The sequence below is a fragment of the Danio rerio genome, chromosome 9 (assembly GCF_052040795.2).
Source record: "Danio rerio strain M-AB ecotype USA chromosome 9, GRCz13ab, whole genome shotgun sequence".
Lineage (NCBI taxonomy): Eukaryota > Metazoa > Chordata > Actinopteri > Cypriniformes > Danionidae > Danio > Danio rerio.
Genome location: NC_141029.1, coordinates 34,641,577 through 34,713,665, shown reverse-complemented (window position 1 = coordinate 34,713,665; position 72,089 = coordinate 34,641,577). Strand labels below are relative to the sequence as shown.

The 72,089-nt window shown below is 35.8% G+C and overlaps 4 protein-coding genes across 8 annotated transcripts in view; all 4 read left to right on the top strand.

Moving 5' to 3' along the window:
• hpxa (hemopexin a) overlaps positions 1 to 2,389 on the top strand; it is a 6,706-nt gene extending 4,317 nt beyond the window's left edge. Inside the window, exons 8-10 of the mRNA NM_001328534.1 lie at positions 1,362 to 1,486; positions 1,590 to 1,737; positions 1,829 to 2,389. Coding sequence (NP_001315463.1) covers positions 1,362 to 1,486; positions 1,590 to 1,737; positions 1,829 to 2,058 — 503 coding nt within the window. The 3' untranslated portion in view covers positions 2,059 to 2,389. The remainder of the gene's footprint in view (positions 1 to 1,361; positions 1,487 to 1,589; positions 1,738 to 1,828) is intronic.
• A 443-nt stretch (positions 2,390 to 2,832) lies between these two features.
• mxe (myxovirus (influenza virus) resistance E) lies at positions 2,833 to 19,414 on the top strand. Of its 2 annotated transcripts, XM_087266028.1 has the most exons (12): positions 2,833 to 3,548; positions 5,460 to 5,688; positions 5,773 to 5,910; positions 6,012 to 6,166; positions 6,261 to 6,399; positions 6,594 to 6,792; positions 7,671 to 7,749; positions 7,915 to 8,037; positions 9,150 to 9,291; positions 10,144 to 10,302; positions 10,500 to 10,792; positions 18,223 to 19,414. In XM_087266028.1, the coding sequence occupies exons 1-12, from the start codon at positions 3,465 to 3,467 to the stop codon at positions 18,454 to 18,456; spliced, it is 1,974 nt and encodes a 657-aa protein (XP_087122154.1). In that variant the 5' UTR covers positions 2,833 to 3,464; the 3' UTR covers positions 18,457 to 19,414. The 2 variants fall into 2 exon arrangements, with proteins under 2 accessions (XP_087122154.1, NP_878287.1); NM_182867.1 differs by lacking the exon at positions 2,833 to 3,548 and having other exon boundaries at positions 5,472 to 5,688; positions 18,223 to 18,456.
• Positions 19,415 to 24,331: 4,917 nt separating this feature from the next.
• Positions 24,332 to 37,734, top strand: mxc (myxovirus (influenza virus) resistance C). 4 transcript variants are annotated; one of them, XM_087266052.1, is made up of 12 exons: positions 24,332 to 24,923; positions 30,140 to 30,368; positions 31,449 to 31,586; positions 31,691 to 31,845; positions 31,939 to 32,077; positions 32,178 to 32,376; positions 33,022 to 33,100; positions 33,246 to 33,371; positions 33,657 to 33,798; positions 34,667 to 34,813; positions 34,915 to 35,210; positions 36,854 to 37,734. In XM_087266052.1, the coding sequence occupies exons 2-12, from the start codon at positions 30,152 to 30,154 to the stop codon at positions 37,094 to 37,096; spliced, it is 1,881 nt and encodes a 626-aa protein (XP_087122178.1). In that variant the 5' UTR covers positions 24,332 to 24,923; positions 30,140 to 30,151; the 3' UTR covers positions 37,097 to 37,734. The 4 variants fall into 4 exon arrangements, with proteins under 4 accessions (XP_087122178.1, XP_087122176.1, XP_087122177.1 ...); XM_087266050.1 differs by lacking the exon at positions 24,332 to 24,923 and adding an exon at positions 26,530 to 26,644; XM_087266051.1 differs by lacking the exon at positions 24,332 to 24,923 and adding an exon at positions 27,583 to 28,190.
• Positions 37,735 to 38,373: 639 nt separating this feature from the next.
• On the top strand, positions 38,374 to 45,510 carry gatd3 (glutamine amidotransferase class 1 domain containing 3). The gene is made up of 7 exons (NM_001017662.2): positions 38,374 to 38,535; positions 38,802 to 38,854; positions 40,756 to 40,869; positions 41,006 to 41,125; positions 41,989 to 42,081; positions 42,574 to 42,730; positions 44,944 to 45,510. The coding sequence occupies exons 1-7, from the start codon at positions 38,434 to 38,436 to the stop codon at positions 45,070 to 45,072; spliced, it is 768 nt and encodes a 255-aa protein (NP_001017662.1). The 5' UTR covers positions 38,374 to 38,433; the 3' UTR covers positions 45,073 to 45,510.
• The last annotated feature ends 26,579 nt before the right edge of the window (positions 45,511 to 72,089 follow it).

Below are 72,089 nucleotides of genomic sequence, written 5' to 3'. Positions count from 1 at the left end.
AATAAAGCAAGGCAAGTTACAGATGAATGGTGGTTTCATTTCATTCTTTTTTAACTGTCTAACCACTATGACACTTATCCTGAGGTTATTTTTTGTTCTGTTTTTTAATTTAATCTGAACCTAACAATGCACAAAAGTAAGTTAAAATAAATGTAATAGTATGCCAGAAGCACAAACCATATGAAGTTTTTAAACTAATTCTGAGAGGAGCATGTGTTATGATTGATCACGACTGGCCTTGCATCATTAGTCATTGCTAGTCCAATCAAATATCATTGTTAGATCAATCAAGTTAATTCTAGCCTTCAATAAATAAGTCCATTCCTCCTACCTTCCTTATCTTCATTTTTGAGTAAAGCCCCCATCTCCCCCTTTCCTCTTTTACCAGGGGAAGCTCTCGAGACCTACCGGATCTCGAAACCCCTGTCATGCTACATGACCAGGCGGGAGCCCTGAGCTCAAGTATCTTCGAGCTCAGGGTTCTCTCCCGGGACAGCATGCCAAATCTACAAATTATATCAAGCAGTAGCTAAGTGTGAACTTACAGTATGAAATAGCGTATTTATGACTATAGTAAAGGCTAAACTTACAATGAGTTCCATTTTAACTGCCAAAACTTCCTTTTTTATGTTTTTGTCAGATTGTTCAGAACTCTTTACAATAGGAGACACAGTAATGTTACAGTAGTTATTGTGTTTACTAACATAAACAAACAATGTTCCGTAATTGTAAAGCTTTTAGTTATTATTGCTCAACATTTAGTAATGCATCATTAAAAAAATCCAATACTCTACGTGCTAACATCAGTGCACTGAGTTAACATGAACTATCAACAAACAACTGTATTTTCATTGACTAATATTAACAAAGATGAATATATACTGTATAAAATCAACTCTATTGTTTTTTTGTGTTAGTAAATAATTTAATTAACATCAACTACATGTCCTACATTGTAGAGTGTCAACAATATTCAACGAGATTGCAAACAGAGCATTACGGGGATGGGGATTTGTTACATTATTACGTCAGTAGGTGATGACAGGAGACTGTTTTTAAAACCATCATTCATTTATCATTCAAGTTATTCTTTCTAAAAACACAGAACTTGAGTGTGAGGTTAAGATCAGTAATATCTAACTATGACAATTGATAGTATTCAGACTGAGGCGAGGTTATTAATTATGGGACAAAGTTTTTATGAGGGAGTAGATTTGTTTGCTTAACTATTTAGTTAAATACCTGCAGGAGAAAACATACACACAAACATATTCCACTGTGGTGACCCTGATAAATCAGAGACTACACCAAGAGGAAAATTAGTGAATGAATGAAATCCTTGCTCTTTTTTTTTTCTCTAGGTCACCACTTCCTCAGCATAACTGGTGATAAGTTTCATTCTGACACAATCGAGAGTGAATTCAAGGAACTGCACAGTGAAGTGGATTCAGTCTTCTCCTATGATGGCCATTTCTACATGATCAAGGTTCATTTGTGTTGCAATTGGCTTTATAATATTAGGTGTCCTTCTGTTGTACACTGTAAAGTGAAAGTGTGTACAATAATATTCTCATATATTATGTGCGCAGGACAATGATGTGTTTGTGTACAAAGTTGGAAAGCCACACACACACCTGGAGGGGTACCCTAAACCCTTGAAGGATGTGCTGGGAATTGAGGGCCCCGTAGATGCTGCCTTTGTGTGCGAAGATCATCATGTTGTTCACATCATCAAAGGTATAAACACTGCTATGCTTGCTCTGTAAAAAAACTTATTGCAAGAGTTTGTTGTTCAGTGGCAGAAAGCTCACTGTCTCTTCTTCTATAGGTCAGTCAATCTATGATGTTGACTTGAAAGCCACCCCACGTAAGCTTGTGAAGGAAGGAACCATTACACAGTTCAAAAGGATTGATGCAGCAATGTGCGGACCCAAGGGTGTGACGGTTGTCATCGGTAACCATTTCTACAATTATGACAGTGTCCAAGTTATGCTGATGGCCAAAATCATGCCTGAACAGCAGAAGGTGTCTCAGCAGCTGTTTGGCTGTGACCACTAGAGGGCTGCAGGCTGAGAAAGGAAGGAAACTGCTGTGCAGTGATACAGTCTGTACAGACTTGCATTTCCAAGCAGTAACATATCCATATTCCTCTAACTCTTGTCACTTTGATCTCAAAAGTTTATTCCTACCTCTGGTGCTCTGCTCAAATCATCTAGCTCTTTGCAAACATGTGAATATGAATACAATTCTGACTTTTGCTGCCATTGCATGGCGTGCAGACTAATGTACATGTGTGTTACCACAGAGCCTGTTGTTTGAAGCTTTATCTAAGGACTTGCTTATTTCACCTTTGTCTGCTTGCTGTGTGGTTAATAAATAGTCTTATCTATTACATGTGTCTGTTTTTAATGCAGTGTATTGTGATATTAGCTATATAATAAGCTTATATGTTTAGGGGGAACATTTAAAAAAAAAAAACTGGATAATGAAAAGTCTATATACTATCCAGCAAGCATTTTTTTTGCTTTTATAAGATGTCTAATAGACGTTTAAACATAGTCGTATTGGCTGAAACAAAGCTAAACTTGGGCTGTCAGTTAAAATCTAATAGACGTCTAAGAATAGGCCAAAACAAGACTAGTCATCAAATAAACAGAAATGAATGACTACACATATAATGTCTGTCTAATCCGTCTATTTGATGACTAGTCTAGTTTTGGGCTATTCTTAGATGTCTAATAGATTTTTACTGACAGCCCAAATGTAGCATTGTTTTAGCCAAGCTGTCTATGTTTAGATGTCTATTAGACGTCTATTAGACACAAAATATCCTACTGTCACTGTATGAAACAAGCTTCTTAAGGCATCCAAAGCTTACACATTTACTCTGAACAGCCTAAATTACATAATTCAGCTTTTTAGGCTGATGTTTAATCACATTTAACAAGATTTCTTTGCTTTCATTCTTATGAAAAACGTTGTTTTCATTCTAGGCATAATGACAGTTATAACGAAGAACCATTTTTTAATGCCCGATATACAATACGATACAGAGTCAATGACTGACTTAAAGTTGTTGTCATTTTTTTGCTTTAAAATGTCTACGATTTGTTCAAGACAAACTGTTCAAAATATGTTGCATTTCTGAAATTTCTGCCATGTGGGACGTTTCAAATAAAATGAAACTTATGAGTAAAGCGAAACTTACGACTGTGAAAACGATCTCTAATTGTTTAACAAACTACTAACAGGTATAGTCCTACGAGACCATTAAATGAATAATGGAAACAAAAAAATAAAAAGAACAGGACATTTTGTGCAGCCTCGCAATATAATCTGGATGCAGCCTTTATGATGCAAGCTGAGATTGCAACACACACAATGTGCGACACAATGAATGCACTCAAATGGAGCTGATGTCACTGTGAGGTGTTGGGTTAGGAGTGAGGTTAGCCTCGGGTAAAATGAAACCGAAACCTAAGCGTAGTTACTTGAGTTCGGGCTCTCATAGTGAAAACATTAAGCATCACACAGAGCTGCTGAACAGAGTGAGTACCTTCTTCATTTCCAAATTTTATTCTCTCTCTCTCTCTCTCTTTCTCTCTCTCGTTGTATTAGCTACATGTGAGGGCTGTTTACACCTGGTTACATATATCATAACCATATAATGTGGCAATAAGATCGTAATATGATCTGTGGTGTATATTTACATCTTGACCATATTCATTTAAACACACGAAAACAACATTAAGATTATACCAGACACTATAAAAAAGCTCATTCCCAGCCAACAGACTTTTCTGACAGGGTGTTCAAATGTCATCGAGTGACATATGTGAAAGTATATTGTGGGACTGCTACTGTTTACAGGAGTTATTATTAGGGATTATACATAACAGTATAATAACAGAACGCCATTTTGAATGTATTAAAACATGTGCTTGTTGTAAAAATTTATAATAATGACAAAAAAACTTGTGCATCTCCTGACTTCCGTGTTGTAGATGTTTTTTGTAGGCAACCCCTTGTTTTAGAATGTAGTCCTGAAAACTCTCAGTTTCAAGGGCTATGTAGCCCTTCCCTTTAGCCCTACGCCTTTAAGCTAAATAGAATTGGGAAGGGCTAAGAGGTAGAATTGGGATTGGGCCTTAGTGTAGGGTTGAGCTGATAGATGATGCCAACCTCTGGCCCACCCCCGTCACAAACCCGCTCGCGAAAAATACACACTTAGGCCCCCATTTACACTAATACGTCTTAGTATTAAAATGGCATTTAAAATGGCATTTTAGAATGAAAATCATCCACATCCACACCCTGTTTTACCTAGCATTTCTAAACAGCTCTCTGTCCGCTGAAAACACACATCAGGTAAGCACACACTCACAGACACTCACAGATGGCGTCTTATTATAGTTGTTAAACATGATATTTAATTCATCTCTATCTAACGACTCTTCTGTCTTTTGAATCTATCGGGTAACGTGTCACTGTCACAGCATCAGTACACTGCTTCAGTCTTCCACTTTCACACTACTTAGTAATTTTAGTGAAAACCTCAGATACTGTTGGTTGTGCACCTTTTTTACCGACCAACCTCCTGCGAAAAAAGTGATTGACAGGTGGTAATTTGTGTGCAACTTATCTTTATTTATTTATGATTTGTTTATGGGTAAAACAAAGATCATGCGGGTCAGGTAGTTGAAACGATAGGCTACAAATAATATATTTATGAATTCATTAATTATTTATAAATAATTAAATCACCTCCGCCTATGACGATGAAGCCATCATCCATCGAGATGTTTCACAATAGACATCGTACAATGCCAAATTGGTCGACATCGCCCAACCCTACTTTAGTGTGTTCATTTCACTCACTTTCTTTTTGGTCATTCCCTGATTTATAAGGGCTTGCCACAGAGGAATAATCCACCTGTCTGTCATCTTTTTATGTGATGGATGGCCTTCCAGTCGCAACCCAGTACTAGAGTACAGCTTGCGAACCATCAGTCAGTTCTGATTTGCCCTCTACGCAGACTAACCAAGGTGTGGAAGGCCCCCTGCAAAACAAATATGTCCATTAACAGTCTAGATTAGGCCTGCAAGCTCAAAAACCTAAGCATAATATACCAAGGAAGAATGAAATGCAAACAAAACATATAAAAAGCTTAATGTGATCCATTTTGTTTTTATTCCTGTTTATTAAGTCTCTGACTGTTTCAGCTTGGCTGCTTTACTTTTAATCTCCTCTTTCAGCATGGCTGAATTCTCTCTTTCTATTTCTTCTGCTGACTTTCTCTTTATGTTTGCCTCTGCGCCAATAGTATCTGACTGCAGACTTTTATATCAAGCTTATGACATGCAATCTCAGACATGCAATCTCAGAAACAATGCTCTCAACGAAACTAAACAAAATATTCAGATAATGTAAAACTCTTGCTCTGGGTCATATTTTTCAGAATTGGTTCGACATGTCTCCATCTGGTTCAACTAAGGGTGAAAGTAGTGGTCTAAACCAGCACTATGAAGAGAAGGTCCGTCCATGCATTGACCTAGTAGACTCTCTGAGGGCATTAGGTGTTGAAAAGGACCTGAACCTGCCTGCTATTGCTGTCATCGGTGACCAGAGCTCAGGAAAGAGTTCAGTGCTGGAAGCCCTGTCTGGAGTGGCGCTCCCTAGGGGAACAGGTTATAAAACACAATTTTCCAATTCATTACTTCTTAGTTTCAATTTAAAGGTGGTGTGTGGCTGACCCCCTATATTCAACACAGGTATTGTGACACGCTGTCCTCTTGTACTGAAACTGAAGAAAATTACAAAGGACAAAAGCTGGCATGGATTGCTGACATATAATGATAAAATAAGGGAACTTAAGGACCCAGCAAAAATTGAGAAAGCTGTCTTAAATGGTATTACTTCAAAAGTCTTTTGACATATAGTTTAAGAACTTTAATGCCCTGTGATTCTTTAATGCTTTAATCTGTGGGATGATTGTGTCTTGTATTGGTAGCTCAGACTGCATTGGCTGGAATAGGCGAAGGGATCAGCCATGAAATGATCACTCTGGAGATCCAGTCATGTGATGTTCCTGACCTCACTCTCATTGACCTGCCAGGTATTGCTAGAGTCGCCACTGGCAACCAGCCAGAAGACATTGAGAAACAAGTAAGACACAAGTTTGTCAAGCAATTTCTGTAGAAATGTTAGACTTATTCATCAGTACAGTACTGCTTCAAGTCATTTTTGTTTTCTGTTACAGATAAAAAGTCTCATTGAGAAGTTCATCAAAAGACAAGAGACCATCAGCTTGGTTGTGGTTCCTGCAAACATTGACATCGCCACCACCGAGGCTCTGAAGATGGCATCCACAGTTGATCCAACTGGACAAAGGACTTTAGGTATGTTATGCTACTTGTAGGCTAATGTAACTTACTGTACCATAGCGGCAGCACCACATCAGCAGATTAAGTTGAAGCATTACCAAGTTGATTTTTTATTGCCACACTAACAACAGAATAAGTGTAGTATTGTCAAATATATTGTTCCTGTTTTCTTTAAATAAGAGTAAATCAAACACATTTTCACTCTGCAGGTATTCTGACTAAACCAGATTTAGTGGACAGAGGAATGGAGGACACGGTGGTCCGAACAGTCAATAATGAAGTGATACCCCTGAAGAAGGGCTACATGATAGTCAAGTGTCGAGGTCAGCAAGACATCAATGACAAGCTTGGTCTGGTTGAAGCTCTGGAAAAAGAAAGAAGATTTTTTGATGAAAATGTTCATTTCAGGCAAGATATTAATTAGGTTTTAACAATTTGCTCAGTTTTTTTATTTTATTTAAGTGAAGCAAATTATTCAGCTCTTTTTAGTAAACACAGACACTATAGGCTTTATGCAGCAATGATGAACACTCCTCCACTTGCCATATGTGGACATATTTAGTGGTTTCAGGAAATTAAAATGCTGTTGTTGATGTTTTGAACTTTAGATTTGTAGTTCACAATTTATATTTATCATTGTTAAATTGTTAATTTGATCTGTCATGTATTTGTTTATGTGTTTTCTTAAATGGCCAGTGTCAATTTAATATAAAGTTGAAGTCAGAATTATTAGCCCCCCTGTTTATTTTTTCCCCAATCTCTATTTAATGGAGAGAAGATTTTTTCAACACATTTCTAAACATAATAGTTTTAATAACTCATTTTTAATCACTGATTTATTTGATCTTTTCCATGATGACAGTACATAATATTTTACTAGTAATATATATTTACATTTACATAATTTACATAATATTTTTTCAAGACACTTCTATACAGCTTAAAGTGACATTTAATGGCTTAACTAGGTTAATTAGGTTGACTATGCAGGAAAGAGTAATTAGGCAAGTTATTGTATAATGATAGTTTGTTCTGTAGACTAAAATAGCTAAAATGAAACAAATAAGACTTTATCCAGAAGAAAAAATATTATCAGACAAACTATGAAAATTTCCTTGCCCTGTTAAACATATATTTTTAAAAAGAAAAAAAAAAACAATTCAAAGGAGGGCTAATTATAAACTTAGCTGTATATAAATAAATATAAATATATATATATAAATTTTATTTTATTATTATTATTTTTTTATGTATTTTTTTTTTCAAATTGTATTATTTCTCTTTAGGTCACTTCTTGAAGACAGAAAAGCTACAATACCCCTGCTTGCAGAAAGACTCACAAAAGAATTGGTTGAACACATTGCTGTGCGTACACAAATTCATACAGCAGAAACACTGACACAGCACCTACCGTATGACCTACACAAAATATGAACTGTAAAATATAAAATGTTAGAATAAAAAAGCTCTTTTGCAGTCTTGTTTGCATTTGTTTTGCATGTCACCATTTAATTTTTTTTTTACATTTAGAAAAATCTGCCACAGCTGCAGAATCAGCTTGAGATGAAATTAGAGAAGACGTCTGCTGATCTTAGAGGACTGGGAGATGGTGTTCCTCTTGATAAAAACGAGAAGAGCAATTTTCTGATAATGGTAAGAAAATACTTTTTTTAATTAATGGATCTAACACTGGACATTAATGATAATTTTTAACACTGATGATGATTAATTTGTTTCTAATTATTGTTATAACATTGTATATTGACACACTTGTTGCTGTGTATTTTTTATTTTTATAAAATTAGATGCCCTGGATAAAGTCTGGGGTACATAAAGAGTACAATAAAGAAGTCATATCCATGAGTTACAGTGCATCTGGAAAGTATTCATAGCGCTTCACTTTTTTCCCAAATTTTTTATGTTACAGCCTTATTCCTAAATGGATTAAATTAATTTATTTCCTCAATATTCTACACACAATACCCCATAATGACAATGTGAAAAGATATTTTTTTTAATTGTTGCAAACTTATTCAAAAAGAAAACTCTGAAAAAAAAAATCACATGTACGTAAGTAATAACAGCCTTTGCCATGAAGCTCTAAATTGAGCTTAGGTACATTTTGTTTTCACTGATCATTCTTGAGTTGTTTCAGCAGCTTAATTGGAGTTCACCTGTGGTAAATTCAGTTGATTGGACAATTTAAAAGGCATACAACTGTCTATATAAGGTCCCAGAATTGATACTGCATGTCAAAGCACAAACAAAGCATAAAGACAAAGGAATTGTCTGTCCTGGATAGGATTGTCTCAAGGCACAAGGTGGGGGAAGGTTGCAGAAAAATTTCTGCTGCTCTGAAAGTTCCACTGAGCACAGTGGCATCCATTATCCATAAGTGAAAGATGTTTGGAACCACCAGGACTCTTCCTAGCTGGCCATCTAAGCTGAGTGATTGGGCCAGAAGGGCCTTAGTCGGAGACGGTGATTAAAAACCCGATGGTCACTCTGTCTGAGCTCCAGCGTTCTTCTATGGAGAGAGGAGAACCTTACAGAAGGACAACCATCTGTGCAGCAATCCACCAATGTGCCTGTATGGTAGAGTGGCCAGACGAAAGCTAAGAAAAAGTGAAGGGCTATGAATACTTTCCGGATGCACTGTATATACATTACCTTCTGTTTTCTTTAAATGAGCAGTTTTTCAATTATTTTTAATTTCACCAAACTGATTTTTTATGTGTAAATTTATGAGCTTTTGATTTCTACAGAAAATTCGCCAGTTTAATGATGTTCTTGAAAGAGTTCAGATGGCAGAAGAGGATGTTGAAAAACCAAACACAAGGGTCTTCTCCAAAATCAGAAGTGAATTTGTCAAATGGAAACGCATCCTGGATTCCAAAGCCATTAAGAGTGAGTTTTTAATTGAACTTTTACATTACCAACATTTTATTTGTTTATTTATTTATTTGAATCGGACATCACAATTACACTGGACAACCAAATGCATTTGTTGAAGTGTTTTAGCAAACTTGCTAATTCTCAACACCTGTCCACAGGAGGCTTGAATAATGGAATAATAATAATACAAAATGGAAATATAACAAAAACATATACACAACATTATATTTCTTTACATACAATTACTGAAGCAAAAGCAAAGGCGACATGATCCAACGAACTAACAGTAGACTGTTTGTGCAAACACTGCTGCTTTGTTTTTAACCACTTTTTAAGAGCACTACTAAAAATATTTAGATTAATTTCTGATTTTAAGCTAACAGGTAAATCATTCCACAGTTTGGCTCCCTTTTACAGAGAAGACATATTGACCAAATGAGTCTTACACTTTGGCACTAGACAGTCACCATAAGCAGTTGCCCGTGTGACTCTGTAAGAGGTTTGATGCCGACTGATTAGATCAGAAAACAGGATTGGAACATGATTATTTAAACATTTGAAAACCAATTTAAGATAATTATATATCAAAACTAAAAAGGTTATGTTAACATAAAACTTCACAATACAGTATTAACTCTCATTTAAAAGCTCTCTGCAGTGTTTCTGCTAATCTTGGGGCTTGTGTCTGTGAAGGAATAGTATTACTGATGGTTGTATTTTGTAAATCAGCTCTTTGTTATTTTTTAACTTTGCCTTTTCTCCTTCTAAACAATGTATTTTTTCCACAGCCACCAACTATTTTGTGGCAGCGAAGAGTCCAATATGCTAATGGTATTTTTTCTCATTTCTCTCTGTTCCCTTAAGCGGAGGAAACCCTCAGAGATGAGGTACAGGAGTATGTAAAGACACGCAGGGGAAAGGAGCTTCCTGGATTTGTGAACTACAGAACCTTCGAGAACATTGTCAAGAAACATATTGCGGAGCTTCATGAACCTGCTTTAAAGCTGCTCAAAGATGTTACAGGTAAAGAACAGTGTTTGATGGTTTACAGGCATTTAAATTTATCCCTTACATTTTACATTTTTTGCTACTGAACAAAGTAAATCAGCAGATTATTTGAAAAAAGTTATACATAAAAGAGCACATAAAGCCAGTTATGCATACATGATGTGTTTTGCCACCTCTGATTGACTTTGTTTTATTGTCTCTTTTCTTTACAGACATTGTTCACTCCAGTGTTGACCATATTGTTAATGCTCATTTTAGCTCCTTCTCGCCACTGATGAGGGCTGCAAAAGACCCAACTGAAGATTTCCTCCATGAGCAGTTTCAGAGGGCTGAGGAAAAAATACATTCTCAGTTTAGGATGGAGAAGATTGTCTACTCTCAAGACGATCTTTACAGTGACCAGCTAACCACTGCAAAAAATACTTTAAGAGGTTATGGTCTGCAGTCACCCAATGTCAGTGCAGATGTACGGGAGATGGCATACCATCTCACCTCCTATTTAACGGTTTGTATACCTTTTAATTAAGTTATCCTTGTTTGAGCATGGGCCGGTGTTAGATTCTGACGGTATGATAACCTTGGATAATAGTATCAAAGTTTCATGGTATCACGGTATTGTGATCAGTGCTCCAAAATCAGTTCTTTTTAAATGTCTGGATAAAAAAAATTAAAAATTCCCTCATTGAGCACAATTCAATATATTCTATTTTAAGAAACATTTAAAATATTTTGGACCAGTAGCTTTTGATGTGGAATTTTATTTTCTGCTGGATGTACTGTTGCCCTAAAAACTAAATAAAAAAGTGATAAAAAACATAAAAAACTGAAATATACCTCAGGAACGGTATAACAGAAAACTTTGGCGTTTTTTTTTTTAAACCTTGACTTTTCCAAACCACGGTAAACCTTGAAACTGGTTATCATCCCCTGTCTGTCCTTGTTCTTTATAGAGTATAGTTTGTAGTTTTGCTTAAAATTACTTCTAAATTCAAAATATTCAATTTTCTGCAAACTGGCCTGTTTCCCGTTTCCCTCTAAACAGCTTACTACTGCAGCTTGCCTTTACAGTAGAGTTAATTATTCCTTCAACGTAAAGGTGCAGTAGGTGGTTTTCTTCAGATACATTTTTGTTGTGCTGGTTTAAAGTCTTTTCACAGTCCAATAGTACTGATTACAGTAAATGATCTGAATGTGTTTATATGTATTTTTATATTCTGGGTAAAGCCTGGTTTATACTTCTGCGTCAAGTGACCGGCGTAACCCATGGAGCATGCACACGCGTAGCTGTGCATTTATACTTCTGCGCGCTGTCTCTGTTGGTCTGCATTAACACTTCCGAAACGCTAGTTGGCAGTGAGGTGTAAATGTTCCTCTGTGTCGAGTTTCTTCTGTGCTGTTTTGCTTTTCCTGAACACTTCCGGGATGTACAAGTTTTTTTATTATTATTATTATTATTATTATTATTATTATTATTTTTAGATCTTATAAGAACATACAGAAATAAAACAAATGACCGAACAAAGAAACATCTTTTTCATCTAGGAAGTCCAAATAGCAGCATCCACACACACAAAAACAAAAAACAAATAAATATATATCAAAATAATAAAATTGAAATAAATAAATAAATAAGCAAAATACAATTCACTATAATACAAAGGGGTTAACGTCTCATCAGCTTTAAAGAATTGAGAAAGACAATTAAATCTTTGTGGAAAAGCAAAAAAGTGTGTGTGTGTGTGTGTGTGTGTGGGGGGGGGGGTGTTATTAAAAAATCTGCATTTATGAATGAAATAGTTTGCCATAGTCACAATATTGTTAACCAAAATTTCCAGCTCAGAATTCTGACAAAAAGATAAATATTTACAGTTTTAATATCAAAATCAGGTATTACATATTTTAATCTTAACCAAACAGTAATGTCATCCCATAACTTTTTTTAAAAATTTGCATAAATAAAACAAATGTTCCAATTACTCTATGTCTGCTTCACAAAAGGTACAAATGTTACAATCCAAATTAAGTCTGAGGAACTCATCACAAGAATAAATATCGTTAAAAATTTTAAACTGAACTTCTTTTGCCTTTGGTACAAGGGAAAAGAGAGAAGTCTTGTTCAAAACACCTTGTCTTCCGGAAAATCTAAAACAAGGGGTCTTTTCTTAACTTTAAAAAGGAAAAGCTGTGTATTTACTAACCTTCTTAAGGTCTTATTATTACAGCTCTACCTAGTAAAATTAATACCAGCAATAATAAGATTGCCTAATCTTGGTATCACAGAAGAATAACCCAATTCCGCTTTGATTAGCTGAACCAAACCACCAGGACAAAATACAATTTCTGAGTATGAATAATTTTTCACAAAAATCATCATAATTGAGGAAATTTCCAACCCCATCCAAAATTTGTATAATAGACCAAACACCTTTGTCCATCAACTCTTGAAAAAACACAGATTTCCTCTTAATAAGTATATACTTATTATTCCACAAAGAACAGCTATGTGGCGAAAAAATTATGTTTGTATATTAACTTCCAATACAGCAATACCTGACTATGAAAAGATGACAATTTACACTTTAACTTTGATGGCTCAAAATCGCATCTTAAAAGAAAGTCTATGCCGCCAAAGAAATAAAAAATTTTAGAAGAAAACCTAAAACCGAAAGAATGTTTATGTCGAAGGAAGGTTTGAAGCCGCTTCAGCTTAAGGGTACCATTCATAACATCAAAATCAATAACATTCAATCCACCCTCATTGATTGGTTTCACTACATCTGATTTTCTTAGATAATGATGCTTATTTTTCCATAGAAATTTATATTGCATTTGATTCAGATTTTTAACGTACCTATCACAAATACTTAAAGAAAAAGCTGGGTAAATCATCCTGAAAAGTGCTTCTGACTTTTGTAAAACAATTCTACCAAAATTAGATAGATTCCTTTGAACCCACAAATTTAATAATTCTGACTTTTATCAAATTATCCATCAAATTAGTTTTTTCCCTAACTTTAGGGTCTTTAGAAATAACAACACCCAAGTATTTTACCTCATTTTTAACTGGAATATTGAACAGTTGTGTTTCGGTATGGTTATGGAGTGCCATCAGCTCACATTTTTTTTTAATTCAATTGCAGACCAGAAGCATTTGAAAAATGAGACACCAGATTAATGGCAACTGGAATCTGTTCTGCATTACTGAGAAACAGGGTGGTATCGTCTGATAGTTGACTTATTATTAATTGACTCCCTAAAACATTCAAAGGTCTGATAGCTCTGCAATTTTTAACATACAATGCTAATAATTCAGCTACTAAAATAAATAAATACGGGCTTGTCGGATCCCCTTGTCTAATGCCTCTATTAATGTTAAACCTCTTTGAAGTCCCAAATGGTAATGATACTGAACTATTTATGTCTTTATATAACATTTCTATTACTTAAACAAATTTATGACCTAAACCAAAAAATTTCAATGTATGTAAAATAAAATTATGTTCTACAGTATCTAATGCCTTGTAGAAGTCAAGAAATAAAACAAAAACATCCTCTTTAATTAAATGTAATCAATTAGATCTAAGACAAGTCTAATGTTGTTGTGAATTAGCCTTCCTTTAATAAAACCAGACTGAGTTTCACTTATAACTTGATTCAATCTAAATTTCAATCTATTAGCTATAGCAGATGTAAGAATTAAGAATTATAATCCACATTGAGTAGAGTAATCGGCCTCAAATTCTCAATAATTCTTATATCTTTGTTTGCCTTTGGAATAAGAATAATTAAGCCCTGTTTCATAGCAAGTAAAGTATTAGAATTAAAACACTCTTTTAATACTGCAAATAACAAATGTTTTATATCCTCCCCAAAAAAATTTGTAAAAGTTAGTAGTCAAACCATCCTGACCAGGAGACTTACCCAAACACATCTTTTTGATAGCTGCTTCAAGTTCCTCTAGCTACAAATCCTCATCACACATTTCTTTAAATTCAATATCTATCTGTGGGATATAATCTTTAACCTTTTTAATTAAATAGCATTATTTTCAGAATATGATAAAGAGTAAATATTACTATAAAATGAATATATTTCCTTATATCAGTTTAGAATCCGTAATTATTGCATCCTTAATAACTAAAGTATGAATTGCATTACTTTGCTGTCTCCTCTTTTCTAATTGACAAAAGTAAGCTGTGTTCTTCTCTCCTTCTTCCATCCATTTTGCCCGACACCTTACAAAAGCTCCTTGTGCTTTCATTACATACATGCTGTCTAATTTAGCTTGAATAGTGATTAACTTTTCCACATCTTTAACCTTATCATGCGTGTTACAGCAAGCATTAATTTCCTGAATTATTCTTAATTCTTTTTGCAATATATCGCTTCTCTTTTGTTTACAAAACCGAATTGAAACTTCCCTTGTTTTAAATTTAAAGTACTCCCATTTAATCCCACTGGAATTTAAAGAGAAATCATTCTCAACCTCACTAATTAGGTTTCTAATTTGACTACAATAAACTTTATCCTTTAAAAGTTCTGCATTGAACTTCCAATAGTCTTTCTTAGTAGTATTTTTTCTTACTGGTGTCAAAGTTAATGAAATCAAACAGTGATCTGTCAATGGTGCAGCAGAACTTAAAACCTGGTTCGCAAGCTCCAGATATTCCTCAGTTATGAGCCAAAAATCTATTCGTGACCTAAAGGACCCATTAGGTTTAATCCAAGAGAACTGATTGGTATTAGGATTCTTGACTCTCCATACATCTATAAGAGAGTTAACTTGGCAAAATTCCTGAATAATACTATTAAGACGATGACTTGTAAAACTAGAGGGAGATCTATCCATCCATTCATCAGGTGCCAAGTTAAAATCACCTCCAATTAGTACCAAATTTGTATTAAATTTTGATTTAAATTGTAAAACAACCTCTGTTAGATCGGATAATAAAGACTTGTTTTGCCCAGCACAATTATAGCCATACACATTCACTATAATAACAAAAATACCTTCACTGTTAATCACAGCAGTAAGCCAATGACCATAATCATCAGACTGAAAAGTCACAACCTTCCCAGGACAATTGTTGAGGCAAATGGCGACACCTGCTGATCGATTAGACCCATGACTGAACAAGATTGTGTCTCCCCACTATATTTTCCAAAAAGCTTCATCTTCAACAGTAGAATGAGTCTCTTGAAGAAACAAAAACTGTGATTTCTGCCCCTAGCAAACAAAAATATTTTCCCCCTAGCAAAAAAAAATATATATTTTTGCTAGAAAAATATTTCTAGCAAACAAAAATATAGCTTTCCATTTTACTTTGTCCTTTAGACCCCTTGCATTCAGTAAACAAAAAGATAAACTAGATTTTAGTGAAAACATGTTCCACTGAAACTCACAGTGAACAAAGTAAAAATGTCACTGAACAGTCAGTATAGAATCGGAAGAAGAAAAAAAACTTGCAACGCAAAAAGAGTCTCTGAATAATAAGCTTTTCCCTTATTCAAACCTTTCATCATTCGGGAAAAATTTGCTTTCCCTCAATGAAAGCCAATGGACCCCGAAAGTACGCCACTTTCCCTTCTGCTCGAGCTTGTTTAATGCGTGGCCAGAGCACTTGCCTCGCCTCTCTGTCCTCTAATTAAATCCTGCTTCGTTGCACACTGATGATCCCTTGGACAGTATCCAGATTTGATCTCTGTAGATTCTCTTTGAAAACTGCATGATAATTTGACGTGTGCGATTATCTTCTCTCCTGCCATTTCGATGGACAGAGTCAACCGCTTCTTCCATTTCCAAGGGCACGCCAGGTGCAATCTTGGAGAGCAAGGTGATCACTACTTCTCTAGTATTCTCGTTCTGTTTCTCTTGAAGTCCTTTTATGTGTAAATTCCAGCGCCTTTTGTAGCGATCCAATTCTCCTACCCTAGATTTCAACTCTTTGTTTTATTTTTGGAGATCAGAAAGCTCCAGTTCCAATTCAATGTTCTCTTCCAATTTTTTCGTGACTTCTTCCAACTTTTCTTCCTGCTTGTCAAATCTTTTGCCGAGGGAGTAAATAGCCTCGAGAATATGTGCATTAGAGTTATCTTCTTCGCTGTCAGAACGTACTGTACTGTATACGAAATGTGCACTTTACTGGGCGTAACAGGTAGATTCACGTCACCACAAACCTCCAGGAGACGCTTATTAGTTTCAGCACCTACTTCCATCACCTCCGCATAATCATGATCAAATTTGTCGCTGATTACAGCTATATCCTCCAGTTTTTTTCCTCTACCCGCCATTTATGGATGATGAAAAAACAATTCGCTACCAATTAATTGGGAAAACTTTAAAGAACACTAAGAAACACTTTGAGACTCCGCCAGCTGTTACAAAATGCTGCTACCTAGTACGCCATCTTGGTCTCCACACTTGTAATCAATCGCTCCATCAGCTCGCACCATTCACGCGGCTCTCGGTCCCGCCCAGACTCGTCAGTGCTACCAATCCGACCAATCACAGAGCTTGCGCTACGCGTTGTTGCGACGTGTAGTTACATTTTTTGAGAGGTGCACGTCAGTGACGGCGATGGCCACGGCGAAGGGCTATGCGTCAGCGCCGTAGCATACGCCGACGTTTGACGCAGAAGTATAAATCAGCCTTAAATCAGCCTTTAGGCATAAAACAAAAAAATGTTCATCCAATTAAATATTGTCGGGCCGACATCTCCCATAATTCCGATAAGTAGCTCAAATTGTCTGTCAACAAATGCAAATTTGGGCTTTTGCGCATTCATGCAGATCCGCCTGTGCATACCTGCATGAGCGCCGCGCCTGCACGCCTAGTATTTTATCTTTATGCAGAGCTGATGCAGATGTTGTTCTTATAAATGGGTTAATGGTATATGCACAGACGTGTTGTTCAGCCACTGAAATCTCCTAGCGAAGATTAATGTGATTGTTTTCAGTTTCATAAGGTCCTTTTAAAGCATTTATAATGCAGATTTATATTTAGTTTAACAACAAAACATAAGTGAATAGCACTATTCTGCACAGCCGAAAAAGCTAGGCAGTTGCTTTTATATTCAAATTGGCTCATTTATGAACAATGACAGCCTGTGACGTGCTCCCGATATTGTTTACCATGCTACTCTGAATATTCGCTCTGAAATAGCATGCAAGTATGGCTTAGTAATAAGTGACATTTTTGCAGCCAACCACTACATACACTTCTAACTTGCGAATGACATGAACTAGTGAAGGGGTCACCAACCTTTATGAAACTGAGAGCTACTTCTTGGGTATTGATTAATGTGGAGGGCTACCAGTTTGATAAGCACTTCTCAAATAACAAATTTTCTCAATTTACTTTTAATTATACTTTATGTTTTTGGTAATAATTAATAATATTCATCCATGTGAAGACACTGATCATGTTAATGATCTCACAAAAGTTATCAACAATGATTTAACAGGGTAGGAAATACCCTGTATTTAATATATCAATGTGCAACACTTTATTTTTTATATATCTATGCAAATATTTACATTTTTAAATGATTACTTCTATATTAGATGAAGCTTACTGGTAAGTGGCGCTATGGTGAGCTATTTTTTAGAACAGACCTGTGGGCAACACATGAGATCCTCGCGGGCACCATGTTGGAGACCCCTGAACTAGTGGGTTGTATGGTGTTGTGTCGCGGTGTGTGCGTTTGCTATTTCAGGAGGCGTGGCTTTGAAACAGTGCCTCCCCTGCCGTCCAAAGCTAATATGCTAACCGATTACTGTTTTGGCAGATCACCTACTGCACCTTTAATTTGAGATTGAAGAAGAAAAAAAAAATCACATCAAAGATTATTTAAAGAATAAAGAATTTTGGTTAATCTCTTGCACTGTATAAACAAAGACATAATGACTTTAAATGTTATTGGTATGTGTTTGCAGATTGCATGTGAACGTCTGGCTAACCAGATTCCACTGATAGTCCAGTATCACATGCTGAACCAGTACATCTCTCAGCTTCAGAATGCAATGCTTGGCCTTATTGGAAAGAACAGTCCAGGAATGCTGCTCTGTGAAGATTCTGGTGTTGCCCGTAAAAGAAAAGATCTGAAAGAGCGACTGGAGCGCCTCAAGAGTGCAGGAAGAGTCCTGTCTAAGTTTGTGCATTCTGCATAAGGTCACTGGTTTAAGTCCTGGCTGGGTGTGTGACACTCGAAAACACTACAAATTGCTGTAAATCCCAAATGTTAAAACATTGTATCCCTTTTGTTCTACTGCATGTTACTGGTCTTATTGTGAGTGGTTTATTTACTGTTACTATATTGTTGTTTTAAAAAATGCATTTTACCTAATAATTCTTAATTAAATTGTCAGAATATAAACTGTTGATAAACCAAATAATTTGTCTTATTAGATCCTGATGAATCGCTATGAATGAATATTAAATAAACTTAAACACAGCATGTATATTATAAATACTGTTAAACCCGAAAAGTTAAGGTAACTCAAACTGTTTGAGGAAACTGCAACAAACCATTTAAGTTCAAAAACTAATCGTACTGAGTACTGTGAACTTAATCCACTTGAGTAAATGAAGCAATTTGAGCACAGTAAAACCCAATAAATGAAGAGAACTCAAACCAATTGAGTATTGTAAAACCCAATAAGTTAAGGCAACTAAAACCATTTGAGGAAACCAATGGCAGCAAACCATTTGAGTTAAACTAATCTATTTGAGTACTGTGAACTTACTCCATTTAAGTTGAAATAATGAGGTATTTAATTAACTCATTACCTTCAGCACTGAGATCAAAACTATATATATTGCACATTTATGTTTTACAGTGTACCCTTTGTCCAACACATTATTACAAGCAATAAATAAGATAAATAACTCCCATGGCTTGGGACAATATACTGAAGTCTTTTAACATGAAAAGACAGGTCTTTGCAAGAGGCTGAACGTTGATCAGAGCTTTGTTTATGAGCAAGTTCACAAAAACGAAAGTAAAACCACATTTTTACAAACACACATTCATTTGCTAACTTTCTGGGAATTTCCCTTAGACACACTGTACCATGCATATACTAAACACAACCCTCTGAACAAATAAAACAAAGTATTTCCAAAATACTTTATTCTGTATTATTTGTAAGCTGTTTTCTTTACGGGGACAAACAATAAAGGAATTTAAAAAATTTCTTTGGTCCCCGCAATGAAGGGGAATAAACAAACGAAACAAAAGAAAAAACTTTATTTCACATACACAAAAAATATACAAGGAATACTAATAATAATTGGATACTTTACATTACAGTATTATTTCGGGGGATTTGAACTTCACAATTTACAGTACATGTAAAAAGATACTTGTTACAGGCAGTCTCAATTAGGAAGTCAGACTTCCTCCATGCGATCACACAAATATAATCAGACTTATTTTATATCCTGCAGATTGCAGAATTCAGATTAAGCACAAACATTCACTTTTTTGGTTGAACATTACAGCATATGTATCCTCTCTCTGTCAAAACACATCATTTTCTGATATTGACTGTGATTCCTTTACAGTTTCCAAAAAAACCAAGGGCACAAATGGGCAGAGCAAACTGACACGTACTGTGAATAATGTGTAATGTGCAATGACATGATGAAATCTGCAGCACTTTTATGTGAACAACTGATTCAAAAAAGAAGGCCTATAAAGCCTTAAGTGAAAGGAAAACCATTCTTTTATTTAGTTTGAGATTAGATGAAAGTAGTCAGAGAGTAATGTGCATTTTAAATACAAATACAAGCAAAACATAAATCCCCTGACTGCTGACAATATATTAAGGTCTTTTGAAATGAAATGACAGGTCTGTGCAAGCAGCTGAACATTGATCAGAGCTTTGACAAATGTTCATGAGCAAGTTCACAAGAGTCGAGGATACACACACATTTAAAGAAAAATCCCACAGAAACGAAAGGAAAACCATTCATTTGGGAACTTTGTGGCAATTGCAACGTAAATAATTTACGTTTTGTCAGTTTAGGGGGTAATTCAAATGAATTTGTACGAGTTCAGCCGTACGAAAACATGTGATTTTAAAAAGGAGGCCTGGCACCTAACCCCAACCGTCATTGGGTGGTGAGCAAATTGTAATAATTTGTACCAATTAGCCACTAAATCAAAAAGTAACGAATTGCCATGAGGTTGTGTTGGGATTTCTCTTAGACATACTATGTATACTAAACAACCCTCTGAACAAATAAAAAAATGTTGCATTTTCCAAAATACTTCGTTCTGTATTATTTATAAGCTGTTTTCTTCATGGGTGATGCAGTAGGTAGTGCTGTCGCCTACAGCAAGAAGGTCGCTGGTTCGAGCCTTGGCTGGATCAGTTGGCGTTTCTGAGTGGAGTTTGCATGTTCTCCTTGCATTCCTTTGGGTTTCCTCCGGGTGCTCCAATTTTGGCTAAAATGTCTGTAGTGTATAAGAAGACCCAGAAATGGGTTGCAGCTGGAAGGGCATCTGCAAGTAAAACATATGCTGGATAAGTTGGCGGTTCATTTCGCTGTGGCGACCCCAGATTAATAAAGGGACTAAGCCTAAAAGAAAATGAATGTTTTCTTCATGGGGACAAATAATAAAAGAATTTTAAAAACGACTTTGGTTCCTGCAATGCAGGGCATAAATTAAACAAAAGAAAAAAATATTTTACATACACACAAAATGTACAAGAATCATTTCGCGCGATTTGAACTTTACAATTTACAGTACATTCAAAAAAAACAAAAAATAATTTTTACAAGCAGTCTCAATTAGGAAGTCAGACTTCCTCCATGCGATCACACAAATATAATCAGACTTATTTTATATCCTGCAGATTGCAGAATTCAGATTAAGCACAAACATTTACTTTTTTGGTTGAACATTACAGCATATGTATCCTCTCTCTGTCAAAACACATCATTTTCTGATATTTGCTGTGATTCCTTTACAGTTTCCGGAAACACCAAGGGCACAAATGGGCAGAGCAAACTGACACGTACTGTGAATAATGTGTAATCTGCAATGACATGATGAAATCTGCAGCACCTTTATGTGAACAACTGATTCAAAAAAGAAGGCCTATAAAGCCTTAAGTGAAAGGAAAACCATTCTTTTATTTAGTTTGAGATTAGATGAAAGTAGTCAGAGAGTAATGTGCATTTTAAATACAAATACAAGCAAAACATAAATCCCCTGACTGCTGACAATATATTAAGTTCTTTTGAAATGAAATGACAGGTCTGTGCAAGCAGCTAAACATTGATCAGAGCTTTGGCAAATGTTCATGAGCAAGTTCACAAGAGTCGAGGATACACACACATTTAAAGAAAAATCCCACAGAAACGAAAGGAAAACCATTCATTTGGGAACTTTGTGGCAATTGCAACGTAAATATTTTACGTTTTGTCAGTTTAGGGGGTAATTCAAATGAATTCGTACGAGTTCAGCCGTACGAAAACATGTGATTTTAAAAAGGAGGCCTGGCACCTAACCCCAACCGTCATTGGGTGGTGAGCAAATCGTAATAATTTGTACCAATTAGCCACTAAATCAAAAAGTAACGAATTGCCATGGGGTTGTGTTGGAATTTCCCTTAGACATACTATGTATACTAAACAACCCTCTGCACAAATAAAAAAATGTTGCATTTTCCAAAATACTTCATTCTGTATTATTTATAAGCTGTTTTCTTCATGGGTGATGCAGGTAGTGCTGTCGCCTACAGCAAGAAGGTCGCTGGTTCGAGCCTTGGCTGGATCAGTTGGCGTTTCTGAGTGGAGTTTGCATGTTCTCCTTGCATTCCTTTGGGTTTCCTCCGGGTGCTCCAATTTTGGCTAAAATGTCTGTAGTGTATAAGAAGACCCAGAAATGGGTTGCAGCTGGAAGGGCATCTGCAAGTAAAACATATGCTGGATAAGTTGGCGGTTCATTTCGCTGTGGCGACCCCAGATTAATAAAGGGACTAAGCCTAAAAGAAAATGAATGTTTTCTTCATGGGGACAAATAATAAAAGAATTTTAAAAACGACTTTGGTTTCTGCAATGCAGGGCATAAATTAAACAAAAGAAAAAAAATATTTTACATACACACAAAATGTACAAGAATCATTTCGCGCGATTTGAACTTTACAATTTACAGTACATCCAAAAAAAACAAAAAATAATTTTTACAAGCAGTCTCAATTAGGAAGTCAGACTTCCTCCATGCGATCACACAAATATAATCAGACTTATTTTATATCCTGCAGATTGCAGAATTCAGATTAAGCACAAACATTTACTTTTTTGGTTGAACATTACAGCATATGTATCCTCTCTCTGTCAAAACACATCATTTTCTGATATTTGCTGTGATTCCTTTACAGTTTCCGGAAACACCAAGGGCACAAATGGGCAGAGCAAACTGACATGTACTGTGAATAATGTGTAATCTGCAATGACAAGATAAAATCTGCAGCAAATGTTATAATGCAGAAAAGCTAATTCATGCTTTAACGGCTTTGTGACTAGATTATAGTGTTACTTAGTGATTGCCCTGTAGCCTATGGTTCAAAATGCAGCATGTGCTTACCAGAAATAATAAATATCAATTATACATTTGATAATTCGATTGATTTTAAAGCCCATTCCCCAAATCACACCATAAGAAAAATGGCATCTCATATCTCTCTGTTTCCTGATGTTCACATTATTTTGGATCTAGTTTGTGTCCGGAGGAGATGGTTGTCGTGCTCAGAGGGCGTCCTCAACACAGATTCACATACTTAGAGAGGACATTGACCAAATGAGTCTCTACATAAGTCTCTTTGCCCAGCTAGAACACTCATCCCAAACCTAGTTGGACCTGCACCTTTACCATGATGGATACTCACAGTTTTCAAGGTCTCATACATTGTTCACCTGTGTCTTTCTAGACTCCAGCTCTGCCTCTTATCTGTTTGGCCAGAGGAGATCAAACCCAATTTTTCCCGAGGTTTGATCTTCATTTCTATCAATTCATGAGCTTGTTTGGCTGACCTGGGAGAGAGCCCTGAGGTCAAAAGATCACCGAGCCCAGGGCTCCCTTCCATTTACTGGGCGAGGAGGGGAGTTTGAGCTCAGGTAGATCTCGAGAACTCCCCTTCTTATTTATGCCTAATGACAAATTAGATTGCTATGAAGAGATATACTGCTGACTAAGAGCTTGTCTATGGTGCTAATTTGGTTTAGTCAATTCACTTATGTTGCATATCTGTAGACAACTGAGGAACTGGGGAACCCGGGGGAAACCCACGCAAGCACGGAGAGAACATGTAAACTCCACAAAGAAAAATTGACTGGTAAAGATTAAACCAGTGACATTCTTGCTGTGAGGCAACAGTGCTACTTTTGTGAAAAAGGAATATGTTTTTTTTGTCTCTTTTTATTAAACAATTGTATTTGTATTGCTTAAGGTGATACAGTATATATTAACCAAACTTCTCAAGTGTGATATGTTTTGCGTACTCATTTTTGCAGAAGTAGATGAAGCTGAAAGAAATGCAAAGGCCTGATTGTCTAAAATCAACTTGAGCTCTGCAGCAAAACTTCCTGCAAGCACAGAATTAGCAGTTGAGAAGGCTTGTCAATTTGTCTTTGTGCAGAGAATTCATAGAAAAAGAGGATGCATGTTTGTGTGCGGCCAGTGGGGGACTGGAGAATGATTGACAAGTGACGAATTCCACCAAACTCCAGCTGTTAATATCAGCTATAAAAGCACAAATCAGGAAATGACATTTGTTGAGCGCCTCCTGAATGTAACTTTTGCATATGAGGATACCAGAATTCTGTTAATCGAATTATTAATTTGTATCCAATAAATTATTAAGATTTTTGACATTGAAGAAAAACCTCTCCTGGTCTTTTTTATTGAACACGCATGGAATGGTGAATCAAGTGTTAGCTAATGCGGGATCAGCCATGGTCAATCATAAGCATCAGCATGTGATCCTCTCAAAACTAGTTTATAAATAAACTTCACTTGATGGATTTTTTGTCGCAAGCAATGCACTGTAGCCTTTGGCTGTCTGATTAGCGCAGACAGAGTTGTTCATAAGTGGATCATCTTTTACCATTAACATTCATATTGAACTGAACTGAATTAACTAGCCAGAAATAATATACACCAGCATTCTGACACTACTCTGCAGCCTTCTTAATATTGAACATGTCCAACAAATTAAAATGTTATTATCTGACTTTTCTTAAGTCTCCTGTTCATCCATGTAAAGCCATTTTTTTTGAGAGGAATGAGGAACAGCAACCACGGAAACTCCACTGACACGATTTCAAGACAAAACACATCCACATTCCTCTAACCATCGTGACTGTAATTACAGGGAAATTCCCTGTAACCTAAATCCTAACTTCAGGCCTTTCAAGATTTAGGACACGGACACGGACACACACACACACACGGACACACACACGGACACACACACGGACACACACACACACACACACACACACATACACACACACACAAAATTGAAACTAAAACATAACTAAATGAAAGTGAAACGAACAAAAGCATTTATAAACCAGCAATCATCTCTGAGCGTATCATAACGGTGCCAGTGTGGTGAACTGAGTGAGTACCAACTTGTCTTCTTCTTACTTCAAATCTTTATATTCTCATTGTGTCTTTGGAGGAACTTGAACAAGTATGCAAACTAACTGTGCAGATAAGAGACTTCCTGGTTGTCTGTGCATTTGAGACATTTCGTGTAGGCTATGTTAATAGACATTCAGAAAATATTTTTAACACATCAGAATTTAGATGTAAAACAGATTTTTTTTATATCAGATTTAGTATGGAGCTAATAATATGCAAAACAATCTGAATTTAAATGTGTTAATTAGAATTATTGACAATTGTAATTTTATAAATCTGAATTTTAATATGCCGTTAAAACTTGTTTTGAATTCGATTTTCTTAATTTAAATTTGAATTTTATAACTTGAATATTGAACATGAGAAATTTTAGACAACTGATTTTTTTAAGTAGAATTTTTATTTATATTTTTAAACTTCAGATTTTTTTGTGTTCTGAATTCATAGACTGCAGATATCCAGTTTGTAAAAATACAGATTTCAAGTTTCAAGATGAAGAAGTTCAAAACCAGAAATTCAGATTCAGAAAAAAGTTGGTCAGGGCAGGGGTAAACAACAGGGAAGAGTAGACGAAAAAAATCTGAAGTTTGAAAATACGTCTATAATATTTATTATTTATTCATTCATTTTTATTAAGTTATGAAATTCGAATTCAAATTAAGAAATTCTGATTACAAACTTTTTTAACAGCATATAAAAATTCAGATTTATTAAATTACAATTGTCAATAATTCATATGAACACAATTCAAATTCAGATTGTTTTGGCATAATATTAGCTCCATTGTATGTTGTAACACTGTACAATAAAGTTGTATTAGTACATGTTAATTAATGTATTTATTAGCATGAACCGGCATCGAACAGTACATTCATTACAGTATTTTTTGTCTTTGTTAATGTCATTTAATGATTATTTAATGTTAAAGTTAAGTGCATTAATTGCATTAACAAGCATGAATGTGTATTTTAGTAACGCGTTACTGATCTATGATTAATAAATGCAGTGCAAGTATTGTTCATTATTATTTAACATTAACTAATGACACCTTATTGCAAAGCGTGATCGTTGGATTGTTGTGTGATCGATGGGGTTTCTGGACTGCAAATCTAAATGTTGCGGTTTGTCAAACTACCCACATAGCAAAATTTCTCTGGCCCAGCTCTGGCCCACACAATCAGGTTTTGCTTGGCCCACATGCCGCAGTGAATTACGGTACATGACTGGACCAAATCTGGCTTCCAGACAAGGGCCAAACACAGACCATATCTGGGCCAAGTCTCAGCCAAGTTAATAACTCATAACTGGGCCTGAACTGAGCCAGATAGGTTGGTGTGTCACGATTGCAATAAAATTAATAAACCCATGGAGTGATGCGCTTTAGGCACACTATGGGCACGCTTTTTCTCAAAGTGACCTGATTGGTAGAATTTTTTTTCTTTACTCAAAAATGATTTTAGTGTATTTTAAATGTGGGTCAAGACTGGCCAAACTCACATGGCCCACTTTCAAATTTTTAAATCTGGGCCAAATACTACATTTTTCATCTGGTCCAAATCTTGTGTACCGCCTTAAAGACGGTGCCACCTCTGCCAAACCCGGGCCATGTTTGGCCCACATGCTGTATGCCAGTGCCGGATGAATGCCTGCTGTGCCAGCTTTATGCCAAATCTGGGCCAGAATTCTTTGCTACTAGGGTAAGTACACTCCAGAACAGTGTGGATTGCTGAAATTTGTTTTCTTACTCCACTCATCCCACATGGAAATGAGGATATACTGTATGCGCTTATATGAAACCTATATGCAAAATATATGCACATATATGATAATATATATATGCTGCATATACCTGTATATATTCCATATATAGGCAAAATTGAGGTGCATATATGCATATACAGGCCATATCCTGTATTGCTTCTTTATAAGCCGTATACCTATAAGATATATCTCCTATATCATATCTCACTATGGCAACTGTCATACATGATGCCTGGCTCATATTTACTATTATCAAGGCAATATCTACTGTAAGAGCTAACAAAAAATGCAGAAAACATATGTATGTGTGAAATTAGTATCTGGTATAATGGAGTTTAACATGGCAAATAAGTGAAAGGAAATGGAAAGCTATATGTCTACACATTTTCCTGAAACCTTTACAAGGTCAATTCTTTCTTGTATCAAGACAGCGGAAAAGTACGGAATTAAATGTATGACAAAATAACTTCTTTTTTAATTTAATTTTATTATTAGTTTTTTTTTGTCTTATTTTTGTTCTTGTACTATATTTTTTTCTTGTACTTTTTGATTGTTCTTAGGAAAATAAAAATGCGAATTTATTTTATGTTGTCTAGCAGCTATGGATTTTAATAATTTTACTAATATATAGACCTTTTTCATGGCTGCTGCATGGAGGGCGCCATAGCGACCAGCGTCTTCCGGTAGAATGCTAAAATGCTAGAATGCACAGATATTGTTACGTTCAAATAAGGGTCAGAGAATCCAAGTGAAAGTGACAATGTTTATTTAACTTGATGTGCTCATGCAAAGTTATAGCAAATATGAGTGTATATATTTAAAATGAAGCAACCATCAGAGAAACAGACAGCGTGGGAAAACAGCTGCTCAAGTTAATGCGTAATTTTTAATTTTAAGTATTTAAACATTTTAAGTATATTAAAATAAGTAATGTAATGTGTGACGTTTATACTATTTTTCTAAACTTTTATACACTTTTATCAGTTTTAATTGCACTGTAACAGTGCACTTGTTATGTGTCTGCCTTTTTATTGATCAAGTGATCGAGGGATAACATTAAGAAGGTAAGCAGTAATAAAATTATTTTTAGACAGAATAATAATCCCATTAATCTAGTAACAGTGCAATTATTTATGAAAAAAGCTCGTACGTGACTTTGTTCTGTGTGTGACAAAAATGTAGGCAATAGCTGCGTTTCCATCCAAATATAGGCTATTACAATTGTGCAAAACTGGAATAACGCCTAAAAATAAAGCAGCGTTTTTATCCAAAGAGTCGAAGAGAACACAATCGTCACTTCCTGATTAACTTGCGCCAAATATCAACAGTAAAAACAGAATTTACTGCGGTAGAAGAAGCTGCATCAATGATTTTTTATTTAATTAATGTACCTGAGCCTTAGAAGACAATTGACACACAATGAACACGTGGGGGCGTTTGAAGCCAGACGCGGAGATCTTGACACGCTCCAGACGCTCGGAGGTAATTAATAATATACTCTAATACTGAAACAGTTCAGGCATTTTAGAATGACTAAAACAACATTTAAGATGTTCTACAGTGTGCTCAGTCTGCTGGTTTGTCCTTTCACACACATTTTCATCATCATCTCTAACAAACCATTTTTTTTAATGTACTGTAATTTGTTAAGTGCACTTCGTAGTTTATGTGCATCTTATCAAATAAAAGTTTAACCTACTCAGTTATGCACATGTTTTATTATGCGTATTTTCAAAAGTTATGTGAATCATGACGTTTCCATCAATCTTTTTTATGCACATCTCCAAAATGAGCTCTAAAATAGGTGTGTGGAAATGTAAGACTATATGCGAGAAATACCGCAGTATTTAGCGCGCTTCATCTTTAAAAAAGGGGAGGAGACCGACAGAAACTCAGAGTTTAGAGAATAAAACCTGCTCCAGACCAGGTTAGATTCACAGAGTAAGTTACCACGGTAACTGACTCTGAGTTAAAGTTAACTCTCTTTTAGAAACAGGCTTGACTTACCCAGCTTTCTCGAGTTTAACAAACCTGCCATTTTAAAACGGAAAACCCAGAGTTTCTCTCATTTCAGGGTTAAACTACTCTGAGTTTTAACTTAACCTGCTTTCTGAAACAGGCCCCGGAGAAGCGCACAAACCTGCAAGCTGCAACCGTGACAGATATACTGTATACGGTTGAAGTCAGAATTATTAGCCCCCCTCAAATTTTTTTTTTAATATTCCCAAATGATGTTTAACATAAGCAAGGATTTTTATTACAGTATGATAATATTTTTTTCTTTTGGAGAAAGTCTTATTTGTTTTATTTCGGCTAGAATTAAAGCTGTTTTAATTTTTTAAGCACCATTTTAAGGACAAAATTATTAGCCCTTAAGCTATATTTTTTCGATAGTCTACCGAACAAACCATGGTATGCAGTAACTTGCCTAATTATCCTATCCTGCCTTTAACCTAATTAACCTAGTTAAGCCTAATAATTCTGACTTTAACTATGCATGCATATATGAACCTATATAGTTATATGTATGCACGTATTTACACATATACAGTTGAAGGCGGAAATATTAACCCCTCTGAATTATTAGCCACCCAGTTTTTTTTTTTACCCTAATTTCGGAGAGAGAAGATTTGTTCAACACATTTCTAAACATAATGGTTTTAATAACTCATGTCTAATAACAGATTTATTTTATCTTTGCCATGATGACAGTAATTAATATTTTACTAGTTATTTAATTTTTCAAGATACTTCTATACAGCTTAAATCGACATTTAAAGGCTTAACTAGGTTAATCAAGTTAACTAGGTTAGGGTAATTAGGCAAGTTTTTGTATAATGATGGTTTGTTCTGTAGACTATCGAAAAATATAGATTAAAGAGGCTAATAATTTTGACCCTAATTATTTATTTATTTATTTAAAACTGCTTTTGTTCTAGCCAAAATAAAACAAATAAGACTTTTCCATAAGTCTTTTTTTTCTTTTTCTTTTCTTTCGTTTTTTCCGTGTGGGATGTAGCTGGTTAAAAAAACAAAAACTGGTTGGGCAAGCTCACAGTTGGCCTGGGGAGCCTGCAGAGTTTTGAATCAGGAGCAAGAAAAACTCACCTTCCCAATTTCTAGGAAACCTTTGATTATAGCTCACTCTGGTGTGTTTGATTAAGTTAAAGTGCAACTATGGAGCAACTTATTTTAAGATTCAGCTTTTGTCATCAGATAACAGAATGCATCATGAAAACTGCCAAACATTGTGCTGTTTAAATACAACAGACATATAATCTCTCTCACGTATGCTCTTAATAAATCTCATATTGCCTATACCTCCACCTGTCTGTGTCTATATTAATTCAGTAATGTACACAAATTATAATGTTGTTATTTAATGTCACATAATTTAAATATAAATGAATATATATAAATATATTTTTCAGAATTGGTTGGACATGTCTTCATTCGATTCGGCAGAGGGAGAATGTAATGGTCTAAACCAGCACTATGAAAAGAAAGTACGTCCAATCATTGACCTAGTGGACACTCTCAGGGCATTAGGTGTTGAAAAGGACCTGAACCTGCCTGCTATTGCTGTCATCGGTGACCAGAGCTCAGGAAAGAGTTCAGTGCTGGAAGCCCTGTCTGGAGTGGCGCTGCCGCGGGGAATAGGTAACTCAAGCACAATGATCATTGTTGAATGTTTTTACTCTACGTTGTTCTTAGTTTGAGATTAAAATTTTAATTTGTCTTGTGCCAAATCTGTCTTAAAATGTACCATATCTTGTTGCCTTCAGGTTGTGTAGACCTGCATTTGCCTTCTGTTACTTACTACATGCAGTGTTGAGGGTAACACTTTATAAATTATAATATTACTTTTTAAAGTAACGGGTAAAGAAACACATTACTTTTAAAAATAAGTAACATAATTTGAGTTAGTTAAAAAAATGTAACGTGTGTTACTTTTTACTTTGCTTAATTGGCTTTTAATAAATATATTGCAGAATAAAATTGACCTTAGTTAGGTTGAGTCACACACTCAAAGACAGAGCGTGCTGCGAGGGAACAGACAGTCGACTCACACTCATCTCTTTTTCAGTACTGTTCTACTAACTGAATAACTCAGGTCTATGTATTTATTATTTTATTTTGAGTCAGAGAGTGGTATCCGTTATGCTAGACGCAAACTGTTTCACAACAACTCAATTTAATTAATTGGTTTAGCCAGTTCACTTAAAAGATCTGGTTTAAACAAAGGATTAATTCGTAAATCATCCATCATCACTGCAGACAACTATTGGCAGGTCGGAGACTTACATTTTTGCAATGGATTCTTGTCATTTTGAACTCATCGAAGAAAAGAAGTGGATTGTCGTTAAGTGTAGTAGATTATGTGTAAGTAAAACTCTTGTCAACGGCAAGAAACACGACTACTTTCAAAAGTAACTTTCCCCAACACTGACTACATGTGTAAATTGGTGGGTGGAGCTAAACAGTCAGTAACGTAGAAGTGGACAATGATCATCTTCTGTGGACGCGGGGTGTTTAGACAAACGCTACGTAAAAAACGTGGCACATCTCCTCCTACCATTTTAGCAGATTTAATATATTCCATTTTTAGACTAACAAGATAGTTTTGAGTTCTAAAACGTACACAATGTTTTTATAGTACAATGATTGAAAGAGTTTCGATTTTTCTGTTCATGGTCCATTTAAAAGTGTTCTTCAGCTGATCATCCCTATTGAACACAGGTATTGTGACTCGATGTCCTCTGATTCTGAAACTAAAGAAAATCACAAGGGATAAAAACTGGTCTGGATTGCTGACATATAAGGATCAAACTGAAATACTCAAGGAACCAACGGGAATAGAGAATGCTGTCCTGAAGGGTTGGTATTTATTAATATGTAGTTCTTTAATGCCCTGTGATTCTTTAATGCTTTAATCTGTGGGTTAATCTGTGGGATGATTGTGTCTTTGTATTGTTTTGTAGCTCAAATTGCGTTGGCTGGAACAGGCGAAGGGATCAGCCATGAAATGATCACTCTGGAGATCCAGTCATGTGATGTTCCTGACCTCACTCTCATTGACCTGCCAGGTATTGCTAGAGTCGCCACTGGCAACCAGCCAGAAGACATTGAGAAACAAGTAAGGCACAGTTTGTCGAGCAATTTCTGTGGAAATGTTAGACTTATTCATCAGTACAGTACTGCTTCAAGTCATTTTTGTTTTCTGTAACAGATAAAAGATCTTATTGAAAAGTTCATCAAAAGACAAGAGACCATCAGCTTGGTTGTGGTGCCTGCAAACATTGACATCGCCACCACTGAGGCTCTGAAGATGGCATCCACAGTCGACCCAACTGGACAAAGGACTTTATGTATGTTACGTTACATGTACAGTAGGCTGATATTTTGCTAAATTCAATGTTGTTTTACATCTTCAAATAAGAGTAAAGCAAACACATCTTCAATCTGCAGGTATTCTGACCAAACCAGATTTAGTGGACAGAGGAATGGAGGACACGGTGGTCAGAACAGTCAATAATGAAGTAATACGCCTAGAGAAGGGCTATATGATAGTCAAGTGTCGAGGTCAGCAAGACATCAACGACAAGCTTAATCTGGTTGAAGCTCTGGAAAAAGAAAGAAGATTTTTTGATGAACATCCTCAATTTAGGCAAGACGTTAATTTGGCTACAAATTAGATAATTTTTTAGATTTTTTATTTTTTAGATTATTTTTATTACAAATTGGATTATTTCTTTCTGTGCAGCGCAGTTCATTTTATACCCATGTAAGGGTAAAAGATGAGAGACATGATCATCTATCAGTGCTGGTTATTTCATATTGTTATTTTATTATTATTATAGATAATTGTTCAGTTCTTTTTTCCAGACAGATGTTATAGGCTTTAGAAAAAAAAGATTGATGCTTCTTCACATGCCATTTGTTGATATTTTAAATCGTTTTTGGAAATTAAAATGCTGTTGTTTAGCAACAACCACAAACATTAGGAAAATGATTTAGATTAGTATTTTAAAATTTACACTGGTCATTGTCTGTACAGCTTGATTTGATCTATCAGGTAAAAAATAAATTAAAAAAAAAAAAAATAAATAAATAAATAAATAAATAAATAAATAAATATATATATATATATATATATATATATATATATATATATATATATATATATATATATATATATATATATTTTTTTTTTTTTTTTTGTTAACGATTATATCATAGGAGAAAAATATGATGCAATATGCAAGTCATCTTTAACATCATTGTTACTATTTAAACCCATTGTTCCCTTCAGTTCTCTTCTTGAAGATGGAAAAGCTACAATTCCCCTTCTTGGACAAAGACTCACAGAAGAATTGGTTGAACACATTGCTGTGTGTATACAAATTCATACATGCATAAATACTGACAATGAACATATTATCTGATTAAACTGAAGTCCAAACTAAAATCAGAATATGATACAGAATTCCTTTGTTAACTAATGTCTGATTTTGAATGTATTTTCTTGACATTTAGAAAAATGTGCCACGTCTGCAGAATCAGATTGAGATGAAATTACAGAAGACGTTTGAACGTCTCAAAGTACTGGGAGAGAGTGTTCCTGATGATGATGAAATAGAGCTGAACAATTTTCTGATTAAGGTAAGGTAAATCTGTTAATAACTGGGTTACACACTGGGCATGAATGGTGGAAGTCCTAAAGGTTTTCTTGTGAAATTAAATTATATTATTAATGCACTGACTTCACCCTATAGGATGGAAGATATGTTGGGTATATTGACAATTTTCAGTAAAAAGTATGCATTTTTATGACCACTTAAATAAGGTTTGCTGGTTTGTTTTATTTATGGAATATGTTTCAAATTAACTTTAAATTGAACTGTAACTTTAAGACTCTTCACTTTACTGAGAGTAAGTTTTATGCAGAAACTTCGCCAGTTCATGGATGCCCTTGAAGAAGTTAAGAGGGTCGAAGAGGAACCTGTAAAGTCAGACACAAGGGTCTTTTCCAAAATCAGACAGGAATTTGTATCATGGAAACACATCCTGGATTCCAAACCCATTAAGAGTGAGTTCATCATACTATGGGGTATACTGTATGCACACTTTTAATTTTCAGTAAGCTAGCTCAAGTGCTTCTGGTGAAATGTCATACAAAATTGGAACGTTTAAATTTGGTTTTAATGATCAATTAATGATCTTCACTGTCTGATTAACTTATATGATTTAAAGTTGGGATCCGACAAGACAAGAAGCACTGCATCAATTCCATTGTTCTGGGCCTTGTCTTATGGGATTCTATAGTCACCATTTTGAAGTAAAAGTAGACACTCCAAAGACATGTAATACAGGGGAATTTGGATATGCTAAAACTGACCGTAGTGTATAAGTGAGTGTGAATAAGAGTGTATGGATATTTCCCAGTGATAGGTTGCAGCTGGAAGGGCATCCGCTGCGTAAAACAAAACATACAATAAATAGACCGATTTTACCCTACTGCCTAATCTTCGTTTTGGAAGAATTCCCCCTTCCACTCCATCTCCTTCTTTTCCTCCCTTTTTTTTAGGGAGCTCTTGAGACCTACCTGATCTTGGACACCCTTTATATGCTTACTGACCAGGCGGGTGCCTTGGACTCAATTATCTCCAAGCTCAGGGTTCTTTCCTGAGACAGCATACCAAAATTGCTTTTAATGCCAAGCATATATAAGTGTGAACTCTTGAAAAATCTTCCCCTAATCAAAGGGGCAGTTTCTACAATTTACATCATTCGTGTCTGAAATGAAACAATTTTACTGATTGTTATGTTCTACTAATCAACCCTTTTGAAAACTATTTTTCTCTATATTTCACCCTTACACTTTCTAAAATATGCATGCTAGTAGGATTTAACTCTTTAGATTTAGTACGCTAATGGTTTTTTTCTTCCTTATTTAGTGTCAACGGATCTACAAGAGTATGTTAGGACTCACAGAGGAAAGGAGCTTCCTGGATTTCTAAACTATGGAACTTTTGCTGGCATTATTAGGATGCATGTTGAGGACCTGGAAGAACCTGCTTTAAAGCTGCTTAGAAATGCCAAAGGTTGATAACAATGTTTAATAGCAAACAAAATGTAGCACCTTTAAAAACAACATTACATGAATGCATATACTGATTATGTGATTTACCTCCCCTGTTTACAGACATTGTTCACTCCTCTGTGGGCTCTATTGCTAACATTCATTTTAATGGTTATCCTAACCTGTTGTTGGCTGTAAAAGAGCCAATAGAAAAATGTCTTCATGAGCAGTTTCAGAACGCTGAGGAAAAAATACGTTCTCAGTTTAAGTTGGAGAAGACTGTCTACTGCCAAGACGATCTCTACACTAACCACCTAAACCTTTTAAGACCAAAAAACACAGTACGTTTTGGGCTGGAGGCTTCACTTGGCAACTCAGAGTTACGGGAGACTGCATTCCATCTCACCTCCTATTTAACGGTAATATTTGTTCTTTAAAGAATAAAGTTTGTAATTTCTGTGCCTCTAGCGAACAGCTAGCAGATTTGCATGAAAATATTTAGAAATTCTAAATATGGCACCCCCCGGTGATGCAGTGGGTAGCCCGATCGCCTCACAGTAAGAATGTCGCTGGTTCGAGCCTCGGCTGGGTCAGTTGGCATTTCTGCGTGGGTTTCCTGTGGGTGCTTTGTTCCAAACTGCAAAGACAAGTGGTATAGGTGAATTATAAGCTAAATTGTTCTTAGTGTATGTGTGTGAATGAGTGTGTATGGGTGTTTCCCAGTTATAGGCTATCATTCCGCTGTGGAGACCCCTGATTAATAAAGGGACTAAGCTGAAAAGAAAGTGAATGAATGAATGAATGAATGAATTAGGCAAGGCAAGATTATTTATATAGCACATTTCATACACAGTGGCAAAGTGCTTTACATAAACAGGAATAAAAAAGACAAGTTTAGGAACATAAAATGCAGACAATAAAAATGATTATAAACAGATGAAAACAAATTAAAATTAGTTAAAATAGGTTATAAAAGAATGAAAAAGTAAACAAAAACACAATAGTGCGATCTGTCGGACGTAGCACAGTGCTCATACAGTGAAGGCACAGCTAAACAGATGTGTTTTCAGTCTTGATTTGAATGTGCCTAATGTTGGAGCACATCTGGTCATTTCTGGAGGCTGATTCCAGTAGTGAGGGGCATAGTGGCTAAAGGCAGATTTACCCTGCTTTGACTGGACTCTTGGTGTTTCTAGTTTGTTTGATCCTAGAGATCTGAGTGATCTTTTGGGTTTGTATTCAGTGAGCATATCTGTAATGTATTAAGGTCCTAGGCCATTTAGTGATTTACAGACCAGTAATAATACTTTAAACTCTATTCTGAATGTAACTGGGAGCCAGTGTAGAGACCTGAGGACAGGTGTGATGTGCTCTGATTTCCTGCTTCTGGTCAGAATCCTGGCCGCAGCGTTCTGGATGAGCTGCAACTGTCTGACTGTCTTTTTGGGAAGGACAGAAGGCCGTTACAGTAATCCACCCTGCTGCTGATAAAAGCATGAACAAGTTTCTCTAAGTCTTCACTGAAAACAAAGCATCTGATTCTTGCAATGTTTTTAAGATGATAGTATGCTGATTTACTAACTGCTTTGACATGACTGTTGAAACTCAGATCTGACTCCAGAGTCACACCAAGATTCTTGACCTTATTTTTTGTTGTTTGACCCTTAAAGCCAAGGTACGCATTCACCTTGAGAATCTCATCTCTGTTCCCAAACACTATGACTTCAGTTTTCTCTTTGTTTAACTGAAGAAAATGTTGGCACATCCAGTTGTTAATTTCATCAATGCATTAGCAGATGTATCAATGGGGCTGTAGTCATTAGGCAGTAAGGCTAGGTAGATCGGAGTGTCATCAGCATAGCTGTGGTAGGAGATTTGGTTCTTTCTCATTATTTGGCTCAGAGGGAGCATGTAAAATAATTAATTAATGAAATATGACACCCAGTCATTTCCCTGCAAACTGGTCAGTTTCCTTCTTAACAGCTTACTATTGTGACATACAGTTCAAATAACCAAAACTTCATCTTAATATGACTCTGAATGTTATTGTATGTATTTGCAGATTGCCTGTGAGCGTCTGGCTAACCAGATTCCACTGATAGTCCAGTATCACATGATGAACGAGTACAACTCTCAGCTTCAGAATGCAATGCTTGGCCTTATTGGAACAAGCGATCCAGGAATGCTGCTCTGTGAAGATTCTGGTGTTGCCCGTATTAGAAAAGATCTGAAAGAGCGACTGGAGCGCCTAAAGGATGCAAGAAGAGCCCTGCCTAAGGTTGTGCATTCTGCAAATTCATGGTAGAGCTGTCGCCTTACAGCAGGAAGATCCCCAGTTTGAGTTCCGTCTGGGTGTGAAATTGGGAGAGTCCCCATTTTCAAAAATGAAATTGCTTTTTCTTCAATTTTACATTCTTTTTTTAATATGAAACGGTTTATGTATGTTTTTATTACTTTTTAATTAAAACCAAACCTGGTAATGATGTTAATTTTAAATCCATTTACTGTTTTCCAATAGAAACATTTAAATCATGTTTGTTCTTTGGTCCACACTAGTTTGAGTCCTGGCTCGGTCAGTTGTCATTTCTGTGTGCTTTGCATGTTCTTCTCGTCTTGACGTGGATTTCCTCTGGGTGCTCAGGATTCCCCCACAGTCCAAAGACATGTGATATAGGTGAATTGAATAAACTAAATAGGCCGTAGAACGTAAAATCAGTGTGTATAGATTTTTCCCAGTACTGGGTTGCAGCTGAAAGGGCATCCGCTGTGTAAAACATGCTGAATAGGTTGGTGGTTTGTTCTGCTGTGGTGACCCCTGATGAATAAAGGGACTGAGCCAAAAAGAAAATGAATGAATGATTTATGTGAAAGGATAAATTGACAATCTTATCACAAAGCTTGTTATGTTTTACTTAAAGCTCTATTAAACAATAAGACTAATCATTCTCAGTGTGGTCTGTGGGGTTTCTGGTGTGAATGACACAGGAAAGCATAGTTTATTGTGGAGCCCAAAATAATAAATGAATGTTATCTGTTTAACTGTTGTTTCAAAATAAAAATCTACTGGTAAGAGGTTGTTGGAACTAATCTGAACACATGCATGTATATGCATTCATATTATATTTCAGTCTTAGTCTCCATGTGAACATTGAAATGAAACTTCTAAAATAGTAAAACACTGATAGCCTTTAACTGGCCTCCATACAGTCCAGAACGCAGAGCTGCATGCGATCTCATCCCCAACCCTAACCCTACCCCTTACAGTGACGCAATCTCAGCTTGCATCATCAAGGCTGCATCCCCCGATACTGTTGGAGAATCTACATTTGCAATAAAAAGGTACCATAATGTTGATGTATATGGTTTCTATTTGTAATTTAGGGTTCTGTAAATAAGGGGGAAATAAGTATATAGAATAGAAAGTGCTTATATTAGATGGGCTTGAATATGATTTAGGATCTCGCTGTAAATACAAATATACAGAAATTCATACAAGAAATCCTACAAAATATCATATTTACCTGTATATCGACATACTAAGCAGCAGATGGCGCTGTGTGTCCACCGTCTTCATCTGTCGGTGCTTTAGAAGAAGAGTATTTTCCAGCGCACTCCTCCATCATGTCCTCTCCACTGCGCACCATGATTTCGCGCCTCTCGCTCTTTCGTCCGGCTCACACCAGATATGCCGCTGCTGCTCACTTTCATGCAACGTCAAACTGCAGTGGCGCAAGAGTCGCTGTTGTAAGTAACGTTAATGTTGCAGACCCTGACCACTGTTGCACATTATTAACCCAGTTTGTCAAATTAGCTTTACAAAGTTGTGTGCAATTATCAATATTTTGTGAATGTTTTCTGCGTGTGGATTTCTAGGCTTTACTTAACGTTAGTAGTTCTTTCTAGTCAGTTATGGTATGGATTATGTCACCCATGAAGTTGAAACAGTCAAGTTTTCTTGAGTTTTTTTCTTCCATTCCAGGTTACTTTAACTGTCATTGTACTTTCATTAGGTGTTGTCTGGATGTGGTGTTTTTGATGGCACTGAAATCCATGAGGCGTCAGCGTGAGTAACGTTACTGTTATAACGTTAAGTTAGTATATATAATAAGTTAGTTTACTTCCGTTTTCCTTTCCTGGGTTGTTCACCACAACAACCTGTAGATATATAGTTAATATAATGAGGTCAAGGAGGTTTTATATATACGCACAATTGTACACTTTTGAACTGTGAAAACTTGTGACACGGTCCCTATATTTACATGCCACTTTGAATATTCATTCTGAAATCGGATTTCACTATTTAATGGCATGTGAACAACGGTTGTAACGTCCTATAGTTCATTGGCTGCTAATATATATTCCCTATTTAGAATTTGCTAAAAAGAAAAAAACAAAAAACAACAAGACTTCTGCAAAGATATTGAGAAACCCTGAATGTGCGAATGTAACACCAAGTTTACCTCAGTGTTAACAAATCTATAGTTGTAAAATTTAAATGACATTACACTGAACTAAACTCAACTTCAACAATAAATATCGAACAGAAGCAGTTTCAATTTACTTTAACTTTGTCTATATTAAGCAGCTTTGACATCTATTTTGTAAAAAAAAAAGTACTTCGTAAAAAGTGCTAAAGAAATAAAGATGAATTTAGTTGAAATTGAACAAATAGCAAAGAAACTGAAAGTTCTATTAATGTATGGGTATAATCATGTACTGTAATGTAATATATAAACACTGTTATAAATTTATCAAACATTAAGTGTTCAGTGTCATGCACTGTTCCCTCTAGAAGAAAGACAAATCTGGACTCAGTCTGGACTCAGACCTTACTTATTGTGACATGTTCTAAATGTCTATAAAAAGCTGAAACAAAAGCTATTTGTTTATGGGTAAATTAGGACAAATTTGTCTTTTTCTGTTTCTAAATAGTTTCTTCATGGCATAATCTTGTCCACCTTGTCATATTGTTTGCCAGTTTGGCCACCCACAACAAATGATATCTTGGAGCAAACAGCTAGACTGCACAATTAGGCATGGGACGATAATCTTGTTCAAGGTATATCGCGGTTTGGAAAAGTCAAGATTTTAAAACCACCCAAATTTTCTGCTTTACCATCCCTAAGGTATGAGTAAGATTTTTTTATTAACATTTTTTTTAGAACAGCAGTATCTCCAGCGGAAAAGATCTCCTAAGTTGCCATTTTAAATTGTAAAAAAAAAAAAAAAAAAATCTGTGTTTTTAAAACTAATGAAGACAGCAGAAGTCCATGATTTATTTGAATTATGGCCTATAAGATACACAATAGACTTTCTGGATGGACACATCACTGCTTTGCTCTATCACTCTCTAATGCTTTATCATTTCAAAATTGCATTATGAACACAAGGGTTAAACTGTACAATCACATTTTAAATACGGCTACCTCAGCAGTCCTTTGTGCTCTGGTACCAAAACTTAATGCAAGGACTAATTGTTCCACCAGATCTGCAACAAATGGATGTCTGTCATTACCGACTTTTATAAAACTGTTGTGGACAGAGATCCTTTTATGTATTCACAAAAGTCTGGAATGAGATCCCACAAAATCTAAAAACAATACCAACACTGAGACTTCTTAAAAAAAAAATGCCATGCTCGTCATCTAATGGTCCACTATCGCTGTGGCCACTGAGATCAAAGCTTGTTTCTCTTTATTTTACATGTTTGGTGATGGATTATACTGTTCTCATGTGTTGATGGATGAGATGTTAGGAGTGTCTGTATGTTTTTATGTTCTGCAGAGCAGGAGTCTGCTGAAAAACAGCATTCATGCAGAGTCGGGCCCGATTATTTAAATGTTATTCCAGTTTAAAAATGATAAATAAATGAATAAATAAATAAATGTGTAATTTAGGGTCAAAACTATTGCTGTAATATTTTTAGTACAAACTCTTTAGCTTTTTTTATGTTTGTGTATGCAGAATCCTGGTGCATCTGAGCCGTGGAGGTGCAGAGGTTCAGATGTTTGCTCCTGATGTATCTCAGATGCATGTAATAGACCATGGCAAAGGTCAGCCTTCGGAGACCGAGTCGAGGTGAAGTCTTAACCCTGACAATGTCTGTTCATTAAAACAGTTGAACATAAACGTAAAAACAGTTCATTAGATTTGTTCATGAGCTGATCTGAAAAGATCAAGTGAATAATTACTCTCAACTTTTCTGTCTGCATAGGAATGTCTTATCTGAATCGGCACGTATCGCCAGGGGCAACATCACTGATCTGGCCAAGCTGAGTGCCAGTAATCACGATGCCATCATCTTCCCTGGTGGTTTTGGTGCAGCTAAAAACCTGTGAGTTACAGTACTTCTTTTCATAAACAGGTGGTATATCATCATTTTAATAGTGTACAGTGCACACCACCAATGCTACAACTTTAAAAAATTGGCATTCAGTGTCGCCAGATATAGCTGACTTAATTATTTAATTTAATTTTAATTTATTTAAATCTAATTTAAGCTAGTTCCTCAAACGGTCATAATGTTTTAACTATACAGCAACCAACACCAGCTGTCACAGAACCACAAAATAACTGTATCACATCGAAACACTGCCTCCTCCTACCAACACACTGAACTTGTTATGTAGATTACACTACCTACTGTATTAGCGTATGGTTTCCTTTTGAAGTTTGTCCCATTTGGCATTTTAAATTCTTTTGATTAGATGCTGCTATTCAATCAGACAACGCTTCTGTTTGTTGTTGTTGTTAATGTCCATTGCAGAAAAAAATGATCGATGAAAGTGTCATGATAAACCGATGTGAGTTTAACTGCAGGCGCTGCGTGATGTGCGTGCACGTGAAGGGTAGTCAGTTTTTTCTTGAGTCAGATTTTGATTCAACTTTCCTTCACCTCCTTTTTTGAGTGGGGCTACACAGTTTGCGCTATGCATTGGTCACTACTAACTGAATGGAGTAGGAGCACACAGTTGTGTTGTTAAAAAAGTTTCATAAAAAATATACCTTTCAAAATCACCTAAATTTTGTCAACCTGCATATTTCATATTTTACCCACACAATCAAATTCAAAACTATGGCTCAATCTGGCAACACTGTTGGCATTGCTTGCATTTAAAGGAGTTTTAATTAGTCACCAGTGTTCTGTTGCAGTCCTCATTTCTCTAATAAATTTGTATGCATTTTTACCATTATCAGGTCCACATTTGCCATTGATGGGATGGATTGTGAGGTGAATAAAGAAGTGGAGCGGGTTTTAAAGGACTTCCATAAAGCAGGAAAGCCTATTGGGTTAGTTGTTACATATGTATATTACTAAAGATTAGAGACCAATGCTTTGAACACATTTTGTTGTCTCTAGCTTTTATGTTATAAGTCTTAATTTTTCAAGGTAACATCATGAAGAATTATTTTGTAATGCTGGTGTTGTAACATTTGAAGCTACTTTAAAGGCACAGATGAAAAAGTGAAAAAAAAAATACAGACAAAATAAAATGTATATCTGTGGCCCTTGAAAATACAAACTTGTCTGATAAAGTTAAATGAGCAGTCTAAACATCTATTTCATGGTTTAGATGTAAAGCCAGAACCAATTATTACCATGCTGGGAAAGGCTAATAAAGTTGGGAAAAACAATACAAGGAAATGATGCCTAATTATAAGTCAGTAACTAAGTACAGGTGGTTCAAGAACTCTGATATTAGCCTGGGTAAGAGTTTTGAAGTGCTGTATAGAGAGCATGATCATGTTTTGTTGTTGACTAGTCTTGTCTTCTGGTTGCAGGTTGTGCTGTATTTCTCCTGTGCTGGCTGCTAAAGTTCTCCCTGGTGTAGATGTGACAGTGGGTCATGAGGAGGAGCAAGGTGGGAAGTGGCCATATGCTGGTACCACACAAACCATCACTGCACTGGGAGCCAAACATACTGTGAAAGATGTCACTATATCCTATTATATCTCTTCTCTTCTCTTCTCTTCTCTTCTCTTCTCTTCTCTTCTCTTCTCTTCTCTTCTCTTCTCTTCTCTTCTCTTCTTCTCTCACTAGAGAAAAAAAGTTTAAGGTTAAATTTAATAATTTAGTTTAATTAATTAATAGTTTAATTAATTAATGGCATAATGACCTGGTTTCACAGACAGGGATTGAACTAAGTCAGGATCGGGCCATAGTTCGGTTAGGACATTTAAGTAATTTTTATGAACACGCCTCAGAAAATAACATTACTGTGTCTATGTTGAGAAAACAAACAAAAAGGGCACTAATATATTATAAGATCTGTCACAAGTTTTTTTTTCTACCAGTTGAAACATCTTCGGCTTATGTTTTAGTCTAGGACTAGACATAAACTTAGTCTGTGAAACCAAACATGTAGAAGTCATCATAAGTCAAATTATGACTTAAAAGTTGAACACGACTAAATGTTCCAATTATGGGGGGTTATGGGGTTCCAATTTGTAGCTGTGGCATGATGTGGTAATTTTTAATTTAAATAATTTAAAAATGCCATTGAGTCATAATTATCAGAACCAATAAAAATCATATTATTTCAAGGCATAAATATTAGAATTAAATAATTAAATTTGATAATTCAATATAATTTAGTACTTTATTATTTTAAAATAAATTATTAAATTAAGTTTTTAATAAAACTTGTATTTATTTTTAATAATTTATATATATTTATTTATAATTATATTATCAGTTAAGTTTAAGATGCTATAAAACTCACAAATAATAATAAAATTAATCAATTAATCTAAATTAATAATAAAAAGTATTAACCATGATATTCTACTTATTCATAGTTAATTGAAAATTAAGATGACACTGTGGCTCAGTTAGCACGATTGCCTCACAGCAAGAAGGTCGCTGGTTCGAGTCCCGGCTGAGTTAGTTGACATTTCTGTGTGGAGTTTGCTTGTGCTCCCGTGTTCGCGTGGGTTTCCTCCGGGTGCTCCAGTTTTCCCCAGTCTAAACACATGCGCTATAGCTGAATTGAATAAATTAAATTGGCCGTAGTGTTTTTGTGTGAATGAGTGTGTATCAATGTTTTCCAGAATTGGGTTGCAGCTGGGTATTTTATAAAATGTGCTAGAGTCAAGTTGGCGGTTCATTCCGCTGTGGCGACCCTTGATAAATAAAGAGACTAGGTCGAAGGAATGAATGAAAATTGAAGTTGTGACAGAAAAAAGTTATAACAGGCTCGTATCCAGGGATGGTTCAGGTGATTCAGAAGACTCACCCCTTATTGACAAAGGTCCAGAATTTGTCCCATACATGAGCTTATTTTTTTCTATTTTGACTGCTATGCCATCATAAATACTGAATATACCCATCAAAAAAAGGCTTTAAGACTAAGCGGAATCCTCTGTTGGCTGTTGCTTTGGTGTTACTTCAGCTAATCAGTTTTGGCCAATGCTAACAATTTTACATCACAATCTGACATAAGAAAAGTCATCTTTCACTACTGTGTTGTTTTTAAACAGAGAAAACATTTTACTGGTAACTTTTATTCTATTTCTTGGACCTTATTCTTGATACAAAAAAAGAGCAATAAAAAGGTGTGAAGCACCAAAAACTGACCATATTAAAATTTATTTGAATAATATATTTGAATATTAATATTTGGCTATTGTTGTTATTCATGTATTTTTAAAGGTACTTTTTCACAAGAGAGGCGTGTAAAAGCTCCACATTATTATTATTATTATTATTATTATTATTATGTTTTAATTTTTTTTTATTCAAATGGCCAAATTCTTACTGCGGAAAGTTTGTTATTTGCCTAATAAATGACAGATTTATTTATTGACCGCTTTAACAGATTCCTATTTTTTGGAATGATTTATGATGTAATATGTATTTAAGTATTATTTCATATTTCCTTTTTCCAAATCTTTAGGAAATATTTTTGGTATATCAAAGATTGTGGTTTTGATGACCATCTGACAAGCTAATTCAGCAAAAATATCGCTTAAAATGTCACTAAAATGCAGTACTTAAATATCGTAATTAAATAGAAAATTAAAAGAACCCCTACTTTAACCAGGCTGGTTACGGGTCTGTATAATGTAGGCTTTTTCATGTACAATATTCTCATTAGTGTTATGTAAGTGTACTGTGCTTTGTCTGAATTACCCTTAACCTTTGGCCTTCACGAAGCTCATGTGGACCAGAAGAATAAGGTGGTGACGACACCTGCGTTCATGTGTGATACAAAGCTGCACTTGATTTTTGATGGGATCGGTGCCATGGTGAGAGATGTCCTGAAGCTCAGCGGGAAGTGAAAATTCAGCCAGTATATCAGTATCTTTACATTCACTGCATTGAGTTCATCAATCATATAGGATATGTGTAAGACACCATCAATTAAAACATAGTAAACTTAAGTTGCAGTCTTTTGACAGACATTACTAATCAAACGTGTCTGCCTGACATTATTAAATGGTATTTAGCTGAATGTCCAGCAGAGGGCACTCTCTGATTTTTTAAATGTTTGAAAAAAGAAATGTGAAATGAAATAACCTCTAGATTTGTCTGTTGTGAAATATTTCAATTGTATTTGCAATTTAATGTAATAAATACTTGAAATGAATATTAGGTCAAAGTACAACTTACAATGTACCAAAACAGCTTGATGTGCATGTTAATTATATTTAAGTAGACACTGTGTGTGTGTTGAAATATGAAGTTTGAAAGAATAAAGAATATATAATTTTGTTAAAGAATGTCAGTGACAAGTTATTTAATCAGCAGTTTAATAGCAATTAGTTATTTAACAGCAAGCACCAAAAAGTAGTACTGAGGTAGCAATTGAAAAGTAGTTCTTTTAAAAATGTATTCTGTAATTGCCTAAGAATTGGGCTGTTCTGCATTAAGTTAAAATGAAAGACTCTTTAATTTAGAATTTTAGTTGTGTTAGCAAAAAAAAAAAAAATAGTGAACATTGTAGTTTAAATTTGAATCTTGTTCTCATCGTACAGCATTTAATACAGTATTGTTTTCCTGGGATGTTATGTTTCACAGTTTTTCTCAGTCTCTTTGGTACATTTCTCAGATCAGAATTGAAATTTGCAAAACAGTAAGTGCATTTCTCAAAACAACATGTACAAATCGCAAAACCCCATGGATTACCTGCAAAAGCCAGTCTCTTGCTTCAAATCATTGTAGTTCATCTATCAAAACTAAAGTTCTGGGTCAATGAATGTGTCAACGTTGTCAAAATGATAAGTCCTGCTGTCATTGTGTATGGATAGGACAGTCAAATTAATTAGTCATGCTGTCAACATAATAGTGAATTCTGGAGGGATGTTCTGATGTAAACTATGGCTAATTTTTATTTTTTATTTTTTTGCTCTTTGTATCGTTTTTGTTGACAGATCATGTCATTGTAATACAGAAAGGAAAAAACAGCACTGCATAGCACAAAGTAAAAACAAAACAAAAGAAATGTGAACAGTACAATCTCCATTAGAAAAAGCCAAGATTCACCTGGGAGAAACGTGTTAATTGTAAACGGATTTAGAAAAAATAAATTCATCTTATACATTATTGAAAATGCATCACTTAAAAAGCATGACACTGAATGTGAATAGAGTTTAAAAATGAACTAATACTTAGCACCTACTTCACCAGTTAATTTGATTACATTAGGAATAATAGAAAGCTGCTTTTAGATCTTTTCACATGTTTTGTAGAGTAAACAGTCTTTGTAACTGCTACTTAGAAAATGTATGGCAAGGTTTAGGAGAAAACAGCGTCCAAAGACACATTTTAAAAAGTGTAAAAGTTTTTACAAAAGTTATTATTGGATGTTGATTCAAAATTGACAGATGCATGAAAACAAAAATGTTTTTACATTTAGTTTCTTGCTTTAGGAAAAGTAAATACACGTTTTAGCACTTAGAAATGTGTATAGGCAGGTACACATTCACTGTTCAAAAGATTGGACCAGTAATATTTTGGAAAGAAGACTTGCACATCAATGCTGCATTTTTGTACTGTATAAAAAATTCAGAGACAGTTACACAATTTTAAATGTTATTACAATTCTAATATACATTTTGTAGCATCCTTTAAGTCACATGTTCTTTCAGAAATATCTATGATCAGAGATTCTGACTTGGTGCTGCTCAAGGAACATTTCTTAAAAGTTTCTTCTGTTAAACAAGATATTTTGAAGAATGGTGAAAACCTGTCATTGTAAGAAATACAAATGTATGTAAATGTAATTGTGTCAATGGATACAGCATTCCAACAGTTTTTTTTTGTTTTTTGTTTTTTTTAAATATCACCTTTTATCTTCAACAGAAGACGGACAGAACCTCAAAGGTTTGAAACGAGTAAAGAATGATTAAATGATGACAGATTTTTCATTTTTGGGTGAAATATCCCTTAAATGTCAATGTTGAAAGCAGTACTATTTTGAGGAAGCTGCTGTTGATGAGTAGTCTTTAATATATAGAAAGAAAGTAAAAATTTATTTGTAGCATTATAAAATGTCTTAACGGTCACTTATTTGACCAAAGTAATGCATTTTTATTAATGCAATAATAACCTAAACGAATAATTAAATCAATACATAATTGTCCACTTCTTTTCTCACTGCCACTTTGTTGTAAATATCTTTCCCCACTTTTCATGTTCATTCAGTTCATGCAGATATGTCTCGCTGGTTACGTAAGATTTTGCTTTTTTTGATGGAGGCCGATTGGTTTTCAGACCAGGTCATCTAGTTCTGTTCTCAGGCACAAGCGCTTTTTGATGGGGATTTCTCCCACCCACATCTCATCAGCCTACCCACTTCCCACAGCCGTCCAGAGAGGCTGGGCAAACAAGACCCCGCGTTCTGCCAATTTGTTCGTACAAAACGTAGGGATTTGGGGGCCTACAGCCACTCTTGCACAGACAAATGGTAAGTATTTGCCTGGCAGTCTGAGACCCCCACCTTTACCACGCATAAATACACACTCTTTGCGTTCTCTACACTCTTAGGCTACTGGTTTCTTTGCACTGGCTGTCTATAACAAACCCTCCTGACAAAATGGCCTAAGCATTGTATACAGCGAGGTTGAAAAATAAAAAGATAAAGTTGTAGTTTTAAAAACAGTTCTAAATGAACAGAGGTGTCACACTACAATACCACGGAGAAACTTTTTCATCAAAATTATTCTCAGAACATTTGATTATTAAGCAAAAGTTAAGTAGGCATCACTGTAGTCATCTAAAATTAGTTCATGTTTGAATTTAAGCTTTATTTACAAATATTTTTGTGCAAAATTAACATTTTAGTCATTTAGGATGTTTTGTTGAAAACGAAATTCCTTAGTTCAATGCCTTTTAGGATTAAAGAATCAGTTTATGAAAAAGTAAAATTCTGTTATGAATTTCTCTGTTTTAATCCCTCGAGACCTTCATTCATCTTCTGAACATAAATTAAGATATGTTAGATAAAATCTGAGGACTCCCTTATCTGTGATAGAGGGCAATTTTCCCGTCTACTGAGATGTTCAAAGTCCAGAAAAGTACAATCTAAAAATTCCATGTGACTTCAACTGTAATTAAATGTAATGTAATGTAATAATGTAAAAATATGAGGCTCCAAGAACTTTTTGTTTGCCAAAAAAAAAAAAAAAAACTGTAAAAATGACTTTCTTCAGCTGTGTCAGGTTCTGGTCTGCATTTAGTATGGGCAATAAATTAGCTTGTTGTTGTGCTGAGTACTGACAAAATGCATTATTGCCCATAGTAAACCTGCACCCAGACAACCTGACGGAAATTGTCAAACAAATAAAACATGTTAAACATCTCACTACCCTTGCTGTCTATGGAGGATGAGGGAGCTCTCTTAAATATAAAATATCATTTGTGATCTGAAGCTGAATGAAGGTCTCGGGATTAGAACAACATAAGGGTGAGTAATTAATTACAGAATTAGCATTTTTTGGTGAACTAATTCTTTAAGCTATGTCAGTGCTTTTTTATTAACACATATGACCTTGACAGAAAGAACAGAGAAATAATCTGTAGATGATTTTCACAATAAGGAAAGCAGAGCTCCAGAGCCTTCTGCCAGTCACCCATGGCGTTTACTCTGCCGCTCCCATATCATAACATACCTTTTACATCTATTGCTCATTATGCATGTCTGGTTGCTCACTTTGGTCTTTGAAACTTAGAACTCCAGGTCCTTTTTTCAGAGCAACTACTTGAAATGTGGACATTGTTTTTCTTTTCCATTTTGCTTTTGGCTATATGTGAATAGCTCTGGTTCAGAGAATCCCATGCATTCATTGCAGAAGACGAGTCAAGTTGCTTTTCTTGATGCAGAGACTGAGTTTAGTGACTGATGCTTTCTGAAGTACTCCTGGGCCCATGTGGCTGTACATAACATCACAGCATGACAGTTTTTATATGGTGCCATCTGAGGGCTCAAAAGTTGTCTACTTCATTCAACTGAGCATTCTTTGCTTCACAACAATTCACTAAATCTTGTCACAATGTTATGTTTGGTAGTTGGTGCATTACCTGAATTCTTTATGATGTTACATTGAGAAATTAGATTTTTTGATTCGTTTGACATTTCTCACATGGCTCAAAATGAAGAGCCACATTTTTAAAATCCAGTTTGGGATAAATGAAACACTCATTAACAGTTGGACCAATAATTTTGGACTTCAAAACTCTAGAATTTTCTTTAACCTTTTCACTTGTAGTTTGCTATTGAAAGTTTGTTATTGAAAATGCAAGCAATCTTTTATTTTTTTTTTTCAAATTAGCTGATCACCCATTCCTGATTTTCTTTAGCCAATTTGAATGTTATCACTTGATTGAGCTTTATAAGTGGTTATCAGCTGATAGATATGGGCCTATAGGGGCCTTCTGTGCCTCCTGGTAGGCTAAGAATGCTGTTATCATCCATCCACATGGTTAATCAGCTATAGATCACTTACAGCTGTGGCCGTAAGTTAACAAGAATTATTCATATTATTTATTAAATTTCCCATTAGTTGTATTTCATTAACGTCTACCCTACCCCAACCCTAAACCCAACCATCACAGTAATGTAAAAACAGATCAGGATCTGCAGTCTTCTATATTAGTATGGCTGGTTAACCATGTGGGTGAATAATAACAGCCTTCGGAGCCTACCAGTTGGTACAGAAGGCCCCTATCTGGCCCATGCCTATCAGCTGATAACCACTGATAACGCCCATTCAATCGAGTGATAACATTCGAAGCGGGTGGTTTGTTGCACTTCACAAAATGTTCTAACATTTTTTAGAATTGGGGTTGAATCAAATAAGTAACTCTCCTATAGTTGTTTGATTATAACCTGTCCTAAAATTAAATGTGTGAGGAGTGTGTGAGCGTGAGACAGGCTTGTGGTTTCTTCAGGGCAGTGAGTTGTTAATGGGCTAAGGTCTCTGTGTGTTATTGTGAGCGGGGCAGTCTATCAGGGGCCGGACTGAGGCCTGAAGCCCTGCGGTCCTCCTGGCATCCTGATCAGAGGATTAGCAGCATACAGCCGCAGGTCAAGAGCAAGCCAGTCACACACACTTTCTCTTTAACACACACACACACACACTTGTCATTTTGCTTTCTCTCACAAACACCTTCGCTTTCACACACGCAAAGCATTTCTCAACCTCTCACACTTGTGCAGAAGAGGCCTGTTTGATAGCAGGCAGCGGATTAGGTTCTGTGTTCTCCTTTATTCTTATTCTGATTGGCTTATGCTCTTGAGAGGCTTTTTTAACTACAGTGAGGTTGTACTGCTTCACACAATGAAAGGGGATTTCTTTCTCATGACATCATATCCCCTGTCCTCCCCCATTTGAAAGTTTTTAACGTTTTTTTCTTTGCTAATTGAAGACTCTGGGATCATTTTTCAGATGTATGCCTCTATTTTTAGTATAAATGTTCACGTTTTTTGAAGCAGTCTTGTTTGAACCAACATGGAATGGTTTTCATTTAGTGTAATTTTTAATGATGAATTAATTAAATATTTTTCTTCTGCTCTTGAATAATAAAATAAACCACAATGCTATTCCATGCTTTAAGCACAACTGCTTGGTAATTATGCCAGCTGGTCAGTGACGGGACGAACTGTTCCAGGTCTAGAACCATGGGGTGGGCTGCTGTTTGACCAGAGAAGCGTGTCCTGTCTGTTAGTGTACCCCTGCACTGACCCCTGTCCATCCCTCAATAGTACGACGCCTTGTTGCCCCCAGCATGAGGTCTCAGCATCCCCTGCTTGTGATAGTGGGGGGCACACAGCAAGGGGCCTTAGAGGGGATGCAGAATTAGCAGCTAAAATGGAGACTCGCATTTCCATATGCATGCCACTGACAAGTGTTATACTGAAAAACCCGGTACCAATACGTGCGCAAGGTGGCCCAATCCAACAAGACGGGGGGCGCTGGGTGGGCTGGGCTTTAAAGGGGCCTGCAATATTGTACTAATTCGTGCAAGAGACTCTCTATCAAAGCGAAAGGCATACGGTAATTAACGAGGGGTGAGGGGGAAAGAATGGAAAGAAAGAGAAGGAAGAATGAGTTTGGGAGCCAGAGGGACTGGGATGCTGATTTTGACGTGTAAATGCTGTGTTGATTAGCATATGCTGGTTTGTCCAGACCCGGTATTTATCAGTAGAATTGAATGTGTGTGCGGCATGGATGTGACTTTGTCCCCCTAAATTTCCACAGCCACCTTTTCAAATACGGACAGACCCCCCTTTCCTTAAACACCCCCTCACCTTTCAGTTTCTTTTCTTGCTTCATTTCTATGGCCATTGCCTTTTTTCTGCCCTTTTTTCTCAATGTGTGAATGTGAAATATATAAAGCTTGTTGCCAGTGGCAAGGCAGATTTCTTTCATTTATGTTTTGAAGATCAGTCTTGTCCTGCAACAAATGATGAGATCAGTTGACAATTTTTATTTTTTAAGTTATTGATTTAAGTTATCTTAAAAAAACATATAATTCAATATGATTCTTGTTTTTTAAAAGAACAAACAAACAACATTGTCTCAGAATATACACACTTTGCAGGTAAAAATAATACAGGGTTCACCTGTCATGAAATACCTGGAAAAGTAATGAAATTAGGAAAATGTTGGAAAAACAGAAAACCCCACAAAGTTTTGGAAAAATCATGGAAAACAAATATCTATTCTTGAATAAAGGTTACAGTGTTTCCTCTAGGATTTATTTCAGGCTGTGGTGGCAGGCCTTTTGCACAGATCTACCAACTATAGCGTTATTTAAATGACAAATGTCGTGAGCGCAGTCAAATTAATTACCTTTTAATAAGTTTTGGTGCGGTTATAAGCTGATATTAAAAAATGATTGACTGAATGTTGTGAATGAGAAGCTGATAGATTGCTGCATGTTTTACGATATGCTGTATAAATTTAAACATGCATTGTTTTTCTTTATTACACGTGTAGACATTTCATGAAACATTAGAAATTCATAAGTCATAAAAATTTACTTGAAAGTCTTGGAAAAAATCATTAAAAAGTCATGAAATTTTAGTAGTAAAAATGTGTATGAAACCTGATAATATGAATTGCCTTACATGTGGGTTCAACTGTTGGAGATACAAAATGTAGTGTTACAGAGTATGTAGTCATAAAAAGACCCAGTGTGCCAGTCAGTTTTCAAGAGGAGTGCTGGATTTGGATTGAGCATGTTTCAGGTCTAAGTATCCGAGAAAGAGTCCCCAGGTATAGCAAAGAATTTTCCATTAGAATTGGATCTCATAAATCGGAGCCTTTCCAAGTAGATAACAGAGGCTGTATTCATTAATCAGATTCGAAAAGGAGATTTACATTTTTTTCAGTCAGGGCTTGTTGGAGATGCTATGGAAGAGTTAGAGAGTGTTTTGAAACACCAAAAATAGCAAGCTCTGTGTCTGGTTGGAGGAAAATTTTATAGGCCTTGGAGTATAAACCAAAAATATTTGTCCAAAAATTTAACAATGAGGAGCAAAGCAAAAAATGCTTGAGCTGTGGTGTCCTCTGTCATTTTACACTTATCACACATAGATGAACATAGATGTAATTTGGTTTTGGTATAGTGCAGGGGATGAATAGCCAGTTTAAATCTCTCATTAGAAGCTGAGACAAAGTTTTCAAACAACCCTACAAAATTTGAAATGAGACGAGTGGACTGAGAAGAGTTCAGGAAGACATTAAAAAACACATATTTATCAGATAATATGATTCATGTAATGAAATAAATGCTAGAAAAAATATCAAGCTCAAATGTCTTTTATGTAATCTAGCTTCCAGGAAAATATTTCTTATGTTTGTTTAGTAAAAAAAAAATCTAATGCAAGCAATTAAATGGTAGCAGAAATAAACATAAATAAAAAAAATAAGGTATAATTAATAAAAACAATTAGATTAATTATTTAGACATTAAAATAGTGCAGAATTAATTTACAAAACATATACTAAACAGAAAATATGGTCACACTTTATTTGGATGGTTCGTTTGTTGAATTTAAGTTACATTGCATCTACATGCCAACTAATTCTCATTGAATTATAAGTAGACCGCTGGTTGGGGTTAAGGTTAGGGTTATTGTAAGTTGAAATGTACTTGCAAAGTTTCTTATAGTCAGTTAAATGTCTGTTGAAGGAGCAGTATCATCAGATAAATATAGACAGTCTACTAATACTCAAATGGACCATCAAAATAAAGTGCTACCGAAGATAGTACAGTAAACCCTAAATCAGACTGTTCATAAAAATATTCCTGACTGAAGAACTAAAGGTTACAATTATTTTAATTAACTCTGCCAAGCAAAATATAATAATAATAATAATAATAATAATAATAATAATAAATGCAAAAAAAAATGCTTTATAATTTTTTTTATGTTTTCTATTGTTGATCAAATTAACATCAAACTAAATTTATCAATATAATAATTATTTGTTCATTATTTTTTTTTTTTTGTTTGGTTATTTTCAACACTCAATTGATTACAATCATACAACATTTTAAGGTACATTTGAATCTCAGTGTGTGTCCTTAAATGACATATAATTTACATATATTATTGTCGGGTAATACACAGTACACAAATTTTGTTAATTTGTAATTGAAAAATAGCATAAAAAAAAATAAAAGAAAATAATAAAAATTTAAAGATTATTTACACCCAGGGTGACAATACAGTCTAAATTCTACTTTTAAAATATTTTGTTAACAATTTCTTAAAAAAAAAAAAAAAAACAAGTTGTTGCAAAATGATTGTTGTTGTTGTTCGTCTTGAATTTCTGTATTGGATGATCAGGAATCTCTTCATGCAGTAAGTTGAGCCTGAAAAAGAGCAGAGCAGGTCGCCCAGTGTGGTGCCTCTCATCTTTTGTGTGCCGCTTTCCCTGTGCCAGCTTTCTGCTGTCACATTAGTGCACGTCAAATACACAAGCCTCACATGCAAATGCACTCGTGGACTTTTAGCTTTTTAGCTTGCTCAGGGGCTTCCTTTGCAAACAGGAAGTGCTTTTTGCTCTTTCAAACAGATTTGCTAAGTGTCATCACGTTTGTCTCGCCTTTCCAAGTGTCTCTCCGGGATGTTTTGAAGCAATTATTCACACCTGCTTCAGTGGGCAAGTGGGAGAAACAGTCCTTCATCATATAATGAACTGTTGGCAGAGCCTTTAGAAGAGAATTGTGAAATATAGTGTGTGTGTGTGTGTGTATGTGTGTGTGTGTGTGTGTGTGTGTGTGCGCGCAGGATTGGTCAGTCTGTTACAGGTCAAAGTTCACGGTCATCAGTGTTTGAGGTGAGTCAATTGTGAATCAGTCCATCTGCTGTGGTCTTGGGGGTCAGTGTCTGTAAGTGTTGAGGTGGTCTTCAAAAGTTTTCTTTTTTTATGTGTGTGACAGAACAAACGTATGCATCACATATCTGTGTGTGTGTTCCCTCTTCAGTTTACAGTGTGTTTAGAAGCAGATTTTGCTCAAGGCTGTACTGAATGCTCCAATCACACACAACAATACCTGTCAAGCCATTTGACCATTCACAAAAAGCATGCATTTTCTCTCTCTCTGGCAGGTAGATCTTTGCTACTGCAGCTGCATACGATGAATTGAATGAAAGCAGGCACTTGAGCAACTGTGTGTGTGCCCGGTAAAAAGGTGAAAAAGCCTATTAATCCTTTCCACGATCATCACACTTTCATTGGCCAATTACATCCAGCTAAGTGATAGAATGAACTGGTGATCAGGTTCATTTTCGCCTGTTAAAGACCATATCATTTGTTTTACACACAGCCCATTTGGTTAACAGTACATCTGAATTGGAAATCAGTAAAGTCTTTTTAGCTTGGTGAACATGTTACTTGCATGTTTTTTTTTTTTTTTTTTGCAATCTTTAAATGTACAAATAAATGTGTCATGGTTCAGTGAAGAACTTTTAACATCCATAGGAGCTTTACAATCCAAAACAGAATATTAATATAATCTTAATATTAAGAAATATCACTGTTAAAACAGTTTTTTGAAATCCATTTTTGTTTGCCAAATATATTTATTAACATTTTTGTGCAGATACAATAATATATATATATATATATATATATATATATATATATATATATATATATATATATATATATATATATATATATATATATATATATATATATATATATATATAGTTATTAAATATATATCTATAATTATATATATAGTTATTAAATAACACAGTAAATGTAAATAAATAAATAACAAAAAAAACTTAACAATAAAAGTAATTAATAATAATTTAAAAAAAGCTTTATTCCTCTTCTGTTTCAAGACCAATAATGTTAATATAATCTTTTAACAAAGTTTATTGTTTATCATTGTTGAGTTATAACAAAAGTTTTCATGCTTTGTAAAAATTTTAAAGACCCTCTTAATGAAAATCTAAGTTTTTCTTTAATTTTAAACACACAAAATTATTTTATCCATCTGTCATATGAAGGTGGCCATGTTTGTTTACACTTAAGAAGAAAAAGCCTTCTAGCCAATAATGTGGTGAAAGCAACAACGTTCTGTGTTGTTGAAGGCAAATTTGGCCCAAAAGGAATTCCAGTCCTTTTTTTTTAATAGTTTCTTTTCATTTTCCTTCAGCTTAGCCCCTTTATTAATCTGGGGTTGACACAGCAGAATGAACCGCCAACTTAACCAGCATATATTTTATACAGTGAATGCCCTTCCAGCTGCAACCCAGCACTGGGAAACACCCATACACACTCATACACTATGGCCAATTTAGCTTAGCCAATTCAACTATAGTGGATATCTTTGAACTGTGGGGGAAACCGAAGCACCCACGTAAACGTAGGGAGTACATGCAAATCCACACAGAAATGCCAACGGGCCCAGCCGGGACTCGATCCAGTGACCTTCTTGCCGTAAGGCGACAGTGCTAACCAGTGAGCCACCGTGTCCCCCTTTTTTGTGTAAATAGTAATTTTTAGTTTTGACTTTATTTATTTTTTTATATGAACGTAACATTAACAATTCTTGGAGCGACACTGACTTAATGCCACGTTAATAATGTGCAGAATTTGGTCACATTAACAAACATAAATAAATAATTTTTTTAGTAATTGTAAAAAAAAATAAGCAATCATAACATCTCTGTCTCCATTCCGCCCACTTTATTACTCTCTCCCTCTCTCTGCCTCTCTTTCTCTCTCTCTCTCTCTCTCTCTCTCTCTCTCTGGCTGTCACTGCAGCACAATGTAGGAGCATTAGTATGCTAATGAGGTGCAGGGCGACAGGTGGCCTGCTAGACAGCTCAATTAAGCAGCTCGTTAAAGGCCAAGCTAACGAAGCGGCCTGCACTGCAAGACTCAACAAACAATGTGACTGTGCAGGCTACAAATTGGTGAGTGCTAGTTCTGTGTGTGTGTGTGTGCACGTGTGTCCGGCAGAGATAGAGACTATTTAATGTGTGTGTGTGTTTGTGTGTGGGTGTGAGTGAGTGAATGTGTAATCAGGGCCAGGGAGTCAGAGGGAGAATCTGATTCCGTTTGTGTGTCTCTGAATGTGTGTGGTAGTGTGTGTGTGTGTGTGTGTGTGTGTGTGCATAAGATAAATGTTTAGCGGTTAGCAAGGCTTTGTGATGGACACAACTAATAATGGCTAATAAGAGGGGTTGTTGCTTGCTCCTCAAGAAATTAGAAAGAAATCTAAAAATTTTCCCTCCAAAACACTTTGCAGGAAAACAGACCCTTATGTCTCCTCACACTCCAAACTTTTACATTTGATTATGTTGCCTTCTTTTTTGTCAGTGTCAGAATGTATTTACTTACCTAAAAAAAACATAGTACAATACTGGTGTAGTGAAGCTATGAGAAAACAAAAGTAAATTTACATAAAAAAGAAAATCAAATCAGTCCAGATATTGTCGTCTTGCAAGATCAATTTAAACTGACAGAAAATATGATTATTTTTATTGGACAGTATAAACAGGGTCATAAATATCAGCTAATGTTATTGTATTTACTGGCATAATCAATTAATAATGCTTTTACAACATTTATTAATTGTAGTTCAACATTCACTAATGCATTATTATCAATCCCTAAATCAATCCCTGTGCTTGTTAACATGTAATGCACTCTGACTTAACCTGAGCTATGAACAATAAATTACAAAGAACATATTTTCACTTATTAACATTAACAAAACTTAAAAAAATAAATAAATAAATGCAGTGTTCATTGTTTGAACTTGTAGGAAAATATATAAAATAGCATTAACTATGTGTCTCATATTGTAAAGTGCTACCTTAATATCTTCTTTATCCTTAATAATTATATGTTTGATATTACATTTTTTTGGAAATATATAAATTAGTATGAGGTTATTGATAACACATTATAATAAAGTATCTTTTCTTTACATTATTTAAATGGATTACTTAACACATGACCTAACAATGAACAAAAAATCCTGTAAAAATATTTGTGTACATTAGGTCTATCACAATATTTATTGTTGTGCCAAAATATATTGCGATAAATATGTAACAGCCATATCAATCGGCAGCCCAAAACCGGTTACTTACTGAAGCTAAGCAGGGCTGAGCCTGGTTAGTTAGTACATGGATGGGAGACCACATGGGAAAACTAGGTTGCTGTTGAAAGTGATGTTAGAGATTCCAGCAGGGGGTGTTCAACCTGTGGTCTGTGTAAGTTCTAATGCCCCAGTAAAAGTGAAGGGGACTCTATACTGTCAGTGGGCGCCATCTTTTGGATAAGACGTTAAGCCAAGGTCCTGACTCTCTGTGGTCATTAAAAATCCCATGACACCTCAGTGTCGTGGCCAAAGTCCCTCAATCGGCCCTTACAATCATGGTCTTCCAATCATCCCTATCAACCGAATTGGCTCTATCACTGTCTCTCCACTCCACCAATAACTTGTGTGTGGTGAGCGCACTGGCGCCGTTGTCCTGTGGCTGCCGTCACATCGTCCAGGTGGATGCTGTACACTGGTGGTGGTGTGGAGAGACCCCCCTCATGATTGTGAAGCCCTTTAGGTGTATGGCCATACACAATGAATGCGCTATATAAATACACATTACTGTACAAATTATATTATTATCATTTTAAGACCATTTAATGCCACTCAGTATATAATGCCAGAATGACAATATAACAGCATCAAAATGCAAGTACACTCTTCCATTCATTTTCTTTTTGGCTTAGTCCCTTTGTTAATCAGGGGTCGCCACAGTGGAATGAACCGCCAACTTACCCAGCATACGTTTGCAGCTGCAACCCATCACTTAGAATACACTGTTCTAAACAGTTAAAATTGTATTCATAAGAATTCATTGATTCATTCATTTTCTTGTCGGCTTAGTCCCTTTATTAATCCGGGGTCGCCACAGCGAAATAAACCGCCAACCCATCCAACAAGTTTCCACGCAGCGGATGCCCTTCCAGCCGCAACCCATCTCTGGGAAACATACACACACACACACACACGTTCACACACACACTCATACACTACGAATAATTTATATTTAATTTAATTATAATCACTTTAGGGGCATCACGGTGGCGCAGTGAGTAGCGCTGTTGCCTCACAGAAAGACGGTCACTGGTTCAAACCTTGGCTGGATCAGTTGGCATTGGAATCAGAATGTGAAAAAGTATATTCTAAACAAATAAATAAATGTTAATAAAAAGGTGCAAGGTAAAAAGTAACAGAGGCTGCAATATCTGCTACTAGATCTATTTTCATTCGTCAGACACCCACATAAAAATATCCTATAGTCGTTTATAGTAAATACTTCAGTTTTGTTTTTACAATACTGACACTGACATCTCCAATAGAGACAGAGAGGTTGCACAGTCAGCTAAAATGTTGCTACTGTTGTTTTTTTTACATGTATAGCCGATATTTATTGCAACACCAAAATTCCTGAGGTCATGTCCATGTGTTGTGCGATAAGTGGATATATTGATTATTGTGACAGGCCTAGTGTACATCAGCATTTGCTCATACAGTATAAAGTCAAATTGTATTTGTTATTATTATATTTAATGGACCTAAACTAACATGAACTAATGCGGAATGGTAATTTTTGTTTAACTAATATTGATAATATATGATTAATTAAATTGTTACACCATATATTATATTATTTATACTTGAATATAAGCCAAGTGCTTTTTATTTTATGGCTGACAACTGGTAAGTGTTAAAATTAATAAATAAAATAAGTAATAAAATTCCATAATACATAGTCTTAATGGGTTAGTTCACCCCAAAACCTCAATTTCTACACCATTTACTCACAGTCAAGTGGTTCTAAACCACTTGTTAATGCATTTCTTTCTTTTGTACACGAAGCAAGATATGTTGGATAGGAGCAGCAATTCCATAGCTCCATACATAGTAGGAGCAAAAAAATACTATGGAGTTCAATGTCTTTGGGGGGTGAAGTTTCAGTTTTGGCTGACCGATCCCTTTAATGTTGTATTCAAAATGAATCTCCACATAATAATAATAATAATGATAATAATAATAAAAATAGGGCAGCATGCTGGCACAGTGGGTAGTGCTGTCACCTCACAGCAAGAAGGTTGCTGGTTCGAGCCCCAGCTGGGTCAGTTGGCATTTCTGTGTGGAGTTTGCATGTTCTCCCTGTATTCGCGTGTGTTTCCTCCGGGTGCTCCGGTTTCCCCTACAAGTCCAAAAATGTAGTACAGGTGAATTGGGTAAGCTAAATTGTCCGTAGTGTATGAGTGTGAATAAGTGTGTATGGATGTTTCCCAGTGATGGGTTGCAGCTGGAAGGGCATCCACCTGCGTAAAACATGTGCTGGGTAAGTTGGCGATTCATTCCGCTGTGGCGACCCCAGATTAATAAAAGGACTAAGCCGAAACGAAAATGAATGATTATCAACATAATACTGATAATCAAAATATAAGAATGCTCATGTAAAATTAAATTCCCATCAACTAATTATAATAATTAAATCTTTAATACTGACTAATAACTAATATATTATGTATTCCCAAATCAAGCGCACTGACATGTAATGTATACACTAAGATTAAAACTCACAATAATCACCAAGGAGTTTATAGGTTATGCTTGCAGTGAAGAATTAAGTTTTAATGATGTCTGGGATTAAATGTTTGTTGACGCTTTTTGTTCCTGCGTGCGACACAATGAAATAAACATCTCTTTGTCTCCTCATTCAGAGAAATAACCAGTGCTGGGAATGTTTGAACAGTTCTGGCATGGTATCAAAAGCCACCACAGTTTCTCGTGGACGAGCATTGTTTATTGTGGCTGGATAAAGTTGTAACACAGACATTTTAATCAGTTTGTAACACTTAGCGTTTGAGCCTTATTATCCGGGGTGTGTTCGCTGGTGCGTGAAACAGCAGCGTTTGGGTTCATAACCCGACCCTCCTGTCTGAGTCTCGCTGGCATAAAGGGATCATGAGCTCTAATGGTTCAGGGATCTGCCCAGCAAACGAGGTTAGGTATGGAGGAAGACAAAAACACAGGGGCTAAACAGAGCCGCCCCATTCGTGAGCAAGCTGCTGCAAAGCTGGACAACTCATGAATATGCTAATCCGCATTTGCCTGAATAAGTATGTAGATAGTGAGAGAGGGGAAAAAAAAAACAACAGCGCTCATTAATTAATAAGGACAATGTGCCTTTAATGACAGTGTTGACACTGTTGGCGAACAAGTGATTGGGGCCTGAGAACGAGAGGTCATCAGAACGAGAGACAGTGATGGGCCGTACTGTCAGAAAGAGAGGCTTTCTGTCCTACAAGGGCAGAAAAGGTGATGGAGGATGGACATGTTGAGCGTAAGGGAGACAGAACTGAAGTGTGAGAGACAGACAAACAAGCTAGTTAGACAAGTAGACAGCGCCGAGGTCAGGAAAGTGAACTTTATATAAACATAGATTTAGGAAGGGAAATTAGGGCACTTCAAGGATGTTCTCAATTTTGTGGAGTAATCAGAAACTTTGCATGCTGTTAATTTTAGCTACTGGGAGTAATATCTGTGTTTCTAATCAGAGAAAATAAAAACAATGCTAAAATTATAACTGTTTTAAACAGGTTTCCTGCGCTGTTCCTTTCTGCAATTTGAAAACACACCAGGGTTATCAGGATCTGCATTAACATACAGAACTTTCTTTCGATGACACCACAAGGCCAAGGTTAGTTGTTTTCATACAATTATAAAGGTTTTTGTATAAAAGGTTCAAGCAAGAAAACCAAGCCACAATATTAATATTTGAATTATATAAGAGTAAATAACATCATTTTCATTTTTGGGTTAAACTTTTTATGTCTCAAGTTTTTTATATTATAATAAAATTGAACCCCAAACATGTTGCAAACATAGCAACTTAAAGGATGTGGGGTGTAAAAATTACACACTTTACAGCCAACATTTAATGTGCGTGTCTATGTATGGTTTTGTTTTTTTATCTTGGTGAAAACCTAAATTTCCAGACTCATGGGTACCTAATGCAGAATAAGGTTTTTTGAAAATGAAAAACAGCAGAATGTTTTCTGTGAGTCGGAATTAAGTGCCAAACAGCATTTCCCATTGTTTACCTCCTTATTTATGTCCTCGCTACAGTCTACCGTAACAAATAAAAACAATCCACAGCTTTGCGGTTTGGAGGAGTTTTTTGGCCAAATCCAGCACTGAACTGGTAGAGATTCTGGAAGTTGTCCTTTGTCAACAAACAAAGAGTTTGTGATCAACTAAATGAGATGTATTTTTTGTAGTCCCCAAACTTCGTTTACTGTAGGCTTTGCTAAGCTAACTGTAAAAGTGTGTTACATTCAGAGAAAATGTTTATGTTCACACCGCTACATTACACATGAACTAAAGTTTAAAATATGATATCAGAGTGGACCACCCCTTTAATGAATTGTAGCCGTTTGTAGTGTTACCCATTAAAATTCTACCAACAAAATAGATACAATGCTGGCTCAAAGACAATTTTTTCAAAGTTGTTCTTCATCAGGTTAAAAAAAAACAAGTAGGCCCTTAAATGCATCAGTCTATTACATCCAATAATCAGATAACAGCAATTTCATTGATTTAAAGGTGCAGCCCGATCAGTGACTGTCAAATGCAAAGCATTCTCTGTAGAAGGATTTTCTGACTTTAATTATTGCCACCTTCACAGAGTAATCCAGAATAGTTGGACCGACAAGGTGGATCCAACTACCTGGCTTAGGCACTGCAATTGCTCTAAATCCTCTTCATCAGCTCCGATTACATTCAAGGATGAAATCTTTGCTGCCTTTGATATCCCACAATCCCCTTCCATTCCTGAAAGTTGTAAACATAGCATATGATGGTCACTTGGACCATTTTTTTTTTTCTTAAAAAGTTTATCTGAAATATTTTAATTTACTATTTTTCAAAAGACCCCCTCTCCCCACCTTGTTCTTGTCTATATGATGCTGTTTTGGCAATCTTTATTGTGTAAGGCACTATAGAAATAATAATTCATTATTTGGCTTAGCGAAATAGCCTTTAACTGGCCAATTACCCTGGAGCTATCAGCAATCTGACTATCTGCATAGCATAGTCATTAGTTGCAGGTCATTTCAATATGGTTCCCAACAAGTAAAAATATACATTATATTCACGTTATTAAAAATGAAAAAAAAAAAAAAAAAAAAAATATATATATATATATATATATATATATATATATATATATATATATATATATATATATATGTTTGTACACATACCCATTTTTAATTTAAATGAGACTCTCTTATTACTTGATTCAAGGGCATAGATTTGTTCTTTGTGGGGACATACATCCCTACAGTACATGCATTGAACAGCACAAATTCTCTTTTGCACTTTTAAAAACATGATTAAAGGACTTAATAATATAAAATAAACACTTAATAATACAAAAAAAATAAAAAAATCTCATCCCATACTGCAAAAGTCAATTCATATGATTTTACTGCAGTCAGGCTTTGAGGAGGTATGAATGTAGAGAGGTGACTCAATTTACCGATTTATCCTGATTATTGTTTTTCATAATAATGGAGGCCAAAATCAAAACTGAATTTTAATTAATTGCACGGTCTTGGATAATAAATATTACGGTAAACTCGTAGCGAACATGACTTTTAGGTGTAGGTTAAGAGTTGATGGAGCATTTTAGGGACATAACATAAGAGTTGAGGGACATTTCAGTAATTGGTGTATATTGGTAGGGACGTTTCCCCTCTGTCCATGCTAATTCTACACCCATTGGCTTGATTTCTAATGTTTACATTTACATAGCTCTTCTACATGAAAATTTTGTAACATTTTCATTAGCTGCATTCGAATGCTATTTCATGAATAGACTAACATATCTGTTTGCTCCTCAAATTTGCCATTTACCAGCTTTCAGCTCCCAAACTGCCACTGAAGAAAATAGACCTGACATTTAGGAGTATAGATATTAGAAAAGATGGCTTTTACTTTAGATTCTTTTTGTTCAAACCCAGCGGACCTTATGGTGTTTGATTCACAACAGCAAAAAGCAGACTTGCATTCAAAAACACCATCTCTTTTTCTCAAGTTCAGCCTGGTTGGTGCAACAAATTCAGGCGTTTGAAGTCGAGGCCTGAAAGAGCGACAATGGCTCCATCTTTTCAAATGCTCCAGCAGCGCCACACACATAGAGATCAGAGTACGTTTATGAAGTAATCTCTCTTTCTCTGGCTCTTCTCTCTCGCTATCACTCGAACCCCTCCTTCTCTGCCTCCCTCTGTGTTATGACATAGTAATCTGTGTCTCTAGCAGCTCCTCTGAATAGATGCATGAATGGCTGTTTTCTGCCTACATGAACCTATTGGAGGTGGATCAACCATATGCCCATGGACATGCACACTCAATGACAAAGGCGGACACCAACAGGTCCTCTCTGACACAAAGCACTGTGGGCCTGAGGGAGGCGGGCAGGACGAGGGGTGCATCTTAACCTTGGACATACACACACACTCACACACACACACCACAAATAAATATTCTCACACACACCACTCCACATGCCACCCACACAGCAATATGGAGATGCGACATTGATACAAACTCTGCCTGTAGAGTTTGTGAAAATGATGCTTTGTTGTGTGTGTGTGTGTTGTGTGTGTGTGTGTGTGTGTGTGTGTGTGTGTTTTGTTGTTGTTGTTGTTGTTGTTGTTTGTATAAATATAATGCATGCACATAATACTTATACATGGATAGAACATAATACAAAAAAAAGCTCTCTGGGACAAATATGGAAAAGCCTGACTACTAATTTAAAGGAGACCAATTATACAAAAATCACTTTTATAAGGTAGTGTGTGAATATAGCCAGCCTCAATCACCCAATCACACTTGGGTATGGGTGTTTCCCCATACTGGGTTGCGGATGGAAGGTCATCCATTGTGTAAAACGTATGCCGGAATAGTTGCCGATTCATTCCGCCGTGGTGACCCTTGATAATTTAGAGACTAAGCGGAAGGAAAATTAATGATTGAATAATCACACTTCAAACCAATCTACCAAATCTTTCATTTATATAGGAGAGAAAGTCCCGCCTATTAGTGACAATGTCTTACTCATTAGCATAAACAGCCCTGAGTGAGAAGCAGATGTCCACTATTATGCTGCGTTCACACCAGACACGGAACGCGCGTCAAGCGCGAGTGATTTACATGTTAAGTCAATGCAAATGCGCGAATAGACACCCTGCGGCGTGATTTGCACGAATGGTGCGACGCGAATGGCGCAACGCAAATGGCATGAATTGCGCGAATGGCGCGACGTGAATTGAGCGTTTTGCGCGTTTGATGCGCGTTACGCGTGAATCGCTCGAGTTCGAAAATCTGACCAGCGGACATTCGCGCCGCATTAACCAATCAGGAGCTTGCTCTTGTGGGGGCGTGATTGTGACGTTTCGCCTGTTGTCTGTGTCCCAGGGGAAATCCTCCAGCCGACACCAACAAGAAGTTCATCAAACTGGGCTTGGCTCAGTCAGAAGCACCACTGAAAGCCTCCGTCTGATAGGTTAAGTTTCTGGAGGAATTTATGAGCTTAAAGAGCTGGATGCACCTCTGAAAGGATGTAGTGGACACAGCCCTTAAAGTATCAACGCTTTTTTTCAGCCTTCATAAAGCACATAAACACTGTTATTTTCTTCATAAAATCCATGTTAGCCATTTAGCTACAAAGCTATAGTCACTGGGCAGACAGAAGCCTTGCCCATCACGAGAATCTGCGTCTGTTCTGAAGTGAATTTGACGCGCAAATGAAGCGGATTTGATGCGCGAATGAAGCGAGTAACCTCAAATGTTCACGTGGCTATTTACGTGCGAATAGCGCGATTTATCCGCGCATTCCACGTCTGGTATGAACACAGCATTTGAATTTTTACTGTTTACTGCAGGGATGTCAAACTCAATTCCTGGAGGGCCGCAGCCCTGCACAGTTTAGTTCCAACCCTAATTAAATACACCCGATCAAATTAATTGAGTCCTTCAGGCTGGTTTGAAACCTACAGGTAAGTGTGTTGGAGCAGGGTTTTAGGATGCACAAATAAGCACAGTTGTCTCCATAGTCTTCTCTTCTGATCTACCTCTTTTGACATTTTTTTTTTTCAAAGAATGTTAGTCCTGTTTTATATCTGCTGCTTTGCAGAATTTGTAGCCCCGCCTTCTTTTGATATCATTTGAATTTAAAGCAACAGTCACCAACATGGCACAATTTGGATCAAACCTTAAAAGGGGCAGTTTCAAACAGTTATAGTTATCGGTAGGGCATTTTGAGCTGAAACTACACACACACACACACACACACACACACACTTTAGTAGGGGCATCAGCGTTTCAAAGAATGTTTAAATACGAAAAGCTATTTTAATTTGTCACATGGACCGTGTCCTGTGTTGCTGTGGTGATAACGCAATTGCTTTGGCGCTCTTGTTTCTCTTCGAAGACTTTCTCAATTATTCACATTCCCCCCTCTTGTTGACTACATATTGCTGTTTGGCAATATTTAGTATGTAAGGCACTATAGAAATTTGTATGTCTTGACAGTAACTATCATGTAGCAATATGAACGTTATGTATTTTATTAGGTGAAATAGTTATTTCATTCACCAAAACTTTCTATCTCCATTGTGAAACAAAATTGTCTCTACCTGATTATCTGGTGCTAAATGTCAACAGTAAAAACTGAATTTGCTGTAATAAGAGAAGCTGTGTGAATCTTTTCTTCATTTAATAAATGACTTGCGCCTGAGAAGTCATTTGAAGCCGTGAGAGGCTGAGCACAGACACTCTTGATTCTGGAAGTCATTAATAATATAATAACACTAATAATACTGAGATGGTTAAGGTGTTTTAGAATGACCAAAACAACATTTCAGATGTTTTACAATGTGCTCAGCCTACTGGTTTGTCCATTCACACACAATTTTATTGTGAACACATGATCTCTTACAACAAAATCAGATGACCTTTTTTAACACGCATACTGGAATTTGTTCAGTAAAATTGTTTCTATTGTAGTTTGTGCATCTTTTCTAATCGAAAAAAATAAATAAATATCCTACTCTGTTATGCACATGTTTTTTATTGCGCATTTTGAAAATGTATGCGCATCTTGGCATTTCCATTAACTGTTTTTTATGCGCATCTCCAAAATGCACACAAAATAGGTGGATGGAAATGTAACTTGTGTTTGTGGTGAATACGTGCCTGCCAGTGATGAAAAGTACATGCTGTGTCTTGAAGTAATATTACTATATTAGCTGTAGTTAAAGCAATTAGTATGTATTGCTTTTGGTGTATAAAAGTGGTTAATGTAGATCTCCAAGAATCTCTGATAGCCTGTCCAAAACCCTAGACCAAATTTGCAAACATATTATATTTCTTAAAAGGCATTGGAAAGTTGTTTGGTATATGTTGACCATATTAATTGTATTAGTAATTATTGTTAATTGTATATTTTTTCTGATAGAGTTTGTTCATTTTTGACTCGGAACTGTGGATTTCTCAGTCGTAATTAGTAATTGTATATATTTTCAAAATGGTTTTTAAAGTCGCGTTTGAGTGTAGAGGAACATTATTGTGTGTATGTAAAATGCATGGAGGAAAGGGAGGGACAGTAAGAAGAACAAGCACTTTTTTTGGAGGGGGCCAATCTGTTGGAGCTCTGGATGAAGTCTTGCGATGGAGAGACAGTGTGTTAAGCGACATATGTGACACAGAAGGACAATAGGATTATGGTCCTCTTCTCGTTATCCGTGCTTTTGGACAGTGGGATTATCATCCGGGAGTGAAGATCTGGGCCCCGCTAAGCTTCAGTGTGGCCCTGGTCCCTCATCTCTTGTGTGGGGTGGGAAAGCAGGGGTAAAGGGGGTCCCCCGGAGAGCGGCCCGCTATCAGGATTTACATATTCATCAGAGATCAGAGCAGCGTTCTCTTTCTTTCACTTTTCTCTCTTCTATTTCTTCTCTGTCGTCCTGCATACGCTCACTCAAACATGCTGAGATGTCTTATTTTACTGTGTCACTGAATTATGCATGCACTGGGTTTCATTTCATATTTAGCAACTACAAATATTACATTATATTATATTATATTATATTATATTATATTATATTATATTATATTATATTATATTTTAATAGTTATTTTGAATATTACATCATATAATTTAATAGGAATAATGTAACGCAGTAAGAAAATAAGTATTGAGCCATTTTTCTCAGAAAGAGATTTCTAATGGTGCACTGTTGATTTTTGTTTTTGTAACTATGTGTCTCTGGTCTGTTACCAACCAGATGTCGGTAAAAATCAAAGTCCACACAGAACTCAAAACTAATTGGTTCAGAAATTTTAAATTTGGACCGTTCATGCAGTGTGTTACATCCAGGTGAGGTTTAAATCTGAAATTGAACCATGTTTAAAACTATTGATTCTATTTTGTCAACTCAGAGTCAAATTAATGATTTATCCTTTGTTTGGATCTTTTGCCTGCACACATTGATGTTGATACGAGACCTCGCCAAATATGTAGTGCCATAACTAGGAAAATGTGAATGCACCTTTCCCTTCAGACTCTAGCGGAGTGCAAGGGATCATGGAATTGATGCGAAGATTACTATCACTGAGAGATGGCCAGACATGCGACTGTGGGTAATAAAGGGTTAAAGTTCATTTTCACAACAACACCACCACAGTGTGTTTGTTCCTGTCATTTCTGATGATTCAAATACAATAACCCACCCTGCCTGCCGGCCGTTTGGTATTAAAGTAAGGAGCAGACTAATGTATGGGACTTTGTCAGTAACTGTTACATAGTTTGTATGGACCAGTTTCTTCTTCCTTCAGATCCTGTTAGTGTTTCTCCTTCCTATACAATGTGAAGTGTGATTGCAATGATTGCCTCGTTTTCTGTAGTTTGCAAGATATGTATTTAATAGTGTGTTGTAACTTGTAATCGCTCGATGTGGCTTGTAATCACGTATCTATTCTAGATCCGTGCTTGTAATGTATGTATCAGGTTAAATCTTTTTGGGCTATTTTACATTTCGCTTCCAAAACCATGTTGGAAATGCGACGAGTGCTTCTTCCTTTACAGATTTAAATGCATTTTGTGCTTGCGCTCTCCTTCTGTTTGTTGCTTTGGCCACCATCAGCTGTTCCTCACACGCGTGACGTGGTCAATTTTCAAAATCGTTTTGACTTTGCCACTGTGTGGATTAATACTGAATGTGTGTCTTGTTATTACTTTTGGTTGTGGTTAAGAATAGAACAACATACTGGTGTTTAACTGTATTGCTTTAATGCATTCCTGCATTGGGCTTGCTCATATACTCTGAACTCTATCTTCTTCTTAACCGTGCTGGGTGTTTCTCTCAATTTCATGCTGAACCCAGTCGACCAATCACAATAAACTGGGTCATCAAACCAATCAGCGCAGATTAGCCTCATACCAAGGAGGAGTTTGGGAACAAATTAATCACTGAACAAAATCATATGGGAGTCGTTGGGATAATTGGATAAAAATAAATGCATATTATAAGACAATGAAAGTGTTTTGTGACCTTGCATGCATATCAGCCTATTGTTGGGGACCCCCAAAACCAAACTATGACCCTTTATTAATGCATAATTGGGTCTCTTTAAGTTATGTGAAATAAAATGACACACAGAAAAAGTATTGACATAAAGCAGGGGTCAACAATCTCGGTCATGGAGGGCTGGTGTCCCTGCAGGGTTTAGCTCCTACTTGCCTCAACACACCTGCCTGGATGTTTAAGTATACCTAGTAAGACCTTGATTAGCTTGTTCAGGTGTGTTTGATTAGAGTTGGAGCTAAAATCTGTAGGGCACCGGCCCTCCAGGAACAAGTTTGGTGACCCCTGACATAAAGGAAAGGGAAGTGTAAAAAGATATGGAGACTGACACTAAAATCTCTCAGTAGTTAAAGGAATGTCAGACATCACTGTAAAACAATATTAGCGAGCTGCTTGAGTCCCAACACCTACATTACCAAATGATAAAGATAAAAGGGTGTATGTTTCAGCAAGACTATTATCTTGAACACCTCAAAGGATACTCAAACTCCAGTTTCAGAAACTATAATAAAGCTGCTAGAAAGGCTCAGCCAATCACCTGACTTGAATCCTCACAGATCTGTCAATTTTGAATCGCTGTTAATGGAATCTGCTAATGGAGGAAAAAAATGCATGTGCCCTGAATTTGTTTGGATTTTTTAATTTTTGGAGCCATGAAAATTTATTTTACACTACATATATATATATATATATATATATATATATATATATATATATATATATATATATATATATATATATATATATATATATATTATTCATTCTCACTCTCTCTCTCTCTCTCTCTCTCTCTCACACACACACACACACACAAAGTGAAAAACTTTCAGAAAATAAACTTGTTATCGTGGAATCTAATAGTTCAGTCAACATTTTGCATTTGATGACATCACAATTGTATTCATTTGATTCTTGACTCCTAGTGCTGAGTCCTAATGTTTCTTTATTTTGTTATCTTTCTGTACTATTTGTTTATTTATTTGCATTTTCTTTCCACATAAATCCAGGTTGGACTTTTGAACCTCATTTCCAACGTATCACCCCAATATAAACCAGTTTTGAAAAATGACAGAAGCAATGCAAAGGAGGAAGTACTGTAGTAAAGGGCAAATGAAGTTCAGCTGAGGTGACGGGGTGAGACGATGTGAAAGATCATGAGAGTTCATGTGTCTAATGATGGAATGCACACAGAGAGATGAAAACTAATGAACACAAAAGATGTACAGAGTGAGCAGGAGAGGGAGGAAGATGGCGATGGGGCGACCGACTGGTGTTGAACTCATCTTCATCCTAATTGATGAGGTCATCCTGAGGACTATCCCAAAACCAGCCTGTCCCGGGGGGTCAACACACGGTCACCCAAAAGTCAAAGAGCATCGTAGAGAGTAAGTTTTTTTCATGTTATATTTTTTTAAAATGGGGTTTTGTCTTAAATTAAGAAGATTAAAAAGATAAAAAAGTAAAAAGAGAGAGGAAAGGCGAACAGGATAGCATGCGAGCTGGATTTGAAGATGTTTCTGCATGTGCATGAATGGCCGAATCAAGCATTACTTCACTATCTGTTGCTTCAGTTTTACTTCACATTTACTTTGAGAATCGGTTTTATTTTTTTTATAAACCTTGTCCACATATTGTTCACACAGTGTTCATTTTAACAGGGTTTCTGGACATCCCGAGGTGTTAATTCACCCTTTCACAATTTAAACTCAATTTAAAGTGTCAGTGATTGTTTGATTCAGTTAAAATAAATTAATGTAAAAGCAATTAACTTCCTTTAATATCATTGTATGCATTTGTCTGAGATGCCAAATCAAACAATTGAGTCTTGCTTTTGAGAAATAGAAATAAATGTAGTTAATTTATGCTCCTAACAACAAAATCTGTTGATGTTATAGTGTGGTATTTATTTAAATGTCTTTAAAATATATATGTTTTTGTTGTTTTTTATTATTTGTATCTAGTTTTGGAGCACTTGAGCCGCTGTTTGTTCTTGTTTTGATTATAAACTCTCCATTGAGAGTGTATGATTAAATGATTTGCATAAATGACTTGCAGTATGATTACACAGGTTAATTAAATGTCTCTTGGCATTTTGTTCATTTTAAAATGACTTATTTGTCTCTCATCCTTTCATTTTAAACATGTTTGATGTCATTTAATATACATGAAATTGTATATTTTAAATTTTAAAATAATTTATAGCTTGCTGTATGAAAAATGATAATACAAAGGAGCTAACATAAATCACAATTTTTTTTTAAACTTGCGCAAATTCTTAATGTTGCAATACAATCATCAATTTGTTCATTTTCTTTTCGGCTTAGTCCCTTTTTTTTTTTAACTACGCAGTGTATGCCTTTCCAGCTAGAACCCATCACTGGAAAACACCCATACACTCCCATTCACACGCATACACTGCATGTACAGTATTTATATCTGATCTGATTTATATCCTATTTGCACAGCATCCGTAGTGTACTGGTCAGCGTTACTGTTTCTTGTTCTGTCCTGTCTTACAACTGTCCTAAATGTTGCACAAACTGCATTTTGCACTTTATTCTTATTTTTATTTATTTTTATTTTAGTTTATCTCATCTTTATTTTATTTCATTCTGTGTTATGTTGTCAATTCATGTAATTTG

Bases quoted from the DNA above. Each gene is read 5' to 3' on its own strand.
- mxe (XM_087266028.1), top strand. From the start codon at position 3,465: ATGAAACCGAAACCTAAGCGTAGTTACTTGAGTTCGGGCTCTCATAGT. The intron at 7,750-7,914 runs GTGCGTACACAA...TTTTACATTTAG, and splicing joins AATTGGTTGAACACATTGCT to AAAAATCTGCCACAGCTGCA. The intron at 9,292-10,143 runs GTGAGTTTTTAA...TGTTCCCTTAAG, and splicing joins GGATTCCAAAGCCATTAAGA to CGGAGGAAACCCTCAGAGAT.
- mxc (XM_087266050.1), top strand. From the start codon at position 26,573: ATGCCAGTGCCGGATGAATGCCTGCTGTGCCAGCTTTATGCCAAATCT. The intron at 32,377-33,021 runs GCAAGACGTTAA...TGTTCCCTTCAG, and splicing joins GATGAACATCCTCAATTTAG to TTCTCTTCTTGAAGATGGAA. The intron at 35,211-36,853 runs GTAATATTTGTT...ATGTATTTGCAG, and splicing joins ATCTCACCTCCTATTTAACG to ATTGCCTGTGAGCGTCTGGC.
- gatd3 (NM_001017662.2), top strand. From the start codon at position 38,434: ATGATTTCGCGCCTCTCGCTCTTTCGTCCGGCTCACACCAGATATGCC. The intron at 42,082-42,573 runs GTTAGTTGTTAC...TTCTGGTTGCAG, and splicing joins AAAGCAGGAAAGCCTATTGG to GTTGTGCTGTATTTCTCCTG. The intron at 42,731-44,943 runs ATATCCTATTAT...TTTGGCCTTCAC, and splicing joins ATACTGTGAAAGATGTCACT to GAAGCTCATGTGGACCAGAA.